Source organism: Carassius carassius, chromosome 44 (assembly GCF_963082965.1).
Source record: "Carassius carassius chromosome 44, fCarCar2.1, whole genome shotgun sequence".
NCBI lineage: Eukaryota > Metazoa > Chordata > Actinopteri > Cypriniformes > Cyprinidae > Carassius > Carassius carassius.
The window spans coordinates 17,428,174-17,500,262 of record NC_081798.1 but is presented as its reverse complement, the minus strand read 5'-3'; the positions used below and the strand labels follow the sequence as shown (position 1 = coordinate 17,500,262).

The window sequence follows — 72,089 nt, the reverse complement described above, 5'->3', positions numbered from 1 at the left end:
ATATATACAGGCATGTGTATGTGTTGCCGCTCTCTTTTTCTCTCTCATTCTCTTTCAAACTCTCTCGTATGGCATGGTTGCGTGCTAAGTCGCGCTTGGCTAAGCCATCTGGAGCCAACAGTGCTCGAAGGCCAGGGCAATGTAATTCAACACAAACATGACACAAAAGGAAGAAGGCACCATGCTCCAGGTGGAATGCTCCCGCAAAAACCTCCCAGAAAGCGCAGAGGAAGGCATCTCCCATTCTTTTACAAAATCCCACAGTCGGCTCCCCTTGTTTTCCCAAACTCAGCACAGCGATTAGCGAGTACGTAGAAGAAAGCTAGAGAGCTAGAATTGGGAAGCAATGAAAACAAGATTCTCTCAAGGTCTCAGACAATCTTTTTCCCAGACAAAAACGCAGCGGGCCGTTCTTCAGGTGTTTGTTTGTCAAAATCCCGAGCTTGATACGAGCGCAAGTTTTATGAGAGCATCTGGCACTGATATATTATATTCCAGCGCTTATCCCGCCAGAACGGATGGGCCTCCTCCGCCATTTGGCTGCCAGATTCATTATCAGGTCAGGATCACAGAGCTAATTTACTGGTGAAACAAACAAAATCTGTAAACATGCATGCAAGAACATGCAATCGTCAACAGATGCTATAAAAAGAAAGTCAAACACCCTCCGAGCATAATGCATGTGCATCTGGCCGCTCCGCTGATGTCATGCTTCATCTTCTGGCCAGACAGGAGTGCGTTATCAAAGCTCAAGAGAGCAGAGATGATGGTCCCGTGGACAAGGAGGTGTTTGTTTCTTATCTGCCCCAGCTGTGACCTTCAAAATCAGCTCCTGTCAGCAGCGGAGAGGGTTGGGATGCACCGCTACCAGCTGCAGGGAGCTGGACGTGCCATTTTAACTTGTTAAGATGAGCCCTCGAAACCAAAAAATAAAGCTTCTTTATTGACCTTAAATCCTCATATCAAAAAAATCGAGGCCAGTTACGTCAAAATTAAGTCAAACTCAAAGACAAACTTTCATTTTGAATGTTAATTGAAATTGAACATTCATTAATTGAAATCTTGACATGCTTGTGATCGCATTAATTTTAGATTAGCTGGTTAACTGCTTAACTTTTTTTTTATCGCAATATCGCATTACCAACCTAAATACATGAATCTATACCAACAAAACTGCATTTTATGGGTTAAATAAGTTAAAATAGCTCTTTGAAGGTAATAAATTGCAGATCATCATTAAAAGAAACCCCTAAAAATCCCAACTTAACAGAACATTAAACCTTAAGACATCCTTTATTATACTGATTCTAACAAGAATAGCGCTTAATTTAAAAGTATTTTCTCCCAAACACAAAACATACTGAGCACTAGAAGTCTACTTTAACTCATTTATTTCAAATTCAGCTAAATTATTGGTTAGTGAGTTCACATAAAGTACATTAAGCTTTTAGTAATGCTTGTGAAATGAACTTAAAAAAAAGAATTTTACTCTTTGGTTTTACAGTGTTGGCACTGATGATTCCATTAAGATAATTTATTCTTTCCATTCCACAGAAGGTTCTTCAGATTTCTAAAATGTTTTTAACAATTAAGAAAAAAAAATCCATGAAAGGTTCTCTGTACCAAAAATGGTTGCATCGCTTCGAAAACCCCCTTTTAAACCCTACTTATTAAGAGTGTAAATATTCACATTTACATGATGAGCATTTTGTGTGTCAGATCCAATCCGTGCTGATTTTCGTGAATCAGATCCAACCCGTGCTGATTTTCGTGAATCAGATCTGACCCGTGCTGATTTTCGTGAGTCAGATCCGATCCGTGCTGATTTTGAGGGTTAGCCTTGAGCTACAATCTGAATCAGTAAACCTTGAGATCTTGCAACTTAATTGAGTATTTACAGCACAGCACCTTCAAAGCCATTTTTAAGACCTACATCCGCAATACACTTGGGCGTACTTTGGAATTACCCAGCACCACACCAAAAAGACCTTCAGAAACAAATAATGCAAAACAAACCCATTCGTGGGCACCCTTGCAAACATCACCTGCACGCAACTCTCTAAATTCATCTGCACAGACTTTAAACAGTCAAGACTTTGATCTCCACCAGTCTTGATTGATAATGAGACCAAGCTCGGTGTGTACGGATGAAGACCTGTGTGATGTGTTGTAGTACAGGGCTATTTTTATAAGGTGCCTTAAAGAGATGCAGCTCAGAAGACCCTTTAAAGCGATGGTGTTGCCCCGACCCCCTGGCCCTGGAGGTGATGGATGAAGATAGTCTCTATCCGTCTCTCCCAACATCACCCTTACGTCATCTGTCTAGCACAGCTTTCCAAGAAAGTCAAAGGAGGGCAAAGCTGTTTATGTTAGCTGTGTTTATTGTACTGTTTGTGCTATGAAGTCAATGAAAAACCTATGTTGGGTCACCAAACTAGCGGAACGATGCATGGGTCAGACCCTATAACAAATAAATCAAGCGACTGAACTAAAACAAACAAAAAATGAATAAATAAATTGGGAAAAATGATAATACAAAACCCAAAATCTGGTAAAACTTATATAAATATAATTAAATTAATAAAATGACCACAGTAAAATGTTTTATGTTTTTCAAAGAAATTTCTCATGCTCATCAAGGCTGCATTTATATTTGATCAAAAATACAGAAAAACAAACAAACAAACAAACAGTAAAATTGTGAAATTTGACTGTGATTTAAAATAAGGGTTTTCTATTTTACTATACTTTTTAAATATTATTTATTCCTGTGATGCAAAGCTGACTTTTCAGCATCATTACTCCAGTCTTCAGTGGGACATGATCTTTCAAAAATGATTCTACTATGCTGATTTATTATCATTTTTGAAAACAGTTGTGCTGTTTAATATTTTTTTGGTACCTGTGATACTCTTTTCAGGATTCTTTGATTAATAAAAAGTTAAAAAGAGCAGCATTTATTTATAACAAAAATCTTTTGCAAGATTATACACTACCATTCAAAAGTTTGTTTTTCAATTCAATTTCAGTTCTTTTATTCAGCAGAGATGTATTAAATTGATTAAAAAGGGACAGTAAAGACTTATATTGTTAGAAAATATGTATATGTTGATAATAAATATGATAATATATACAGTATGTAAAATAAAAAATAAATAAAAAACCCATAACATTATACAGTCTAATATTGCAAATTATATTAACTCTTTTTCTTCAAACTCCAAAAACATCCAGCATCTAGATACAATTTGTATTTTTTTTTCTTTAGTAACACTTTAGTATAAGGGCCGATTCTCACAATTAACTAGTTGCTTATTAGCATATCTATTATTAGCATATTGGCTGTTTATTACATTCTGCATGACCATATTCTACATCTCTAATCCTACCCAATACCTAAACTTAACAACTCCTTACCAACTATTAATAAGCAGCAAATTAGGGGGTTATTAACCACATCAACTCTGGGGACCCACCGGTGGGTCCAATATTGCATATGCCTAATTCTCAAAAAATCAAAATAACAGCTGAAGTGGTTAAGGGATAAGTCATAGTTAATTGTTAGTTAATAGCAAGAACTGGACCTTAAAATAAAGTGTGACTGTTTTTTCTTTGCAAATGCCTGTATTAATGAGTCTATGAACATTTATTGATCACCACTCCATTGGTTTGTTCTCAGATACTTGGCAAAGCTGTCAGCGGTAGGGAGCATCTCGGATGAAGAAACCTGTGAGAAGCTCAGAGGACTCATCCAGAGGCAGGTTCAGATCTGCAAGCGTAATGTGGAGGTGATGGACGCGGTCCGCAGGGGCGCTCAGCTCGCCATCGACGAGTGCCAGTTTCAGTTCCGCAACCGACGCTGGAACTGCTCGACGCTAGAGAGTGTTCCTGTGTTTGGCAAAGTGGTCACACAAGGTAAGTAGCCTCATATTCATTTAACCGGATATGCTTAAAACTTTGTGCATGCTTAATGGCTGCTTGTTTGTGTCACAGGTACACGAGAAGCTGCATTTGTGTATTCCATATCTGCTGCTAGTGTAGCTTTTGCAGTGACCAGAGCCTGCAGCAGTGGGGAGCTGGACAAGTGTGGCTGTGACCGCAATGTGCACGGTGTCAGTCCAGAAGGTATGTGCAGCTTGTTTCAATAATGATTGTGATGACTGATTAATTGAGGTGAAATCGCTATTAATAAGTATGATTAAATGATTAGGAGGACTATGATGATTAATATAGCTATGAAACCATAATCAGTCTTTCATACCCAGACCAAAAGGTATATGGTGTTATCCCGGCCAAGAAATGGCAGATTAGACAGGAAGAGTCATGTGACTGATATATAAAGTGGTAAATAACAATTCATGTTGTACATACAGTAGGTGCAGTTTATATACTACAATAATTGAAAATCATTGTATAGATTTAAGAGAAATTAAGGCAGAGATACAATGAAAGTCTCAAAAGTAATTTCAGGAAGTTTCCTATATTTTTTAATTATCAGAATGTATCAATGACAGAGGGTTCTAAAAAATACGGCTTCTTATATTTAAAAAAAAAGTGTTCCCGTGGCTCATTTGGCCCAGGTTAGGGGTAAGTTGATCCAAGTAAGTGGGTAAGATGCACCATCTGGGTGTTAAATGACCACCTGAACTAAACTGATTCAATCCTGTGTGAAATTTGGAAGATCATTTATCTCTTTAAAACTAATTCAATATCTTTAAAACTAATTTAATAATCATATTTCCTTTTGCGGTCATATTTATTTTCTTAAAGCTAACCTAAACAACATAAAAATAACCAAATTAAGTTTACATTATAATATTTAATTGTTGGCATTTCTAAAACAACATGTTGATCACAAAAATTATATCCTTCCCAAAAGCAACATAAAACTGTATGAAACACATAAAAACTGTATTAGAATTAATGAATAAATGTCACTGAAACTAATAAACAGTATAGTAAAAAGTTTCTTAGCATGATAATGTCAAGGCCATTAAGGACTACAGTTGGAAAGATATGATTATAATGTGATGAAAAACTTCTGGTTCTTATCAAAGGATTTCAACTTACCCCACAGTTTTTGGCTCACTTTGCCCCATATCTGGAAAAAAACTAGCTAGCTTACCAATTCAAGCTAATATTTAGTTAAATGACTTACATTGTTTTATATGTTGCTTAATCGCCTAAATGCATCAAAAATATTTTTAGAATTTGCTTTGATGTAATGCTAAGATATTACTTTGACAAGCCAAAAACAATAAATAGGTGCCTTTCACATCTGTCTCCTTTTCACTTTGGCAGAAATGATGAGGTATTCCAAAATTGAAGGTCACATGACAGTAAAAGTATACAGTTGCCAAGATACAGAGGGTGGGTCAACTTACCCACTGACTCAACTTACCCCACTCTCCCCTTTAATAAAAAAGTATAAAAACTTTTGAAAACCTCTGCAGTAAATGACAGTAAAATACAGAAAACAATTGCAGACTATTTCATATAAATATAAAAATACATATAAAATACACAGTTCATCATGGATATCTAGTTGACTTACACTAGTGAAATACCAGTGAACTGATGAGCACAAATATTAGTAAACGGTGTTGCATGATTCATTTAAATACTGTCCTCGCATAAATTTACCAATCGAAAAGGAAACTCCTACAAATGCATGTTCAGTAAGGTGAGTCGCAAAAATAACTGTGTCCACGGCTCTTCAGCGCTAATTTCCCACTGCGTGGCTTTAGTAAATCCTGACAGTAGTTTTTTTAACACCAAAGTGGGGTTAGCACTGGCACAAGCTGATAGTAAATCTGGCCCCTGATGTCACTAACCTTGGCAAAATGCAGTGCAGAACATTTGTTTTCAGATGGGCTGATAAAAACATGTGATTGCTCTTTAAAATTCTCCATCTTTGACTGCCTTTATCTCAACAGGTTTCCAGTGGTCAGGATGCTCAGATAACATTGCATATGGGGTTGCTTTTTCCCAGTCCTTTGTGGATGTCAGAGAGCGAAGTAAAGGACAGTCCTCCAACAGAGCCCTAATGAATCTTCATAACAACGAGGCAGGAAGGAAGGTAAGACGCTTAACAAACATCATGCTGAAAGCTTTTAGCATTCATAATTTGTTAACAAATAACAAATTCTTTTACCATCCCAAGGCAATTCTGAACCACATGCGAGTGGAATGTAAGTGCCACGGTGTTTCAGGTTCCTGCGAGGTAAAAACCTGCTGGAAAGCAATGCCGCCGTTCCGCAAAGTGGGCAACGTCATCAAGGAGAAATTTGACGGTGCTACAGAAGTGGAGCTGCGCAAAGTGGGCACCACAAAGGTCCTGGTCCCACGAAACTCACAGTTCAAGCCACACACAGACGAAGATCTGGTGTACCTGGACCCGAGCCCAGACTTCTGCGAACACGACCCCAGAACTCCAGGCATACTGGGAACCGCAGGACGCTTCTGCAACAAGACCTCGAAGGCCATCGATGGCTGTGAGCTCATGTGCTGCGGTCGCGGATTCCACACGGAGGAGGTGGAGGTGGTCGACCGCTGCAGCTGTAAGTTCCACTGGTGCTGCTACGTCAAGTGCAAACAGTGCCGCAAGATGGTCGAGATGCACACGTGTCGGTGATCCAGACTGCAGAACTTATTCTCACCACTTCCCGACAAATTCCCCAGCATTTCATGCGACAATAGAGGAACATGTCATACATGAGACTTTAAAATATAGGGGCGAATATACCCGAGGTCCCAATTGAGAGTATTTTTCTCTCTTCTGTTTCTTTTTTTATTGTGGTTGCTCTCTTATTTATATATATATATATATATATATATATATATATATATATATATATATATATATATATATATATATATATATATATATATATATATATATATATATAAATAATAATAACTATCTATCTATCTATTTTAACTTATTGCAATCAAATAGAGAGTACATTTTTAATGTGATGCGCACCAGAGGAGTGCCAATGGGATCAGGAGCACATGAATATGGAGAAAGGTCAATGTTTAAAAGCCTTTTCATCGTTAATGCTGCTTTAGGGTTTCATCCTGAAAGATGGACTTCGGACTAACTGAGATATGCAATCCAGGTCTACATGTACTTTCCATAGAGTTTTCCATATTCCTGTGATGCTGCTTGAATTCAAGAATCACTCACCGATAATGTAAAGCAAGTACTAAAGCGAGGCCTGCTTTACTAGGGATGCAAACTGGCTCAGAACACGACGGAGTGGAAATATAAGTGTCAGCAAGCTGTTTGAAAATCAAAGACATTAGTTAACTAGCTATTGACGCAGACAGATGATTGGTGCTGAGATGTAACCATGCATCTGGAGCGAAACTGACAAACATAAATTGTTTACCCGCTTGGGGTGCTTGGACCATGGATTCTGTGCACGATGACTCTAGGACTTTTCCTCTCCAGACGCACATAAACAAATAAACAAATTCCCCAGCATTCCCTGCTCCATTAGTCAGACAAAGCGACTGAATTATTTATGTACAATACCATAACTCCAAGCTTTTCTATAGTAAAACTTGCTATCCAGTATGCTTTTAAAAGAAACATAGGTTTGTAAAGACTTATACACTGAAGAGGACTATATTTCATATGAATGTATGTTAAATTGAAATATATGCCGTGTCAAAGACTGATATGTTTGTTATTGTGCTTATTGGGTGAATTGCTCTTTGCAACTTCATGGAAGTTGGCTGTTAGTTAAACGGTTTCCTCAAAAAGACCACGCTGAACAACATTAACCAACTTGGGGGTCAAACCTTATCTTTTTAGCAGGGTTAATGGTCTTTATTCAGTCTTGTTTATTGGGTTCACACAAAGATATAATTTTGTAAAGTTTGGTTTGTAGTCTTGCTGCTGACAATGTTAAAGAAATACCCTGGGGTCAATTCAAGTTAAGCTCAAATGACAGCACCTATTGCATAATACTGATTATGACAAACATTCATTTTGACTTGGCAAAAATGTTTATGACTGTTTCATTATTGTTTTTACAGTATGTTAATAACTGTCAAATAAATGAAGCCTTGGTGAGCATAAGAGACCCCAAACATTTGAATTAATATGTATGGCGATTATGAAATCCCCAGGTCTGATGGATCAGAGCAGTGCCAGTGCGTGTACCAGTCAGCCAGCTGCCTAGTGACATGGCCTAGGCTGCACCCAGAGAGTCATGGCATCACGACAAGAACAATAAATATTTATAGAAACTATTCATGGAATAATGGCAGGAATGAAGCTTTGTCGGACATGCATAAAGGTGGGTCTGTGCTGCAACAAAAAAATCTTCTATTGCAAGTGAACACCACCGACTGCACCGCTCCACCCTTGCTGTAGGATACTACTGTCTACCCTATCAAGAGCCTTTACTTTGCTGTCATAAGAGTCGATGGATAGATTACACCCTCCAGTTTTCCTTTCAACCGAGCTGACACATTTTACCTTTAATTTATGTTACATATGTCATTAAACCACCTCTGGCTTTTACAGATGTTGGAAAAGTGTGAGAGCATGCTTATCTCTGCAGTCCAAAATAATCCCTGCATCTCATATATATGTACATTTTAATGTCTGCTTTCATATTCTTTGCTGTTCTTTGGTCATACCGATGTCTGTTACTAATAAGCTGTTTTGAGGAACAGGAAGAGGTGGTTTGAAGAGCGGAGGGTTCACCTTTTATTGTGCACCGGGAAATTAAAGCAGAGGGGATATCTGTGCATGCAGGCTGGAGAACTTATGGCAAATCCTCATAATATCCAGCACATCCTGTGTTTGTGGAAGTAGAGATATTGGGGCCTAAAACTGTTTTTGTTCACTGCCATTTCATACTGCTGATTTACTAACATGGACGTTTCATTGTGACTTTAGGACAACCTGTCTGTGGCTGTAAGAAATTTCTTCTATGGCTATTTGGGGAAAAAAATATGCAGGCATGAATGTGGAAAAATCAGTGTGTATGAGAATAGATCTAAAATGTGCTTGAGGGAGATTTCACTATGAGAAATCTAATCCTGTCAACAGAATGGCCCTGTCACCGCCTCTTTGATGGAAAATACCACACAGTAATTTAATATTTGGAAAGGCTTTTCCAGGGACGTAACATAATTATCAACCTACAATTCAATAAAGGAACTCAAAGATCAGGGGCTTTAGCCTTTCAGCTACTTTTAATATGACTTTGGTCTCTGAAGTAATCACAGTAACATTTGTTTGATCAGCCAAAACATTATATATATACACTGTATATGCAAAAGCCTCTAAGTGCCATATTAAGATTATGTTCAGTAATTTTACTGTTATGGCAATGTATAGATCTTTTTCTATACAATTAAAGGAAAAAAAAATTAACATAAATATAGGGGTCTGATAAAAATGCTAATTTCACACAAAGTTTTAGCCGAAATTGATTATGCATGTAATGAACGTTTATTTAGTTAACAGATTTGTACACATTTTAACCTAGTGTTTTGTCAATGTCAGCGTCTAACAAAAAAATTGTATTCAAAGTACCAAAAAAAAGTAAATTGTAAAGTCAAAAGTTTTAAGTTTAATTCTGAGTACAGATTAGAGGACATGAGGAGTGGATGTGTTTGTAGACAAAGGCACAAGTTCACCAAAGGTCTGCAAGAATGATTCCAGAAGTGAAATGTGGAGAAAAAAAAAAATGTAAGCGCTCCTCTCTCCTCCAAGGCCTTCCTCAAAACTCACAGATCTCTACCAACATACTTCTCATATTAAAAGAAAACAAGTTACACAAATGAGACAGATGTTTCTTGTTTGTGATGACAGTTGCCATACTCCTCCCCTTTCTTCCTTCACTTTTTTGTGAAGCTTCAGGTTGTGCAATGACCCGGGGCACTCACAAAGTCCTTATCCTGATACCAAGCCCTGGTGTAGAATCATGCAGTAATTATTATTCCTCATGCATTTCAGAATTCCACTACAAGAGAAACAGGAATCAGGCATTCACCCATTACTGCCAAGTATCAATTTCTCTTATCTCAAAAGAGATGATCGTAAGAACAAAATAGTTTGAAGTGGACGAAAAATTAAAATAATTTAACCAATAACGACATACTGAACTCAGTTTTTGGAAATCTACTATAAAGCTGTATAGCCAGTTTGATTGCTTAAAAAACAATCAAACATAAAGTAGTTCACCCAAAAATGAAAATCTGGTGGAAATTTACTCAGATTTGGAGAAATGAAGCATTACATCACTTGCTCACCAGTGGACCCTCTGCAGTGAATGGGTGCCGTCAGAATTGAAGTCAAAACAGCTGATAAAAACATCACAGTAATTCACAAGCAATCCACTCCAGTCCATCAGTCTTCATCGTCTTTCCATAAAATAGCTTTCTCATGTGAAAAGTTATATTGTCCGAATTAGAAGAGAAACATTATAACAGATCATTTAAAGGGATAGTTCCAAACCTGTATGAGTTGCTTTCTTATGTTAAACATAAAATAAGATATTTTGAAGTTGCTGGTAATCAAACAGTTGGTGGTTCCCATTGACTTCCATAGTATTTCAAAATATCTTCTTTATGTTCAACATAAAGCAACTCATACAGGTTTTGAACAACATGAGGGTGAGTAAATGATGACAAAATGTTTATTTTTTTGGTGAACGATCCCTTTAACAAGCCAAAAGAGTGTAAAAAAAGTTCTAAATTAATATGTTGGTGGATTTTGATGTGGAAGGAAAACAGAAGATGGACTTGGACTCATTTTCTGATGGCACCCATTCACTGCAGAGGACCTATTGAGGTCCTAAAATTCTCCAAATCTGTTCCTGGATGGCCTGTGCATTTTTATTTATGTTTGAAATATTCCTTTAAGTTTAAGTTGAAGGACTCTGCACCAATGCCGTTGCAGTTTGAATCCAAGCTCGACGAGGACTTTCCTGATCCCAGTCTCCTCTTTCTGTCCCACTTCGCTTCCTGTCAATTGTAAAACTGTCCATTCAAAATAAGGCAAAACATTTTCAGGTAAATACTAATGGCCATAAACAGGCCTTACACTTAATCCATCAACCTCAGCTATGTGGTCTTACCAATTGAGATTTCCCAGCCACCTGCACTGCGACTGCATGCTGGTATCACTAGTTTGGACATGGTTGTTCTGCATCCATGATATGGAAGTATGGTCAGGGAGATGAGCAGCTTAGCAGACGGTACAGGCTTTCAACAGATAAGCTGAGGGTTTACGGATAGATGGGACACCCAAGACACCTGAGGGGTTCTTATTCGTGCAGAGGTGACCGAAGGAGATGGTCCATGGACGCGACACATGTATCTGAACACCATGAGCGAACTGGCGTGTCACAATAAACTAAACTGAAGGATTAGACGAGGCACTCCTGGCTTCTCTGCACCTAAAACATACACTGAAAAAATGTGGTGTAGGATTTACAATTTTCACTCAGAAATTCTTAGCAAATTTCACAATCAATTACCGAAAAATAAATCAAATAAATCCTTGACTGCAGATGCTTCCATACTGGTTTGTCTATGTTGAGCATCAAAAAGTGATGAAACCAACCATGTTTCTTCACAATGACTTGTCCTCCAAATGAATAAACTGCTAAATCTGCTATTAAACTAAAACTGTTTAATAGATCAAATTTATTTTGGTAACATTTTGAAGAGCTGCTAAGTTCAGTGGAGATCTGACAATTGGTCTAGGAGGAGTTCAAAAAAGTAGCCTGGTCTATATATATATATATATATATATATATATATATATATTTATCAAATTAAAATGGCAGATAAACTTCATAGATAAGAAAATTAAATGTACTTAATTCTGTGCAAGTTTGTTTCGCCATGGTTTGAGAATATATCTGTTTTTGTAAAAGTAGGAAATTCAGATTCATTGTCCTTTATAATCTCAATATTTATAATTTATTTATAATCTTTTAAGTACCTCGAGGAAGGTGGTCATTAAATATTTAATCCCAAGCAGTTTCTGCGCTTATCTAAGACCATTTTCTCATTCATTTATCTTTCGTTATCGCTTTAACGTGTCAAAATATTTAATAGCGACTATATTTACATACCACGATGTACAAGATACAGAGCAAGTTATATCATTCCTTTCAAATAACATTAGACATTAATTTTAACCACTGATAATAAAATGATATAGACAGGACCATGTGATGCATCCCCCCCCCCCTAATCTAATTCTCCTCAGCACCTTATTTTTATAACTTATGTTTATAACGTCACATTTTGAGCATCTCACCTTTTTAATGGCTTGGAACTCACTCATTTTGTTGGTTGAAGTTTTGGAATATTGACTGATCGCTATCTGATTATTATCGTGTGACAGATATTGTCATCATGGGACTACTTTCACGACTGAAAAAAAAGTGATTGAGAAGGAGTGTGAACAAGAACCATGTGCTTGTCTCAATGACGCCACTAACATGACGGAGAGCCATCATCCTCATCAGCTTAATGAGGCACCTGCTGTTGCTGGTAGTATTGATGGATGAAAGGAGGGAGGGAGGGAGGGAGGGAGGGAGAAAGAGGAGGTGGCCCTCTCTCCACTTTCCTCACCACATAGTCGCTAAATATGAGCTGGCTGAGGCTGAAGTACCAGGTTCAAGCAGGATCATATGTGACGTTTACCGATGGTGCAATCAGAATCAGAATCAGAATCAGAATGAGCTTTATTGCCAGGTATGTTCACACATACGAGGAATTTGTTGAACATGATTCTGATTCTGTTCTTTTTCAAATGAATTATCATGGTCCCAAAACACTGCTGTCATCATCACACACATCACAGAAATTAAATGTAAGGTTTTTGACCAGAGCATGATCAGAGATTAGTTTTATCATGACCAAACCTTTCAGTAAGGTAGAGGAAACCACTCGAATTTGAGTAGGTGATATGTTATTGATATATTTGAATTGTTTCATATATAGCTCCAGCTTCTAAAGTCCTTCTGGAGCAGGACGTCACAGGCAAGGGTAAGAAAAATAAATCCATGAGAATTAGAAAATGTTATCATAAAATTATCATCATATGATCTTTCAGTCATGACAACGTTTTAACATTACAGTAACTCATAAAAAAATAAGTAAAAATTAAATTAAAAATAATTATAAGATTCATAACATTTCACAAGTCAGTTTAGTGTAATTTAATTTTAAGTGACTTAAACACCTAGGCTGAGATACTCAATTTAATGCAACTTTTCAACTTTTTTAGAGTGAAATAAGATAAAATGTATATATATAAAACTGTATTTCATATCAACTGCAATTGTTTAATCTTTTAATAGGCTCTACATCCGCAGACATTATAAAATAAGATAAGATGGGTCAAGGAGGATTTTGGCTTTGTCTAAAAAGGGTCTCACTGCATGGATGGACTTGAGGTTTAAATGATTATTATTATTATTATAGATATTTTTTTTTCATATCTCCTCTGTTTTGTTGATCAGGTGGCTGTAAAATTTTCAGTAAAGCTGCCAAATATGTCATACATCAGAGTGTCACACACCATCTTACTGCTCCTCAGTCACTGTTTTCAGTTTATAACATATTAATATCAATCACAGACTACAAATGATTTCTCAGTAGGCATACTGTTCTGCTTTGTGGACCAAGACATTATTTGGAAACCCATCTCCATTTAAGCGTCATATTTCCTTTTCATTAGCCTGGTCATCCCGAAAGTGTCCCCATGGAGACAGGCTTGACACTCTAAGAGCCCCAGAGGTCCTCAGATCAGTTTAAGGTACTAGATGAGCTAAATGTTTTTGTGTTTGGTTTGATCATCAGTCATAAACTTTCCTGCCAAATCAATTTTGCTCTAAATGTAATTTATTTAGGCTACTAATGCTGATTTATTTATTATTATCATGTGTATATATATATATATATATATATACACACACACATACATGCACACACATACACATATATACAGTATATATATATATATATATATTTTTTTTTTTTTAATTTTTTTTTTTAATTTTTTATTTTTTTTTAAACAGGTAATGGAGTAAGACATAAAGAACCTAAGAAAACAACTGTCACAGCCACCCCATTGTTTTCTGTCTGGCACCTCAGCAGTAATAATTGTGTATGGCAGAACTGCTTTCTTAGAGATAAATTGTAAATAATAAATAATAAATCGTGTTAGGACCCTTGCTGAGAGAGTTCTCGTATTTTATAAAAAAATATCTCAATGTGTGTTCTAAAGATGAATGAAGGTCTTACGAGTTTGTAACGACATGAGGGTGAGTAATTAATGACATAATTTTCATTTTGGATGAACTATCCCTTTAAGTTTATTAGCTTGTTAAAATTGTGTAACCCAAGCAGATTTCATATGCAATTCATTCATGTAAATCTTAAACTTAGGCCAAAATATTTTTTGAGTGCAGTTTAAGGGAAGTAAAAATAAACATTAATATCAAATTATTCATATATAGCCTGAACCTGACTATCCAAAACAAAGGGAACCAAAAAAGTAGCATTAGTTGAATTTCATGTCCCAAAAAACAAAACAAAAAAAAGACTAGGGAAAAAGAAAGTGTGAGAGACTAAGATGTTCCCAAAGCCGATCCAACATAAAGACAGCCTGCGTGTTCTTACAGTGCCGTTGCGGTATGTATGCAAGACTCTGAGTTTAAGCTCTGCTTGTTGCCATGTTACAGATGGCCAACGGGTGGCGGGGAGTAGGGGATGTGGGTTTTTTTTTGATTTAAGACTATGTAATATTTCAACGCGCATAGCAGTCGCAGTCCACGGCCTAACCTTTCAACACATCCCACACTGACTGGCACATCTGATGCTTTAACCCAGCCCTCTTCTGGCTTATCTGCGGCTTCATCTCTCGCTGTGCAGACTTTAGCTTGAAACACCATCTCTGGAAGAAGTGGAGTTGGGTTTGTCACCTCTACCGCTAATATTTATGGGACTTTTGAGGCTTATGCGATTCTTGCGGCCTTCTAGGGTTAGCCTTTGGCTCTAATTGGCCTTTCAGGCATGATGAAGAGAAATGCCATCCTGCGGGAGACATCACAACACTCTCCAAGAAGAGTATGGCAGGGTAATAAAACTGACGTCAAACCCAGTGTTTGATTTGGATGGGAATCAGCTTTACAGCTCTCCCACTTGGGACAGGAGAGATCCAAAAGCAGTGGACAGCTTGGACAATATGTTTAAGTCTTGCCCAGATGACAAATTACCCCTATTCTCGGATAAAAGTTTAACATTTCAAAATCATCCACCTGGAAATTGCGAGTACAAAGCATGAAGTGATGTGGAAGACCTGCATAGGATCACACTGCCCTCAAATCACACCTCTGAAGATACACGTGTACAAGTCACTGAGTACAAACGCTCGCCCTCAGGAAACACAGACATGTCTTTAGAGGGGGAAAAGCTATAAGGTGCAAGGCTACTAAAATCAAGGGTTCAAGTAAAGAAGTTGTAAAAAGAATAAACCTATAAAAATTGGATTGGCACAATAGTACCTATCTCGAGGTGCTTCATATACAATATCTATCCATCTCACTTTGAGGCCAACAGTTGAAATATACATAAGTGATTTTATATACATAGAAAGCATATTAATTGCAAGTAAAGTGTCTTAATGTTTTGTCATTCAGCATAACCGATATATTTATGTAACATGAAAAAAAAAACATCTATTCTGACATGCACTTATTAAGATATATAAAAGAATAAGTGATCATGCTAAATTTTGTTTTAAATAACTAAAAACTGGTTGACAAATGGGTAAAACCTGCCGATTTGTAGCATGATGGCAAAGATGAATAGAAATTTAAAATAACAATGAATTTGTTTTTGGGGGCTGCAATGAGATCCTTGAAGGCTTTCAAAGTCATCTAATGATTCTTGTTAAAAATATGATCTAATATATACTGACAGTTGTTTTGGTATATGAACTGTTGTTACACTGAATTACAATTGAGTGGGTGTCTTCTGGGAATCCTGTGTTAAAGATCTATGAACTATGTATTGTTATGATGTCTCCGACCCACAGAAAGTACAACAAATGCTGTGATACTGTACATTACTGCAGAGTTTTGGCTCGTATAGTGAATTTATTATATTAACATCACGGTAATGACTACAAAACTTGCTCGATTGTGATGAAATTGTCAAATAATAATAATCTCGACAGACCTAAAATAGACAATTTCCTTTAAATGAACATACTCAATGTAACAGTAATAAATCGTAATTCCTTCTTTTGATTTGAGAGAAACACGAGCCGGGCAGCTTCTTGCCAGGTTCTCGTGAGACTCACCCGATGACGGTAGCACAGCTGGAGATGTTTTCATAACAGTCATCATCTGTATCTGCGTTCTGGCAAAGTTGTCAGTAGGTTGAATCTGCACACTGATAATGATGCTGATAATGAGTGAAGTCATGCAGGTGGACACCCCCACCAACCAAAGGAATGCCTGCTGTTCCACAGTTCATAATTAATGGTTTTAAGTGTACACTGACAGCCATCACGTACAAAACACTAGAGGAATGTGTCAACTCATCCACCCCTGCGTAATTAATAAATCTTGAGTAGACAGTGTGCTAAAAATTATGGATTGAGCTGAAATGGGACTTTTAAGTGATAATTTACGTTAAACAGATTATATAAAGCAATATGCCCCAAGAAGCCATCGTTTACAGTAAATTTATAATAGCTAAGGGGCAATGTTAGGCATGATGTAAAGCGGAGTATATAAAATCCCGTTAATAAATTCACTGTAAACCACAGCTTCACAGGGGTTATTGCTTTTATAAAACAGTTATTTCATAAGTGTAATGATTACAAATAGACTCGAGACTTAGCTAACTGAGAATTGTTACAGCACTTAAATATCATTGCTCTTTTTTGTTTTTGATTGCTTCCATTGTCATTATTTGTAAGTAGCTTTGAATAAAAGTGTCTGCTAAATGTAGATGTAAATATAAAAACTGTATTTTTCCACCAAACAATATAGTTCCATTCTAAACTACATTTAGTCATACTGAAAAACATGAAAATCTTGCATATCTTGCATCAAACAAGCATATTTATTTCAAAAAATGGCTGTGTGAACTGCAAAATTTAAATGTTAAAACAATGTGTAAAATCAGCCTTTTGCAGTAATGAGACCGAAAAGGGATTGTTTAACGATTTAGTCCAAATGAGTTCCTTTAAGTTAAGATTTGTTTCAGTGTTCATTTTACAATACATGCAGTACCCTAAAAAAGGGATTAGAACATGATAAAGGCAATTAAGGTATAAGTTTAATATTTTTTTCTCTCAAAAGAATGCATATACAGTACAAAGGAGAGACTTCATACATAGCATTTGGTTTACACCAAAACAAAAACAAAACAAACAAATAACTAGGGAGGGGAAACCGACTGGAAATCAAACTAACACTGATCCACCCGTGTTGCACTATTAAACTTGGTTCTTGGTTCTGAGGAGAGGTCATCTTGCACTACCACATAAACTTTCAACTGTTGCTTGATTTCTTTCTTAAAAACCACAGGTGGACCAGAGAGTTGCTGTGGATCCAGCCCCTAAACAAAACGGAGTGAAATGAACCTTTGAGGAAAACAAAATTTAGATATATATATATAAAAAAAAAAAAACATTTGGTAAAATAAAAACAACTGGAGCCTACAACAACTTTTGTCAGCGTACATTATTATTAATGTTAACCTATCCAAAGGAACCTGGAGGCTTACCTACATGCATCACAAGTTCTGGAAAAACGCTTCCATGGTCCCTAGCAACACATTAGAACACGCCACTTGTTCTGCTAACACTGTTAGAAAGTTCCCTGCTTGAGATAGACCAATTTTTTTTTTTTTTTTATGAGGAGTCAAAATTATACACTGAAAGCAACTGAACCATTTACAGGACTACTGCCTTGAATGCCTATTAAATGGGAATATTGGCAAAGAATAAAGAGCTATTTCTAAGCACTTACAGGCGATGTTGTTCGAGGGTGGGAGAGGGCTTACGGCAGACTCGCGAACACATCTCCAAATATAATAATTATTTTATTTCTTGGGCTAGTGACGTTTTGGATCAGGTCAGAGTGATTTGGTTGCCATTTTTGAACACCGTACAATGTTTGCACAGCACAATGGAAAGAAATACAACCTGAACCTACTTAAGACTTTAGCGACTGAGAGTGCCTGTGCAGTGGTACTACTGTGTCACATTAACCCACTTAAATGCCAAAACATGGCTGACAAACCAAGGCAGCATCTCTAATAAATCTCTCCATGAATTACAGAAGACCCCTGGAAGTAAAACTAGAAAAGGCCCTCTAGGCTTTTATATTAATGGGCATGTGGTTTTTGTTGTGTGTGTGTATGTGCATGTGTATAGTGGGTACTCTTTATTTCTTTATTGCAGAGCAAATATTGAAACTCACTTCTTTTACACATTGCTTTTTAGAGTGTAAAGCTGTGGACCAGCCTTAGCAGAGCAAAGAAGGGAGGGGGAGAGATGTGTAACAGGGTGCTCATAGCAGCACACATTTAGGCTTCTTCTTGGGCTCTGGGGGCTCCAGGGCTGCCAAAATCGCCTCATCAAATACGTTCTTTAGGCCTTTCTGTGAACACAAAGCAAGGGAGAGATGGACACTCAACATGGGTAAACACACAGACAAAAAAAAAAAAAAAGGAAAATCAATGGGTGGTTTGGGAACAAAATCACTTCTGCCAGACGCAACATGATTCAATGATTTTGGACATTTGAAAACACAAAATATAAGAACAGCATTGTAAAAATAATGGATAAGTAGCATGAACTAAATTTAAATGTGTAACATTTACTACAGTGGACCAAGCAACTAAGAACGCCAAATTGGGAAAAAGCCAAAAAATGAAAACAATGAATTAGGATGGGTTTTAAAAGAAAATCTGCAAAATGGATAAAAAAAAAAAGCTAAATATATTTTCAAACTGTGCATAAGAGTGTTGCGCTCCTACTGGTATCTAAAAGCATAAACAGCCAAACTGTTAAAACTTAAAAGAATAGTCCACCCTAAACTGGAAGATACTTAAACTTGGAAGATATTCTGAAAAATGCTGGTAACCAGTTTCAGTTTCTATCGATTTCCATTTTATTTACTGTACATATAATGGAAGTCAATTGGAAATGAAACTGGTTACCAGCACTTTTAAGTTCTCTCCAAAATATCTGTGTTCGGCCAAAAAAATGAAAGTCATAAAGGTTGTGATGACACCAGGGTGAGTAAATGACTACACAAATTTACATTTTTGGTCGGACTATCCATCTGGATGTGTCAAATTTTACTAACGACCAACTCTGCAGACACAGATTCCATGTGGGCCTAATAAACATTTCAGATTGGTTGGACGATTTTTTATACTTCCTCTGCAACTATTGAGTAAAACCCAGTCAACTGAAAAACCAACTGAATTAAGGTGTCAAACAAGAAAGTAGAAGTGCAAGCAAACACAGGCTCAGAGACCGAAGGGTTGGTGAGGTGAAGGGTTGGTCAAACAAAAACTCAGGCCTCTAGGTGAAATAACAAATTCACAGGGACAAATGCAACCTGCAGTGTAGAACTGCTACAAGACTGCCCTCATCTGGGCAAACTGAGCAAGAGCATAACTTTCATTAGAATTTTACATACTTTTTTTGTTGATAAAACGGCTCAAGTGACATCTTAAGCAAGAGAGAACATGTATAATACACTTTCTGTGCACATGCCCAGATTAGAGCCAAGGAGGAACAGGAAACTAAGTATGACATTGTTTGAGAAAACTGTCCTCAGAAGGGAAGCCTGAGCAGTTACTTTCCTGTCGAGCGCTGTTAGCATGCCTCTAATTAATTCTGTGACAAGGCCACAAGCAACTGGTGAAGGTAGATGTGGATAACACTTTGTGCAAAAAAGACACTGTGGGTAATCTGTAATAGTGTTGGCATCAAAGTTGATCGAGGCCATTAAAAAAAAAAAAAAAAAAAAACTCTATATTTACTCTTTAAACAGTATTATGCATTAATTGATGAGAGAGACTCATTAAGTAATGGCAATTTCACATGTCCTTTATTAATGGCACAAATCATTTCACAGGATTGTATTAAGCCATTTAAACTCAAGACGTTGTACGGATAAGAATGGCACCAAATTGCAGCCATTCGTTAAGTTTAGAATTAACTTCTTATGATACAATTGTTGCAGTACAAAATAAATACACTGACATAAGGAATAATGATTCTTGCAAATAAACTGAGCAGCAAATTAATGAACCATTTTACCTTTGTCTGCTCTTAACACTAACAATGAAATAAAGACTATGAACTTTTGTCTAAAGCAACATATCAGTACTTAAAGCAAAAAAACTATATATTCAACCCATCATTGTAAACATCCACATTTTTATTTTCAAACCCAAAGTGCAAATAATGATGGTAATAAAAATCTGTGGAAAGGAGACAAATGTCACTCCCAATAGATGAGTCTAATGGTAGCAGTCTCCAAAGCAAACAAAAAAAAAAAAAAGTAGGAAAAAAGAAAACGGCAAAAGCAAATCCTTTAGTATTGGTGAAACAAGATACATATTTATGACGTCACTTAAGAGATCGGGAAACTTGTCATTTCTGTGGAGCAAGAGGTAACTAAAGGAAGCAGCAAACATCTGGGAAAGAGTGGGGCGTTAGAAAGAGAGAGGTTTAAAATATACAGCACTTCCGTTTTCGCTGCGTTTCAGGAGGTTCGAGGGCAGCTAGGATAGCTTCATCAAATACATTCTTCAGACCTCGCTATGAACACAGAAGGGAAGGGAAACAGAATAAAGCACCAATGTTAGCAGTTACAGAAAACAGATGAGAAAGAGAGAGAAGAGGTGAGATATAAAGAGAGGAACTAGCACATTTCAAAAGAGAACAACAGATAGTGAGGAAGAGAAGCTGCTTGTAGAAGCTCCTGTTGCACAGAAAGAACCACTAAGTAGTAATTCTACAGATGCAGATGCCACACAGGCCAATGGGTGATACTAACAAATGGAAATGGATAAATTAGTGTGGCAGGCTTATAAATAAATAAATAAATAAATAAAGTGCTAAACAAACAGAATAAAATAATAGCTACTTTAAAATAAATTTTTGTTCTTATTGTGAAATACCGCAAATTCTTTATCATACCAATAACCCAATTAGATAAGAATCACCCATGCAGTCACATAACAAATTATATTCTAGGAAGCATCTAGAAGAAGTGCTAGTCAATGACAGATCAACCTCTAATCACAAACCAAAGGAGAATTTCAAAAAAAAAAATCAAACCGGGTCACCAAGTCTCTGAGCCTCTGACCGCATGCTATGAAGATTCCACTTTCTTGTTAACGTAAACAGTACATAAATTGAAATAAATAAATGCAAAACACACCTGGAAGAATTTGTTTCAAAAGTCAAATGTCAAATCTTAATCCTATATCATCAGGACACTTATTCTAACCACTGAGAATGACGTGAAAACATTGAAATCTAACAGAAGAGGATATTTTGGCATGTTAAATGACCAACTAAAGAGGCAGTTTCTGTTATAAAGATGATGATATTCATTCATGAACGTATCGTCACAACTGTGTGCCGTGTGTGAGACCTCACTCACCTGCGTCAGAGCGGAGCACTCCACATATTTGACAGCCTTCAGATCACGGGCCAGTTTCTCTGCTGTCTCCGGAGTGATGGGTTTCTGTTTGTTCTTGGCAAGCTTCTCGATGGTAGAAGGATCATCTCTCAGATCAATCTGTGTCCCCACCAGCAGGAAGGGGGTCTTTGGACAGTGGTGGGTGATCTCAGGTACCCACTGTAGGACAAAAGGTCAAAGGATCAGACCATTTTTTTATTCCAATCAACTTGTGTAACTGTTCTATAAATGACCAGACTTAATACTAATATACTCTGGTATACAGTTTCATAAAACGAAAAAAAATTTAGACTTCTCAAAACATGTCTTTGACATTGTGTTTTGTGCCATTGCTTTGGCAAAGCATGTCAAACTGATAAAAAATCTAATGATTGATATGGCTTAGTGCTCTAATCAAATTGTAAATGCTGCGATTTAATTCAATAGGAATACAGTCTGTTGTGCAGCATGTTTCAAAGTGAAGCACACACATTTGGAATTGCAACAGACAACAGTTACGCATAGTTTTCACATTCGTATAATTTCCAACATTTTAACGGGACAGGTGATTACACGATTTCACCAGTTTTGTAATGAGAAGCATTAGTAAACTTTTCACCAAAATAACAGCTAAAGGGTTTAACTCTTGTAAAGCAATTTCCCTAAAAGTAATACTTACAATAAAGCATTTCATTTACATTTATTTTAGAGTGAAACTGCATAATACCAATACTATTATAATATTAGTCAATAATAAAAAAACAGTACCATTACAACGACTAATACTTTTATTAATACTAATAACTTTAAGGTAAAATTCATATTTACTCTAATTACTCTTTATATCCTCTACTTATAACACGCCAATGTAAATGTAACAGACTGAGACAGTACCCACAGCTAAAAAGAGATCAATTCAAAAAAAAATTATTCCATTCCACTTAAAGCTTTCAAATCTCAAAGTGTACTATATTAGTGCATTAAACTTCATAATATACAAAACTATGACCCTGGATCCCTCTTGAAGGACCAAGGTCTTGTGGGGAAACACTGCAGGTGACCATTTTGTACTACAGACAGATATCGACAGGATGACACATCAAAAATAGAGCCCAGAGACCAACAAATACATCGTCCTGGCAGGTTCAAATAATTCAAGCTCACCTTTTCTTTGACGTTTTCAAATGAAGAAGGTGAAACAACTGAGAAACAGACTAAGAAGACATCTGTCTGAGGGTAGCTCAGGGGTCGCAATCTATCATAATCTTCCTGACCTGCAAAGAGACGGAAATGAAAGAATAAATTTAAACCAAGAATGCATTTGCAATCCTAAGTAGCCAATGGACGTCAATCAGTCATGTGGCCCATGGTGCATTTGACCATACAGAGCAAAAAACTCTGGTCCCACAATCCTCTTGTAAAAGCAGTTTCAAGCTCAACCACCCTCCACAGGAATGTGTGGAATTCTCCAAAGCTCCTGAGGTCTAATTTCTATAACAATGATCATCATGAATGTTTTTCCCCATCAGCCCATGAGCTCCACCCTTCCTATTCCTACTGTCAAACAGGTTTTATTAAAGCTTAATGATGCATGTTAATTAATAAGCTATAAATGAAACTGATGAAATGAAAATTAAACTGTACCTGCAGTGTCAAACAGCCCAAGGGTGTACGGCTCACCACCAATCATAACCGTAACTGCATAGTTATCAAAGACCTGTAAGCAAAGCAAAGAAAGTGTTCTTAGTATATTCAGGAAACTTTTTTGTTTGTTTTCATACAATAAAATGATGAAAGCCACTGAAATCCAGCTGAATAAAATCATAAACATGACAGGTCAAGACACGAGACTTCAATAATACAATGGAACAATAAAGGAACCGGAAAATGATACTCACCGTTGGTACATATTCGGAGGGGAATTTATTAGTGGTATAGGAGATTAATAGACAGGTTTTACCCACTGCACCATCACCAACAACGACGCACTTGATCGTCTGCATAGCTGTGCTTTTACAAATCCACTGTTTTCATTCAAGATCTGCAATGAAAGACAAAAGCGTTCACATGAGACACTTTATTCAGTAAATAGCTGACTCGCCACTAGTGTGTCAGTCTCAAGTTTGGAAGGTGTAAAGAGAGACACTAAAGCACATGTGTATTACACAAAATCTCTATGGCCACTACTATCACGTGTGCAGAGTAAAATACAGATAGAACAACAGAAACAGCCAAAATATTTGTATCAGATTTATTACTTTATTGTAATCTATAACATACATAGGGAGGGAGAGCAGAAAGAGTAAATTAGATCATTAATGACAACAATATTCAGAGTGGGAGATCCATTTAGCAGGGCTGAAGTCTCCCTTTACTGTATGATCTGAACTAAACATATGATTTAAATCAGTGTTTCCTGCACTACAAAACAAATATAGCCTACAGCACAAACAGTGTTGACAGATTCACAATCAAATGGCTTTGAAAGAGTTACTGGTTACTAAACCAACACCGGAACAGACTCACTTACTGTTGTAGTGTGAAGCTAAATATTCAAAAACTGAACCGCTCTTTTTGTAACAGAACTATATTTTTATTAAAAATACTTTGTCTTGAATACCAAAACAGACTGTGAGACCTAATCTCTGTTAGTGAAATTCTCATGCTGCTTTTTCAGTGTTAGAAACTAAATGTGTTGTTGGTCTGCAAGCATAAACACCCACATTACAAACTGTAAGAAGCCTAGCTGCGATCAACACAAAGTGTGTGAAATTAATCAGTCCCCATTAACTGCTGCAGAAGTGAGAGTAAGTCATATTCCAATCAAATTCACATCCTTTAATGTCTCCCAGATAATTACATTTGTGCAGAAATAAATGTCCTTTAATTATTCTGGCATGCGATTAGCTCATATGCATCCAAGAAATGCTATGTGCAATGACTGAGAAATGGTTTCACTTATATACATTATGGTTTTTCTATAACCCACCTACTCCGAGCTGATAGAAACAACGGAAGCCTGAAACTTGTGGTATGCATTTTGCATAAATCTGACTATACTGAAGATCGCACACATTTAACAAAAGGTTAACAGTGGTTTGTCTTCTATTGTGTACTGATTGCAGACTAGGTGCATCAATTACAAGATTATTCTCCACTCAGACAACTAAAACAACTAACGAATCCATACACGGTGTCTACACTGGATGCGAACGGCACGGCACGACAAAATACTATAGAACCACTGATCTATAATAGAGGTTCATATAGGGCTGGACGATTATGGCCTAAAATCAAAACCTCGATTAATTGAACATTTTACCTTGATTACGATTAATGAACGATTATTTCTTTATTTATTTATTTTTTTATTTTTTTGCCCTCATAGTTCACGGACAAGATTTGTACTGTAAATATGATTGACTATCAGCAGTTATTAGGGGCCAAGCACTGAAGGTGCGTAGGCACCTATTGTATCCGTTAGGATTCTTCTTATTATTATTCTTCCTTTTCCTTCCGCCGCAAGTCTATGGCAGCCCAAAGAACCACTGGCGGGAAAGTTGTGAGATTTGGCACACTGATAGAGGACAGTCCAAACATTAACTATAACGAATTTGAAGTCTCTAACTCCAACTCTCTAGCACCACCACTTGTCCAAAATTTTAATTTTATGCTAATAACTTTTGAACCATAAGCCAGAAAATTAAAATAATTTTTTCTTATGAATTATTGGCTCATGCCAAGTCGAATGAAATCCACAAAAAATCGCAAGGTTTCGTTTTTTCGCCATTTTGAATTTTTTGCAGAACCTACTTTTTCGTACTCGTCCTAGATGGTTAGTCCAATTTTCAGAAAAATTGGCTCAGATGATCTTCAGACAATGCTGGCAAAAAGTTACGGAATTGATGGAGTTGATTCGTCTAACCGTTCTCGAATGACACGAACTAATTTGACAAAAAGCACGCAACAGTGCACGTGAGGCTGTATCTCGGCAACGGTTTGGCATATTGAGACCAATCTTGGTGACTGTTATAATAACAATGACCTGAGACTACCTGCAGTGTTTCGACGCAGCGCCACCTAGGGGTCAGGAGATATGAAAAATGCATATTGTGGCATATATCTTCTGAATGGTTTGGCCAAAAATCACACAACTGGTCTCTTTAGATTCAGTGAGTCATGTCGAGTCGAATGATATCTAATTTTCCCGTGTCAGCCATTTTAGGCGTTGGCCATTTTGAATTATGTTTTAAAATGCTGTATTTTTTGAACGCACCTCACACTGACCATGCCACATAAATTTGGTAACAGCACCACCTATTGGTCAAGAGTAATAAACCATTCATTAACCATGAATAATTACACTTATAAAAATGCTAATAACTTTTTATGCATAAAAAGCATAAAAGCATGATTTAGCATATTGACACTAAACTTTTTGTGTGTTATTGTCATCTCACACAGAACACACCAAAATGATTTGATTACAGCGCCACCTGTTGAGCAAAAGTGATAGGCCATTTAATCTTATTACTAGTGGTTTTATTTATGATTTTTCAGCCATTTCAATTACAATCATCCCAAAATTGGTTTAATTGCTCATTGTTGCACTTCGTGTGATGCTACATGCCATTCTTAGCTCCTCAACTTTCCGCTGGAGTGCTTGGCCCCGTAATTGCTGCTTGCAGCTATATTTTTATCTATGTTCGTAACATTTCTTACTAGGGTTGGGTATCGTTTGAATTTTATCGATTCTGATTCTTATCGATTCCTAGTTTCGATTCCAATAAGATAAAAAATCCAATATAAAAAAAATTAAGTCAAATATTTATATGTCAAACATTTTTACAAAGCATTCTGTTGCAGCTGAATAACATGAGCAAAAATCAGCAGCCTACAAAACACTGCAAGAGGAATTTTGCCTGTGATTAAAAAAAAAATATCATAGCAAAAACAACTAGATTAATATAAATTTGAAATATTAAAGTGTTAAAGACAAGTAATAAGATAGGTCAGTAATAAGAAAGGAGCAAACAAATCAATTAGCAATATCATAAATAAATACAACTAAATTTCAGGTACAGAAACTGTAATTAAAAGTTTAAAAACACTGCATAGTTTTCTTTTTATAAATAAAATAAAGATTAATCAAGTAAAGTTATTAAATATATTCAGTCAAGATCAGTGAATGATTTTCTTTTGTTCCTCTAATTTAACATTAATGAGAGCCAGCGTGTTTATTAGGCTGTCTCTTTAAGGCAAAAATACTGTACATGTGTGTTTTCTTTCTCATCTGTTTACGTTCACGTAAGACAAAAACTGCTGCGTTTATGATGGTATACTGATGTAGTTTTCTGTATCATAGTTTCGACTCGGAACAACCTTTTCTACAGTTAAAATACTCAGAACAGTCCGAGAACGGACACAAACCGGGAACCCGCAGCGCGACTGCCAACCGCTACTCTCTGTGCTTCATGTGCGCTGCACACAAACATGCTATAATAAGTTTTAAGATTCTAAACTACTTTAGTGATAAATCACAGGACAGTGCTGACAACTAGTTTCTGTGTTCCTCTGTGGGCGCGATCTTCACAGCTACGGTTTATATGAGTGTTCGTGCCACAATGCAGCTGCGCGAACATGGTAGCTCGATATAAGAATACACATCCATTCATCTAATCGCTTAAATGTCCAAACCATAAAACAAATACAACTGACAAAGTTTAGTGAAGACGCAAGGCTCACTGAAAGGGAGGAAAAGGCTTAACGTGTTATTAAACGAGTTGCATTCATATTCAGGGCTAATCTGTTTTTTAGATAGTATACTTTATTAGTATGATTTTTAGTGAGTTTGGTCTGTTAATATCACTGTACATTAAGCCATGTTAAGAGTGTCCCCTGTCATCCAGCGCAGCTGCCCCCTCAAGCATCAGATCGCGGAGCAACATCAAAAAGAACAGCTGAGACCGGCCGACAGTTAAGAGTAGCTGAAGCCTTTGCGAAATCTGTAAAATATAGCCGTGAAAGTAACAGGCATACCTGCTGAAGTCACGGACAACCTCCGCGTCAGTCCCCATACCCAAGAGAGCGTGAGCAGATAACGAGCTCACACATGCTATCTGCATGAGGAGTGCATCGACTCCAGCGCGAATCCACTGTCCTGGTGGGCCAGTGCCGCGATAATCAGTCTAGATTTCCGCTGCTGTCCAAAGTCGCGCGCAAATACGTTTAATACATGTTAGAACTCTTTGATTTCTTAAAAAAAAAAATGTATTGGAAAACGCATGTTCTTGTTGCTGTTTGGTATTTAACAATAAACAAAAATGTTTTAAAACGTGTCTCTGTCAGTTAAAAAAAGCAACAATATATGCTACATAACTCAACGATAGAGCTTTGTATGCAGCAAAATCAGGATAAATTATGTAAAAAAAAAAAAAAAAACGGCGGTAATACCGCATATCGCGCTATTGAGCCACCTATAATAACCGCAGGGGAAATTTCTTAACCGCGACAGCCCTAGTAAGTACTGCCGCTCCGTAGTATACATCGAGTACGAGTGATAGTGAATCTCGAAAGTGAAAGTAAAAGGCGATGTGTATTCAAAAAGGGGAGGTACAAACTTTACATAATGTGATTAAATACTAATGCAAACCTACACTAAGGACAACCTAAATCCAAACTCAAGTGCTCAACTATTCATATTCTCTCATAACTCTGCCATGTTAGTGTGAAACTTTGACCATGTTCTAAGAATCTCAAATGTTTCATAGAATAATTAACTATAAAATAACTAAAATATCACACATGCACAATCTGCAAATTGTGCACCAACCAGTAGTGGATTAACAAAAAGGTCTAAAATACAAAAAAAATAAAAATATTAAAATGCCCTTTTGTTAATTTTTTTTTATTTGTATTTATTTTATTTTTTGTAACGGTCATACAGTGGAAATTAGGAAATGCAATGTCATGAATGCACCACAAATGGCATCTTCTCTCTTTTGAATATAAATGTGGCAATAAAATCTGTATTGTGTAAATAGTACTTATATAACCATGTAAACAAAATTATTAAATATGTCAAATTGACAAATTGGACTCTAAAACAAAGATAAAATTGTACAAAATTTGTTGTGATGTAAATTTATTATTCAAAAACTCTTTGTTGTGTGCATCTAATATTTTCATTAACGTAATTGCAGATAGTGTTGTCAAAAGACCCAGTACTTCGGTACCAAGTTGGTACTAAATTTTTTTAAATGTGACAGTACCAGGTTTCTTTAAGTACCGGTAGTACCGAGGTCCCGTTCAAACCCGGTTCAGCGCTATGATTTCCGCGAAGCAGAAAACGAGGACGGAATCTCAAAATCCAGTCATGAAAATGAAACTTACATTTTAATATGGACAGTCATGGAATTTGTCAAAGTTAGCATAAATTAATCAAATCAAATCTCCATATGGACCAGTATCTGTAAATGTTAAGCCGCAAATATTGCTTGAAATATGAATCCGTGTTCTGCGCGTCTCCGTGTGAATTAATGAATGGCAGAGACGTGCAGGTTTGTTTACTACATAGACTGAAGCGCATGACGCTAGCATTAATTTCAGCATCTGAGCTTCAGAGTTCTCTCTCCATCAAGCGATCTTTTCAGTTTCTCACACATGCAAAAGAGAGAGAGAGCGAGAATCTTACCACGCTGAATCGACACGCTATATGTAAACTATTCTTTATTGTCTTTTCCTGTAATGGAGTTCATTTAGAATTATTCATTCATTTTTGAACAAGCAGAAGACATACCGGTTTCTCCCGTAGTGGGCGGAGCTAATGCGCAAATGGCAATTTCATTGGCTGGCGCTGATATCTTACCGTCCCGGTTTTGATTTCAGCAAATCAGTTTGACCGAACGCAGACAACGTGATTAATATTCATGAACCCAGCAGCTCATCAATTCATAGTGCATTGTATATACATTAGTATGATAGTAGAATTAGTAGTAGTATTATCTTTTAATAATAATTAATATGATCTATTACTTTTTTTTTTTTTACAGAAACCATCAATGACCAAAATATTCATGAACCCAGCAGCTCATCAATTCATAGTGCATTGTATATACATTAGTATGATAGTAGAATTAGTAGTAGTATTATCTTTTAATAATAATTAATATGATCTATTACTTTTTTTTTTTTACAGAAACCATCAATGACCAAAAATATCTTAAGCATCACCACCAGTCTTAAGTTCAGTTAAAATGACAAATATGCATTAATTAGGCCTAAAAGTTCATTTTTACATAAAAGGCATAGTGCTAGAAATATTACTATTATTATTTTTTAAGAAATAAATCACAATATTTCTTCCATGTTTTAATTTTAATAGAAAATCCCTTTACCAGAAATAAAATGTGTTTAAATTTCATAAATTAAAAGAAATTAAATTTTGGTGAAACTTGTTTACTGTTTTTCATAATTATATAACTTGTAGAAAAACTTTAAACACAATTGTAAATAAGTATAAAGAATGGCATTGGTTTTATTTTTAGTGCTAAAAAGTTTTTTTTTTAATTAGCATATTTTTGTGTTTTGCTTTGGTACCGAAATTGGTACTGAGAACCGTGGATTTTCACTGGTATCGGTACCAAATACTGAAATTGTGGTACCGTGACAACACTAATTGCAGACTTTCGTACTAGCTTGTATAACCAACAAAATTTGTTGTGATGTAAATTTATTATTCAAAAACTCTTTGTTGTGTGCATCTAATATTTTCATTAACGTAATTGCAGACTTTCGTACTAGCTTGTATAACCAATATTTTCATTAACGTAATTGCAGACTTTCGTACTAGCTTGTATAACCAACAAGCTAGTACGAAAGTCTGCAATTACGTTAATGAAAATATTAGATGCACACAACAAAGAGTTTTTGAATAATAAATTTACATCACAGCAAATAGCAAACAAAGAATGAATGAAAAGCAAGCACAAACATTTCAACCCCTATGTAAATTTAATTTCTGATATAGTTCACATTTAAAACATTCAAATTCCCCCCTCAGTTCTGATTGAGGGTCACTGCAGCTTTAAACTAAAGCATAACATCTCCAGTTTCTGTAAATCGTACAGCGGGTCAGTATGTTAAACCACCATCCACACGGCACAGACCCCAAGCATGTGAAGAGGACACACGGGGGCAGAAAAGAATAGTAGAGCAGCAGCCCTTTCCTCTGGTGTGCGGAGGGGAAGCAGGGGACTGAAGCGCTAAACTGAGAGAACCATTTCCTGCTGTTTGCACCGCGCCTGAGCAGCAGCTAAGCCTCTGCAGAGCTATGCAGCAGTAAGCGGGTGAGCCTTCAAGCTCACAGATGGTCAGGACGAGGAGATGGTAGCCCATCCCGGCTGTTTCCTTCCCCTCGCACACTGCAATCTGTGGATGCAAGGCCTGACCTCATTCTACAGTCAGTGAAAAACCCACAAACAAAAAGTGGTGTACTGGAAATAGCTGTATTAAGGCCAAACATCAGTTTCCTTCAAGCTCTAGACTGAGTAAAGCAATATTATCCTGATTCATGTGCAAACCTAGACCGTAAATCCGTGCTCTTTAAAACCAGGGTACATTTGGACAAGCCTATTTGAATCAGTCTCACCTCTAATTCTTCTTTTCCCCCTAATCCATTTTTTGGGGTGGAAAATATTTGACTATGCATCATCAGCCATTTATATGATAATACACATAAAATGTATAAAAGCACTGCTGGCATATGTAATTCAATGACCAGTAATGCTTGTTATACACAGTAACAGTTACATTAAAGGGTTAGTTCACCCAAAAATCTAAATTATGTCATTAGGCCATCCTTAAAAATAATCTTGTTTGCAGTAACCCGACCGACCCTGTCAATTTAGGACCGACTCAAATTTTAATTTTTTTTGCTTTTAGTCCGACCGACTTATTTATTTTATTTACTTATTTATTTTTATTTTTTTACTCTGCAAACAACTAATACAAAAGCAATAAAATAATATTAATTATATTTTAGTAAGTATTGTAAATGTATACATTGCCTACGCCTACATACAAATGAAGGCTACGTTCTGTCTTAAAAAAAAAAACACCTGTGACGTCATCTATGTTTACACGGATGTCACACTATGGCCTGTGCTTTCGCTTCGTCTCATACTCTCATTCACTGTCAGAGTCAACTGTTCGCGCTTGGTTATAATTGCTGCAGTAAACAAAATTTTCGTGGTCACTGTTCAAAATAATATACCTATATTTGTTGTTATTTGCTGTATAATGCATAACGCATCTAGACAAAATCGATTTTACAATCGATTCAATGAACACTTGTCACTCAAATCAAACAGGATTTTTTTGTGACAACCCAAGAAAGCAAAGTAAACGGTCTCTCATTTGTAGGTTGCATTGACACCTAGTGGTGGATGCATGTAAAACCGTACCAATTTTTTTTTTCTCACCTGAAAATCATGCAATAAACATGTTTTTGACAAAGATTTCAATTTGTTTGTGGTCTATATAGCCTGCATCAAAATTAGGTTTGCAATGATGCGCCCGAAGGCACGGGTTGAAGACCCAGTCAGTGACGTCACAATATGCTAATTTGTTTAAATTCATACCTACGTAATCACCATCACCAAAATTTTTTTTTTTTTTTTTTACATTAAAACTTGAAAAAAAAAAGACCTACCTACCGACCCTTTTTTAAATTATTTTTACTGTTACTGCAAACCAAAATATTTTTAAGGATGGCCTTAATAACTCACCCTCATGTCGTTCCAAACCCGTGAGACCTCCGTTCATCTTTGGAACACAGTATAAGATATTTTAGATTTAGTCCGAGACCTCTCAGTCCCTCCATTGAAGCTGTGTGAACGGTATACTGTCCATGTCCAGAAAGGTAAGAAAACATCATCAAAGTAGTCCATGTGACATCAGAGGGTCAGTTAGAATATTTCGAAGTATCGAAAATACATTTTGGTACAAAAATAGCAAAAATTACGACTTTATTCAGCATGGTCTTCTCTTCCGGGTCTGTTTTGAGATTTCAAAACACTGCAGTTTAGTGATATCCGGTTCGCGAACGAATCATTCAATGTAACCGGATCTTCTTGAACCAGTTCACCAATCTGAATGACTGAACTGCTGTGAAGAGAGAACTGAAGATGAACACCGAGCCGAGCCAGATAATGAACGAAAGATTGACCCATTCTCGAGTCAAGAACCAGTTGCATCGGTTTTTGGATCACCAGTAGTGATGGGAAGTTCGGTTCTCTCGGACAGTTCGATTCAATAAACCAGTTGAAGAAAACGGTTCACTGGTTCTTTTGCGCTCGACGTAATGACGTCATTTGCGATGATTGCCCTTTATTCAAGCCTTCGCTTTAACCGCGCTCATAACATTAGCACAGAATCAGTTCAGAATCAATCACCAAAAAAAAACAGTTCGGTTCAGATGCTCTGTGTGTCAGCCTGCTTCATGCTGAATCACACAACACATGCGCAGTATCATCAGCTCCTCGGTTCTCGAATCGGACGCAGACAGAAATGGTTCTTGACTCGAGAACGAGTCAATCGTTTGTTCATTATCCGGCTCGGCTATGTGTTCATCTTCAGTTCTCTCTTCACAGCAGTTCAGTCAGTGTACTGCTTGAGTAAATGAATTACTCCGGGATATTGGTTTATTTTAACTCAGAGGGAGTATCAGACACGTTAAAAAAGTTAACAGCTTAAGTCATTTGTGGATTAATGCTTATTGGAGACGCGAACTGTTTCAAACGATTCAATTCGATTTGGTGAACTGTTTCAAGAAGATCCAGTTACATTGAGTGATTCGTTCGCAAACCAGATATGACAAACTGCTTTGTTTTGAACTCTCTCACAACAGTCCCGGAAGAGAAGACAATTAGGGGTGCTCTGATCACGATCGGCCGATCGTTATGCGCATCTCGTCAGTAAAGCCGGTTCTCTAATCAGCGGTTAATTCCATCAGGTGCGTGATTTCACAGAGTAGCTGTTACTACACAGAGCCATTGTTAACTGAGAAGATGCGCAAATCCACGTTAATTTTCAGCGTTTATTGGCACATCTTCTCAGTTAACAACGGCTCTTTGTAGAAACAGCTGCTCTATGTGAAATCACGCACCTGATGGAATTAACCGCTGATTAGAGAACCGGCTTTACTGACGAGATGCGCATTAACGATCGGCCGATCGTGATCGGAGCACCCCTAAAGACAATGCTGAATAAAGTCGTCGTTTTTGCTATTTTTGGACCAAAATGTATTTTCGATACTTCAAAATATTCTAACTGACCCTCTGATGTCACATGAACTACTTTGATGATGTTTTTCTCACCTTTCTGGACATGGACAGTATACTGTACACTAGGGCTGTCAAAATTGCTCAAAATTGACGTTCGAATATTCCCTCTAAAAAATACACGAATATTCAAACCATTCGAACATCTGGTTGCGCATGTTGTCAATGACGCGCATTACGTCAATAACAGGCAAAAATAATACAAAGAGACATAACTACTTGTATAGATCGTCTATTTAAGTTTAAACATATATGACAACGTATTACCTACACAAAAACAAGGAAATGAACTAATGGCCAAGACTGCAGACCTCACGCTCTCTCACCCTCACGTTCTCTGCGCGTAATGGTTTAAATGAACAAACAAAGTTTTGTGCAAGCAATTTAAGGTCGCGACTGTTGTCCCAAATATAGCAGGCTTCATTCAGTGATTGAAACAAATATTATTAATATTAATTGAAGTTTTACAGCATATAGAACTGGCATTGAATGCTCCGAGCGAGCTGTGCTGTGGTAAACATGGAACTTTTCCTTGACATGAAACAATAAATAATCAAACCTCGGATTCATTGCTTGACAAAACTCCCCGAAGCGTGCCCCATCCGCGATACTGATCGGTCTCATGTCCTTAAAAATGAACGAAATTATTTTATCCGTTATGGCCTCTTGTCATGTTGCAGACAAAGTGCTTGCGGCGGGCAATGCAAAGTAACGTTAAGTGTCAGGACGTGACTGTTTAGCTGGAGTTCCACACATTATGCCATGCTCATTTGGGTGCACATTTTTGAGATGTGACCTCATGTTGCTAGTTGTCGAATGGTGCTAGTTGTCGAATATGCTAACAGTATCTTAAATAGCTTGCATACAACAATCTCGCGGGACAACAATTTTACCTCATTTTCTCTGCTGCGGTCGAGTTGGGCTCTGCATTTGCTGGCATCTTCCATGAAGACGCGTCAACTTTCAGCAGTGATGCTGTGCCAGACAGTGCGACTCCTGTGACCTGTCCCTGAACCCTCAGGCGCGCTAGCGCGCCCACTCGCAAAACAGACAACCACGCCTCTACTACCGCGGGCCTTTTTTTCCACTTTTTTTTTTTTTCGAATATTAATTTTCACCTTCGAAATTAGTTTTTTTTTTAAACTATTCGAATACATATCAGAATTTAGAATATTCGTTGACAGCCCTACTGTACACACAGTTTCAACGGAGGGACTGAGAGCTCTCGGACTAAATCTAAAATATCTTAAACAGTGTTCCAAAGATGAACGGAGGTCTCACGGGTTTGGAACGACATAAGGGTGAGTCATTAATTACATAATTTAGATTTTTGGGTGAACTTTCCCTTTAACACAGTAATTATACATTTCTTTACTTAGACTTTGTTTCTCACGATTCTGATATGAACACAGAACTGCAAAACAAACTCAAAATTAAAATTAATTTTTTCTCAAAACTCAAAATTACATCTCAGAATTCTGAAATCTTTCTGAAGTTTGTATCTTGCTTTTCTGAGTTCTCAAAAAAATTGAAAAATTTTCAGCAGAATTGTGAGTAAAAAGTCAGAACTGAGATAAAAAAAAGAGTTTACATAGACGTGATGGGTGACAAGCTTATATTAAATGTGTACATTATGCATGAACAGCGTGATAAAACACTGAAATAATGTAAAATCATTTAATTTCAGCATCTGACAATACAGTACATTCAAGAGTTTTGCAATAGAATTGTGAAACAACTGTTTTGTTATTAGCAATATCACTATGTAATATTATGTAAATATTAATATGTAAATGTGAGCCAAACTGTTTTGCTATCCTGTCTTTAAAGCTACACATTTTGCACTTGACAAATGGCTGTGTAAAAAAAATAAGTAATGTAAAACGATCGCATGCCATGTAAATAGATTACTTTGAAAGCTATTGCTTTCCAGCTGGTGCAAATTATCAGTAGAACATTAATGAACCATTTATGGGAAGAATATGAGTAAAATATTGCCTATTTCTACTATAGAACACGAGTAAAAAATTAAGATCTACCTGGATTCGTCTATTCTTCTCATGCAAGGCCTGCCTTCTTCCTGTGATAGTTTAACAATTCATTTGTGGCAGGAAAAGCATTTCCTCAATGACCAGAAGTAACATTAAAAGAGAACTTGTTGCAAAATACATAATGATGCAAGTAAAAATGATGCTGAATCCTCTTCTACCAAAAAAAAAAAAAAGAAAGAAAAAAAAAGAAAAATCATCTAAGACTGAGAGGGAGTAATGCTTTGGTACTTCATTCACTGGTATATCATTCAGTCTACAAGAAGAAATCAAACAAAATATTACCCTGGATGCAAATATCCATTAGTAATGCTTTTCTTTTAATTTTCATAACCTACAACCTGCAGACAAGTCAATATTAACAGTGCTAAAAATAGACATGGACTATAGAAATAATGAAAGAGAGACATCACGTATATATGTATACATGTTAAGATCAATAACAGGCCTGCCAGTTTCACTGATACTAATACAAACTCAGATCCAATGGCACATAAATAGATATTAAATAAATAAATAAATAATGCAGAACCTCTGAATTTCCAATGATGCTATCCCACTGAAGGCCACCAAAACACAACATTTTAATGAGTGTTCACTGCACAATTCCTTTATGGAAATCAATCTGCATTTAAAATAAATTAGCAATAATATGCTAATATGAAAATATAAATAAATGATGACAGTTACGTTATCCGTCGTCAAAAGGCGACTGCAAAGGATGACAGATTGAAAGCCAGAAATGGCTTTTTATTTAACACCGACAAAACTTAAATTAATTATTGTATTGACACAGACCTTACATATGTGCGATACAATAAAAAGATAATAATTGTAAAAGCGCTTATGGTCAAATCTGACCGGTTCTTCTCAGCCTCAGCTAGCCGCCAGTGCTAACTGCCGTCCGGTGCCATTTAACACGTTTAACTCGTTTAATACCCATTCAAAATATCCATATTCATACAGTACACATGCATAACTCGATGTTGCACCAAGTCAAGCGCTGATATTGATTATAAGAAGAAAAATCTAGCTGATATCTAGAGCGTCATTGGCACTCACCGTATCCTTTCTGCTGGTTTGTCTGCGCCGGGCGTTGGCAGGTCCGCGCGCGCGGGGTTTCCAGAACTCAAGAGCAGGGGCGCGCGCTACGCTGCGTCACTTCAGCACACTTAATTAGAGCAAGAACTTGTGCTTTTTGCAAAATGCAAAGCAAACACAATATATGCATATACGTTTTATCATTTCATTTTGATATGTACAGTAAACCACTTACATATTACTTACTCACGTACCACATACATCGTTCTATTTCAGTTTGACTTGAGATTCAATTAATATTTCATTAACAAGGAGGCAGAAAAGATAAAGCAGGAGTTTATCCATGCACGGAGAAAAAAATAATTATAATAAAAAATATATATTTTGCCATTTACGAGGCAATTAATTCGTTTTACACAAACTGTGATAATCATGTATATATATATATATATATATATATATATATATATATATATATATATATATATATATATATATAATAAGATGATGTGTGAAATGATGCCTTAAAATATTTCCCTTCCAATATGTCTAATATACTGTTACTTAACACACTTAAAAACAAATCAAATTTTAATTACGTATATGTTGCTGTCATTTATATATTGGTTTGTTTTGCAATAGCAGCAGTGTTGTGAAAGCAATAAACTCTGATATCTGTCAATATAAGATGTACATAACCTCATTTTACAAGCCACGGGCTTATTATTTATTGTAAAGGTAATTATTTTATTATTTCTAATTATGTATTTAATTTTCTAGGTTGCTTTTTGGCCTACTTCTCTGAGTATTTAACTCACCACACAATGGCAGTAAAGTGCTCGGAAAAAACTAGATCACGTCACCGTTTCAAAATAAAAGCACACGGTTTCAGCTCAAAAGTGGGAGTGTAAATTATAGTGCAATAGAGTCTAATATTAAAAGAAAATTATTTAAAAAATATATACAAATATTCACTTTACAATTATATAATGAAAACAAAACAAATTAGTATGGGATATTTAAATATCGGCGACTCAGACTTTAATTTTAAAGTGTACTGATGTCACTATGCGGTTTATCACATGACAGCTTCGGAACACATGATTTCCAGAGACGTCAATATTTGGATGTTACATAGTTAGTTGCTTTATTTATGTTTATAAGTGTGATCAGATAGGTAAGTCTGTAAGTTTAAACAATGCACCTTTTATGTTAATGTTCAGGAGCATTATTAAATAAATGTAACGTTACCGTCATGCACGCACATTCTACTATTTTCCTAATCGTAAATCACATTTTATTTACAGAATGACGGATCTCTGGGATCAGAGAGTATCTGCCTTTCTACTGAGTCCATCTCAGTTTTTGGCTACCACCACCACTGAGAGTTTCCTGCATGAACTCCTGCACGAACTGCGGAATGATAAGACCAATGATCAATTCAAGGTAACTAACGCACAGACTTCATATTTATGGCACTGTAATTTATAAAATACTGTATGTGCATGAATACAGACGCTGAAATTCTATTAACATACTCTCCATATAAAATATGTAATAATATTGTATATATTAATATGATGAAAATATTCTCTATTTTAAAGTGATGTAAAAAAAAAAAACAATTCTTGCCTTATAAATGGGGTTGGGACCATCAGTTGTGTTGTGAAGAAGTCAGGTGGATACACAGCTGATAGTCCTACTGAATAGACTGTTAGAATTTGTATTATGGCAAAAAAAGCAGCTAAGTACAGGAAAACGAGTGGCCATCATTACTTTAAGAAAAGAAGGTCAGTCAGTCCGAAAAATTGAGAAAACTTTGAAAGTGTCCCCAAGTGCAGACACAAAAACCATCAAGCGCTACAAAGAAAGTGGCTCACATGCGGACCGCCCCAGGAAAGGAAGACCAAGAGTCACCTCTGCTGCGGAGGATAAGTTCATCTGAGTCACCAGCCTCAGAAATCACAGGTTAACAGCAGCTCAGATTAGAGACCAGGTCAATGGCACACGGAGTTCTAGCAGCAGACACCTCTCTAGAACAACTGTTAAGAGGAGACCGTGTGAATCAGGCCTTCATGGTAGAATATCTGCTAGGAAACAACTGCTAAAGAAAGGCAACAAGCAGAAGAGACTTATTTGGGCTAAAGAACACAAGGAATGGACATTAGACCAGTGGAAATCTGTGCTTTGGTCTGATGAGTCCAAATTTGAGATCTTTGGTTCCAACCACCGTGTCTTTGGGCGACGCAGAAAAGGTGAACGGATGGAATCTACATGCCTGGTTTCCACCGTGAAGCATGGAGGAGGTGTGATGGTGTGGGGGTGCTTTGCTGGTGACACTGTTGGGGATTTATTCAAAATTGAAGGCATACTGAACCAGCATGGCTACCACAGCATCAGCGGCATGCTATTTCATCCGGTTTGCGTTTAGTTGGACCATCATTTATTTTTCAACAGGACAATGACCCCAAACACGCCTCCAGGCTGTGTAAGGGCTATTTGACCAAGAAGGAGAGTGATGGGGTGCTGCGCCAGATTACCTGGCCTCCACAGTCACCGGACCTGAACCCAATCGAGATGGTTTAGGGGTGAGCTGGACCGCAGACAGAAGGCAAAAGAGCCAACAAGTGCTAAGCATCTCTCGGAGAACTCCTTCAGGACTGTTGGAAGACCATTTCAGGTGACTACCTCTTGAAGCTCATCAAGAGAATGCCAAGAGTGTGCAAAGCAGTATCAAAGCAAAAGGTGGCTACTTTGAAGAACCTAGAATATGACATATTTTCAGTTGTTTCACACTTTTTTTGTTATGTATATAATTCCACATGTGTTAATTCATAGTTTTGATGCCTTCAGTGTGAATCTACAATTTTTATAGTCATGAAAATAAAGAAAACTCTTTGAATGAGAAGGTGTGTCCAAACTTTTGGTCTGTACTGTACATATATATAATGTTGAATATTCTATTTAAACTGAATATCTGTTTATCAGCCAGAGATGTACACACTATGCTTTACAATAGTATATTTCAAATAAACAAATATGCTTTTATTATAACACATTCTTGTATATATATATATATATATTTTTTTCCACAACAGGGTCAGTTGAGTTTAATTGAGATACTATTATAGTTTTTTTATTATTATTAATTTGATTTTTTTTTTCATTTTCATAGTTTTTTGTTTTTATTTTTAAAGTCTTAAACATTTTGTGTATTTCATATATACTGTATATATATATATATATATATATATATATATATATATATATATATATATATATATATATATATATATATATATATATATACATGTATATATACATGTATGTTTATCAATTTGCACTGGATACCAATAGCTGCTCACATAAAATTCAAGGCATTTATTTTTTCCTACAAATCTACCACTGGCTCTGCACCCATTTACCTAAATTTGTTACTTCAGACTTATGTGCCCTCTAGAAGCTTGCATTCTGCAAGTGAACGTCGCTTGCTTTTGCCATCCCAAAGAAGCACAAAGTCTCTTTTACGGACTTTTAAATTAAATGTTCCCTCCTGGTGGAATGACCTGCCCAACTCAATCCGAGCAGCTGAGTCCTTAGCCATCTCCAAGAATCATCTTAAAACCCATCTCTTCCATCTTTATTTGACCCTCTAACTTTAGCACTCACTATTCTAATTCTATTCTTAAAAAATTAATCTAACTACCTTTCTAATCTTTTTGTGTCCTATTTTCTTTCCATTTATTATGCAATTATGTGTGTGTGTGTGTGTATAAAGACCTCTAACACTAGCTTGCTCTTTTTTTTTATTCTATCTGTTTTCTTTTCATTTATTACATTATTTAAAAGCCCATGCTAGGTGTACTGTGTTAACCTAACTGAGACTTGATATAGCACTTATATATCATTTCTCTTTTTGTTGCTTTTGATTGGTTTCACTGTCCTCATTTGTAATTCGCTTTAGATAAAAGCGTCTGCTAAATGAATAAATGTAAATATATATATATATATATATATATATATATATATATATATATATATATATATATATATATATATATATATATATATATATACACATTTATTTTATTTTATTTTCAAAATGTATATAGTTTTTTATTAACTTTTAAGTTTGTGTTATTTTAGTACTTAAAGTGAAATGAAAATTAGAAATATAGCCTAATATTTATTTCCTCTGATGAACATTTTTAGTGGTGTTAATTTTGGTTAATTTTATAAACTCTGCTCCACAATATTTGCAGCTTTTGCAGTAACTAGACCCTTTAATTACCGTAAAGCTTTGTTGAAATGCTGTGCGTTTTCCCTGTAGTTAACTTGTTTTTGTGTAATATTGTGATTTATTTTGCTTATTAGATACTCCTTGTGTCTGTACTTCTGGAGCATCCAACCATTCTCTGCCCTTCTGCCTCTGTGGGAGAGGAAACAGCCTTTGAACTCCTGTCAGTCTTCTCTCACACACCACAGAAATCCATCGTGCTCAAGTGCAATGTCATGCTGGCCATCACCAGTGTGATAATATGCACATCCTGCCTGGCTACCCACACAAAGACGGCTGAAGACTGGCTTGACCTGCTATTTCAGACGATCCAGGACACCAATGACTACAGATGTGGTCTATCCCAGCAGCCAATAAGGGCCACCGCTTGTGATTGTCTACGAGAAATGGAAACCTGTAGCCCTGGCCTTATTTCTCAAAAGTTAGAGGCCCTGTATCTTCTAAAACATCAAGAAACCACAGTTCTGCATCAGTCCTACTGTTTGCTTTATACACTCGGGCTGAAGAACGCCATAAGGATCTTGACGAACCAAAAAGATGTTACTGACCTAGAGTTTAAGAGTATCTTAGGAGGAAATGAAGGGTTTGCATGGAAAAGCAATCCGTTAGAATTGACTTCGTTGCCAATAAACATGCTGGTGCAAGTCCCACGTTTGACACAAGGACTGGAATGTAAAGAACTCAAATCTATAATGTCTTCGCTCTTGGAGGAGTCTTACCTGCTAACGCCTATTTCCCAGTCTTCCCTACTTAGGGAGCTTGTTGAAGTTGTCGCCATGGTCCCGGGAATCTCTCCGACGCTATTCAAATCGCAGCTTCTGCGACTCTTTGGAACAGCAGATGTTTCGCTCATGCATGCTACGCTCTTTATGAAGGAAATGTTCACAGATAGCCTTTTCACCACAGAGGACGAGAACTTCCTACTCAAGCGTCTCATGGGCACGGCCCAGCATCCGCTCCTAAGAATTCCAGAAAAGCTCTTCTACATGGAATGCATCTTGCACTTCCCTGAGAACCGGCCCATATCCAGCAGTGGAGAAGAGAGTTTACCTGTTCTGGTTACACCACGTCTGGCAGCGTCTCTTCATCCAACGGTTTTCAATGATAGTGCAACTATGTTCTGCAGGCTTAACCTTCTTTGTTTGGTGCACCTTGACGCCAATGAGGGCGAAGCGGACAAAGGAATTGGCTTCCTGCTTGATCACATAATGGCCCTTTTGAAAATCGTAGACAATGATGGTAGCAGAGAAGTAGTGGTGACCTCTTTCAGAGCGCTGTTTATTTTTCTCATTTACTTCAGTGGCATGGAGAAACTCTCTAAGAAGCTGATTGACAAATTATGCAACATGTATTCCAGATATTCGCGACTCGCACCGAATTTGATTGGCCTTGCAGATCGCATCCAGGAGCATCTGGAAGACCCAGTCTGGTCGGTCAAGTTGCTAAGAGGGCTCCAGAAATGCATTCTAGAAATGCCTCCATTGCAGTTGACGATTCATAATTTGAGTTGGCACTTGAAAGTCTTGAAAAGAGTGGCTAAAGAGGGTCAGATTACCCAGAGAAACACCATTTACCTTCTTCTTAATGTCCTCATCAACTCCAACTTGTGTGAAAGAGGCAACTGGCAACTTGGAAACGCAGTTCTCGCTGTTTGTCGCAATCTTTTGGAGCACCCCTCCATTGATCAAGTGTTTATCGAGTTGGCTGATCTTTTGCAATACATATCAATACAATATGACGATACAGACATTAGGGATCACGCTCGCTTCTACTACACACTGCTTACCAACCTTTCGTGGGAAAAGCTTATGGGGGTTCTTGCCAAAAGTCTTGATGGAGGACGTGCCAAAGAGCGGTCGCATTCTGCAATTATGGCCGAGAGCGAGGGGATTGCCAGTAAACTGACTGTGCACAAAACTAACCGGCATGTTTTACAACTCATCAAAGTTCAAGAAAAAGCCACACAAAGCTCTTCTGACAGCTCCTCAGAGTCAGTGGAGGCAACAGGAGAGGTAAGGAATTGGTTTGAGGTTTATCAAGGACAGTTTCAGACATCTGGATTTGGCTCTGAGGTCACCTTGAGGTACAATCTGACTCATGTGAAAGAAACCGATCCTTTATTTGATAAAGTCTTTACAATCTGTCTGCATTTTGAACTGAAAGACTCAAACTATGCAAAGATAAGTGACATACACGTACCATGTTTGTTCAGAGATAGAAAGTCACCTGAGGTCAAAGTCAAGCTCAAGCCCTCTCAACCATACCCTACTAGTTTATGTGTCAGTGCCATGTTTACAACGCAAGACGGACGCTCTTGGCACAGCCGACTGCCTGATGTGAGTGTCTCATTCTCTGAGATATTCCTTCCTCTGCCTTTACCACCAAACTCATCCTGTGAATGTAGAGAACAAGTGTTCGAACACATCTGGGAGGCCACGGCCTCTGGGAAACCTGACAAATCTGCCATTAGTCTGTTCTGTTATAAACCTGAAGATGAAAGTCTTGCTGATCTGATCAGGACACATTTTCAAGGTTTCCTTATTAAAGATCAGCAAAGTGAAGGATCATGGAAAGTCTTGTTCTTTCTTCCACCCAAGTGCCATATGCTTTTGAAAATTACACAGGCTGAGGACGCCGCTCGGGTCAGCATGGCAACGGACAACTGGGAGCTGTTACCTTTTGTGAACTCTTACCTCCAAAACATTACTGATAATTGTAGCTCAACAATAACAGATGGCTAAATGGGTGCTTTGCAGGTGTTCATTTACATAGGTAAATTTTAACCAAATACTTTTTAAAATAAATTCATTTTTTGATATAACACCATTCATTTTTGTATAATAAAATCTCTAGACTAACATGTTTAATAAAGTGTCTATATATATGATGAGCATATGCTATGCTGTTTCATGTAACATAAGTAGTGCTTTATTAAAAGAAAAATCAAGCAAGGCACTGAATAACTGATTTAATGTAAACAAAATGGCCAAAAATATCAGTAGCCCTGAAATTAAGATAAATTAGACCGTAACATTTTAAATAATTGTAAATGTAACAGAAGATCTGACCATAAGGACATATTAAATGCATGATTGAATTATACATTTACAGGTCCAGTACAAATGACAAAGTAAAGTTCCCACTTTCCAGTGTGCAAAACATTTAAAATTGAATTTATTCAGTTTCCTCTTTAGATTTAAAAAAACTATTAGTAGCTTTTAAGACAGTGTGGCCTCCATGAGCAGATAAGACAGTCCGAGAGAGAGCTGTGACCTTTCACTGTGAAAGCCCTTCAAAGTTAGGCTCTGTACAGGCCGGTAGAGCAATTTGTCTGTTCAACAGTTTGTCAATGATGCCAATTTCAGCATCCCGCTTTTCAACTTCCTCTTGTGGTGTCCAAGACATATCATGTTGGAGTTTGTATCCGCCAAGGAACTTGTGAGGACAACTAGGACCCCATTCCTGTAAGAGATTGAAACCATATCATATTAAATTATCATATCATAAACTGTGCTTTATATTCGCACAATTATTTGTTTTCTGGTGACTTTTACTAAAAGAGTTTATATTGCAATTGCACATAATAAATAAAGTAATAATAAAGTACTACTTTATCACTACTGGTTGGCACCAATTCATATTGACCTCACTTCCCACTCATGTCAGCTGATAAAAACCCAGGCACTCATAATGAGGCAATCAACTGACCTGAGGAGACACAATCGAGAAGTAGCGCTGTCCGGATTCACGCAGGTAAAGATAATACATGTTTCCTGGTTTCTTCAAAACATTGCAGGCAGCATGGTGAAGCTCAGCATCTTTCTTGGCATCCTCTAAAACCTGTAAAATAGTAAAAAAAAATGTTGCTTATGATTTACTCGGGACATTGAAGATGTAGATTTTTGTCACTCTATGGCAGGGGTAGGCAAGTTCGGTCCTAGAGAGCCGCAGTCCTGCAGAGTTTAGCTTCAACCCTAATCAAACACACCTGAACAAACTCATCAACGTCTTCAGGATTACTAAGGCTACAGGAAGGTAAAGTTTTTTTTCAGGGTTAGAGCTGAACTCTGCAGGACTGCAGCTCTCTAGGACCGAACTTGCCTACCCCTGCTCTATGGGAACAGGTTTTAAGGTATGTAGCATTACATCCAAAGAGCTGATAAAAATGTCACAATAATCCAGAGGACTCCAGTCAATCAATAAATGTCTAGTTACTGAAAAGCTGCAAGTTTGTAAGAAATTGATCATTCAGATCTTTTTAGCTTCAAGACTGGAGTTCTGGAGTGTGGATTACTTGTAGATTTTTTTTTTTTTTGTATGGGGTCTCATTCTGACGGCACCCATTCACTGCAAAGGGTCCATTGGTAAGCAAGTGATGAAAAGCAATTTCTCCTAATCTGTTCTGATGAAGAAACAAACTTATCTACATCTTGTATGACCTGAGAGAGAGAGTACATTTTCATAGAGAAAAAAAAATGTATTTAATGGTAAATAATTTTACCTTATGTCCAGGAACATTCATGGTACTATTTATGGCTGTATAACAACAAAGAAAATTGATTGACAGTTCAGTTGTACCTTTCTTGCTTGTTCCTGAAGGTACCTTATCTGGTCAGCAATCACTGTAAGTTTGTTGCAAGCATTGGCTCTGATGAATTCATCTCCCTAAAATAAAAAAAATAAATCAATGACTTTTTTTTTTTTTTTTATGATGTCGATATAACAAAAGTGATGAAGAGCTAAAGTATCACTAACCTTCTGTACTTGCTGTGCCAGAGCAACTAGATCCATAGGATCCCCAACCCGGTTAGTCTGGTAGGGACTCACCAGTGCCATTCCACTCGGGTTACTGCTGGTCTCCACCAAGGTTACTATAATATTAACAGTGCTGACATGTAAAATCCTGTTGAATCCATGTTAATGTTAATGACATGTTAATATAACATGTTAATCCATGTTAAATCATGATCACTTTCCAAAATGGCTTTATTATTATAGAGAAGAAGAAAGGAAATGGTTGTGTTGCTTCTGCACCATTTGGGATGATTCCATCCTGAGCAGATAGTCATCCACTGAAGAATGGGAATGGTTGTGGGACACAGAACTATCTCAGAAAATGATGTGTCTGAACTTCATTAACACACAGACCACAGCTGTTACGACAGGAGCAACTTCATTTAAGGGTGTAAATCATAAAGGTAAAGTTTGTAAAGGTTAGTAAATCATAACTGAATGAAAGGTTTGAGTTTAGCATGTTTGGGGTTCATTCTGACTGATCCCAAGGTACTACATGTACTGTATAACTAATGCTGCAATAAACATCTTCATTGAGACCTTCAACGACCTCATCATTTACTTATTTACATATATATAGTGCTGTCAAATGATTAATTGCATCCAAAATAAAAGTTTTTGTTTACATAGTGTGTACTGTGAATATTTATAATGTATATATAAAGACACACACATACAGAACATATTTTGAAAATAATTACATTTATTAACGTGCATTTACATGCATATCAATTATATTATATATACATATTTAATATAAAAAAAAATTCTTAAATATATGCATGCATGTTTGTGTATTTATAGATATACACAGTACAGACAAATTATATAAACAAACTTATTTTTGGATGCGATGAATCGTTTGAAAAAAGAACATAGCTATTATATATATATAATAGCTAACAGTATATTGCAACTGTCAAAAGAAATATATATGTATATAAATTACAACTATGTTATGTAAAAGGCTGGATAAGCTCCAAAGTAAAGGTAATATTCATGATGCTAAATGAAAGAAAAAAAAGAAGAAAAAACACATACGTAGCAATAATTCAGTAAAGGGACATTTTCATAACATTATGAAAGTTCTGTCAACTTATAAAAAGGATATATTTTGTTTGTCACTGATAATACTTTATAGCTAAAACATCCAAAACACTAACGTTACCGTTTAAACAGAACTATGGTGCGAAGGAATGATTAACTCGACCGATTCAAACTGGTTATAAAACGGGCAACCGCATGAAATAAACTTAATCTAAAAAAAAAAAAAAAAATTAGTGAGTTTACCATTGAAAGCATTGTCTTACCCGTGGAGGTTTTGTTCGGTTGTTGTGGTAGACTGACAGTTTTATCCATTCTGTAAGTAGATATCTGTCCCGTTCAGCACGTTAATATGAGACTCTTCTCACCAACGTCTGGCTAGCACAAAACGAAGGAGGCGTTTCTGGGGGCCTACCGACTTCCCTGCATCGAGTAGTAGCCGTGATAGTTGCCCTTGTAGAAGTACCTATAATTTTTTAATCTAATAATTTCTACACATATTTAATGTGGGTTCAAACTTTAGCATGTGTTTCTAGGATAATACTTTTGAATATTACAAGGCAAATTTATATTTAATACATCGATTATTAAAATGCAAAGCAACCGTGCATGTTAAGCGGTAGCCTTCGCGTAAATCATTATGTACTGTTATGTAAACTGCTGATAATGTTGTAACGTGAGTTTTCTTCAGTTATGAAAGACCTAAGGTTAAAATTATAAAACGAAAACTTGCAAGTCTGTACAAGTTTATCACTTGTTTTGCTCTTTTGGACGTTTCCTTCATATTACCTGAATTATGCAAGATGTTTCTCAGTTTTTACAGCCTTATTTTGTATTATTTAAACACTTTTACCCTGAGTTGTAAGTTTTTTCCCCATAACACTGCGCGGAAAAGTGTCATGTTTGGTATGTAGGCTATATATTTTTTCTAACCGAGAAAAGGCTGTGAATTTTAATTTAATTTTAGTAAAACTAAAAAAGTAACTTTGTTAAAGAAGTTTTAAACTTTTTGTTAAAGAGGGTTTAAAGAATCCCAGGTGGTCTGTGACTACAATTAGATTTTATTTACATTTATGCATTTAGCAGATGCTTTTATCCAAAGCGACTCACAATGCATTTAGGCTAACATTTTTTTTACCTAACATGTGCTCCCTGGGTATCGAACCCACAACCTTGCGCTGCTAACGCAATGCTCTACCACTTGAGCCACAGGAACACTTATTTATATGTTTATTGTAAAACTGAATTTTAAAATAACTCGAAAAATAAAGACTATTACATTAAATTATGCTATAAAGAACACTGCATTGTATGTAGACTATAACTGTGAGAGTGAAGGTACACAAAGTGCTGTGTTAAACTATGCTTCTTAGTGACTTAAAAGTTAGACAATAAAAAAAGTGTTAGCTGAAATGTAAAAATACAAATAGACATCGCTCACATTCGATTACTTAACTCAAAATAAATGAAATTCCGTTTTTTAAGTGCGAGTATGCCTTCTCAGGTCTCCCAGATTGTATGTTTATAGTTTCAGTTTAGAATGTGTCACTCCAGTCTTTGCTATTTGTTATTTGTGACTAGACCCAGATTCACACAGTTGCCCTAAATTGCTCAGTTCTTACACAGGGCAGGCTTTAACACAGTCCTAGAGCTCCACCCTCTCCAAAGACTTCCAGAGATTCTCCAAAACCGAGTTCTACCTCACAGGCCTACAGTTTTCATGATGTGGATCTTCCTGTCCCTGATCTCAGTCCTCTTCACTGTCAATTTCACCGTGTGTGACACTCAAAGCCATGGGATATTCGAGCCATACGATCTGCTTTTTGATAATGCGGTGGAGGCGTATTATAAGCAGGACTGGCTGGCTGTGATCCTGAACATGGAAAGAGCTTTGCGGAATAAAGCAGCGCTGCGTAAAATCCAGACGCACTGCCGCGTATCCTGCGCGAATCACACCGCTTTCGGGGATCCTTTCCCAGGTGTGGGTGTCCCGATCCCAGGAACCGGGCCCGTGGAGGATTTAGCGTTTTTCCAGAGGATTCTCCAACGGGCCGATTGTGTGAATGCATGTGAAAGCGAGAAACTGGGACCACCGACACTTCATAAAGTCAGTGAGGCTATAGAGCTGGAGTTCAAGAAAAGGTCGCCTTACAATTACCTGCAAGTGGCTTACTTTAAGGTAAAAAAGAGGCTTGCAAAATGCATGAGAAACATGTTATAAAAACGCATTAAACGCATAGAAATGGGGACCAATCAGTGCATATCTCTAGAAGAAATGTAAGCTTTTTGTAAACAAATAATAGCTTGTTATCAAGTGCATTCTGTCAGTGCATAAATGTGCATCAGAGCAGAAGTGCATTTTGACACAGCATTTATGTAGATGTCACTGAGTGGTTCTCAGTCTGAGAAGTTCTTCCACGTTTCCCCCCCCCCCCAAACTCACATCACTGTGCCACGTCTTTAGGTGGAGCCTTGCAGAGTTTAAGATGCTTCCAGAACTGCTATGAGTGGCTCTTAAAATATCACAGCCTTTTAAAATGGTGGTTTAAATGAGATATACAGTCGGGTGTATCAGCCACAGACCACCAGGCTTAATGAAAAAGCTTTCTTTTTTTCATACTGTATTATATTATCAGCATAATTTGAATGAGCTTTTGAACAGCAGTCATCATGTATTTCAACAGCACTACTTCAATGACAGCACCATTATATATTATGTGATATATAAATAAAAAATATATATTTAAAAAAATGCTTCCCAAGGCATTTATTAGATCAAAAATACAGTAAAGTTTAGCTATGTTGTAGGAACAGTTTTGTCTCTGAAGCAAAACTTGGAAAGCATGAGTGTTTTCTAACCAATATCGGAATATTTTTGGTTCGCTTTGTTCTTACAGATAAACAAGCTTGACAAGGCAGTGGCAGCAGCGAATACATTTTTCAATGCAAACCCCGACCACGTAGAGATGAAACAGAATTTAGAGTACTACAGGATGATGGCTGGGGTGCAAGAGACGGATTTCAAGGACCTGGAGGAGAGACCGCACATGGTACGAGCAATGTTTATTCATCTGAATATCCCTAGATAGATAGATAGATAGATAGATAGATAGATAGATAGATAGATAGAATGTTTATTGAATGCTGAAATATAATTGCTGATTTTCAGGCTGAATTTTTAGAGGGCAAGATTCATTACAGTTCAGAAGATTTTGCCCCAGCCATCGAGCACTTTGAGGCCGCTGTCGAAGAATATTTCACCGCTTATGAGGAATTCAGAGTTCTCTGCGAGGGATCGTTCAATTATGACGGTTACAACTACATGGAGTACAGCGCTGATCTCTTCCAGTCTATGACAGGCATGTGGTATTGGGATGCTTTTGATTTTGACTTAACAACAGCAGATTCTCTTAAATCCTCTTAAATTCACTTTTTCTTGTTACACTAAATATTTCAGAAATATGGATTTTCGGAGGTAGTCATGTCTATATTTGCTTTGATCACAGATCATTACCTTCATGCTCTGAACTGCAAGCAGCACTGCGCTGTGGATCTGGCATCCACCGTTGGAAGAGAGAAGCCTTTTGAAGATTTCCTCCCATCGCATTTTAACTACCTTCAGTTTTCATATTATAACAGTATGATATTCTCTTTATCAGCAGAATCATATTCAGTACTAGATTTCAGAGTTGTTATTGTTAACTAAAACCAAAACCAATATTGTTTTATGTCTGTATAGTTTTTCTGTAACACTTTAGTATAGGGAACAATTGTCACTGTTTATCGGTTTCTCGGCTGTTTATTAGTACTTATAAAGCATATATTCTGCATGAGCATACCCTACATCCCTAATCCTACCCAATAACATAATTTACCAACTACTTTACTAACTATTAATAAGCAGCAGATTAGAAATGTATTTGAGGCAAAAGTCATAGTTAATGGTTTGTTGATACCAAGAACTGGACCTTAAAATAAAGTGTGACCAGTTTTTATTTCTTTTTATTACAGTTTTAGCTTTATTTATAGTGTTTTAGTAGCTACATCAATTTAAAGAAAATGAATATGATACATGTTGCCTTGGAAACTAGCTGAAATAAAATGTTTACTTAAAAAAAAAGTTATTTCAGTTAACATTTATAACTTAACATTTATTTAATTATAAATAATAACAACTATTTTAATGGTTGTAATTTTCATGAAGTATAATATAATAGCTGGTTTCAGTAACTAAAACAATTCTGTAATCAAAGAGCATTTTAGATTAAACAAAGCTTAAACATTGTATTTGAAAAATAAAAATAAATTAGAAATCTTCACTTTGCAACTAACTTAACTAAGCAGAAGTACTAAAAGTAAAGAATTAATATAACTTTTAAAAAGTATAAAAAGTTATTTCCAAATATAAAAAATACACTAGTAGTATATAAATAATCTTAAATAACACTGCCAGATTTAGCATTAATCATTAATGCAATGTATGCGAGTATATATACCCTCTTTGATAGTTTGCATAGCAGTTTGATACATTGTAGTGTTGCTAATAAAGTTAGGTTTTTGTGCATTGCAGAATGTTTTAAATGCATTATTTTCATTTTTAAAACTTTAATCTATTTCTCTCCCAGGTGAGAAATACGAGCAGGCCATTGAGTGTGCTAAAACATACCTGCTCTTCCACCCTGAGGATGCCGTCATGGCTCAGAACCTAGCATACTACTCCGCTGTTCTGGGAGAAGATAAGGCCATCAACATTACAGCCAGAGAGGTGCCGTCTGCACATGCCACTGATGCACAACCATGCTTTTGATCTCATCACATAGATTTGTAACATCAGTTACAACTTAAAATTCATTTTGAACAAAACGTCTTTTTTTTTGTCTTGTTGCAGGTTGTTAAGCAGCATATTAAGAGATCTTTACTGGAAAAAGAGCTTCTTTACTTTGGCTATGAGATGTTTGGTAAAACCTTTGTTGATCCAGTAAGTGTGCATCCAGTGCTGTGCTTCTCATATTTGAGATCAATTACAATTTATAACCAAATCTCATTCTGTTGTAGGACACATGGACCCCTGAGAACATCATGCCCAAGAAACTAAGAGACAAACAAAAGTAAGTATACCTTTGTTGTTGCATCTTATTATTTTAACATGGAAGTTCAACTGACCTGACATTGTTTTCCTCTTGTGCATGCAGAACAGACAAAGAAACAGCCGCGAGGATTACAGAGGAGATCAGTAACCTGATGAAAGAGATCGAGACGCTTGTGGAAGAAAAGAGTAAAGAATCATCAGACCTGGCCATGTTTGTGAAAGACGGTAAGATTTAAATTAGAATTCAACATATGTGTAGGGATAGACAAGTCACACGACTGCGTCATCCAATTGGTGTTTTTCAGATATCAATCCAGCCTCTACTCCAGAAACTGCTAACAAACGTCCGTTTGATGACATCACGATAACCTTGACATCCTCAGCCCTGAACGGCTCACAGAGGGTCGTCCTGGATGGCGTAACCACATCCGATGAGTGCCAGGAACTTCAGCGCCTCTCCAGTGTATGTTTCTCATTGCATTCTGTTTCCCAAAAGAATGAGCAAAACGGTGTTTTCCTCATTCATCTAAATATTTCTCTTTTTTATTACTTGAATCTCACAGACAGAAGCTATTCAAAGTGGTTTTAAAGCAACTCTCTCCCCTCATTCAGTGAGTGAGATGTTTCAGGATATCTCGATTCTCAAAGCCCTGCAGGTGAGACGTACTTTACTAAAGGGTTTTTAAAATCCCCTTGAATTCAATGAATTCATGAAACTAATATTTGCACCATGTTAAAGCAACATGCAACACTTTGTCAGTCATTTAGTTTGTTTTTGTTGGGCTTGGTAGCTACACTACTATTCATATTCCTTTTATGCTCACCAAGCCTCCATTTATTTGAGCAAAAATACATTAAAAACTGTACTATTGTCAAATATGTGTAGTTTAAAAAGCTGTTTTCTCTTTGAATACATTTTAAAATGATATTTATTCCTGTGATCAAAGCTGAATTTTCTGTGTCATTACTCCAGTCTTCAGTGTCACATGATCCTTCAGGAATCATTCTAATATGCTAACTTGCTGCTCAAGAAACATTTCATATTATTATCAATTTTGAAAACAGTTGTGCTACTAAATATTTTTGTGGAAACTGTAATACTTTATTTCTCAGGATTTTTTGCCGAATAGAAAGTTCAAAAGATCAGCATTTATTTGAAATTGAAATCTGTTGTAACATCTTCTCTGTCTCTTTAAATTAATTGTATGCATCTTTGCTGAATAAAAGTATTAATTGCTATAAAAACAAATCGTACTGACCCCAAACCTCTGAACAGCAGTATGTGTTTGAAAAAAAAAGCCAAAATACACTTTAAAATAAAGGTTCTTTATTGGCATCTGTGGTTCCATGATTCTACAAAAGATTCTTAATAGTCAATAAAAGGTAATTGGAGTTTTTTTAAAGTTCTTCACACTTTAATAAATAAATAAATAAATAAAAGTTGTTTTAAGAACTGTTCAATGCAAGTTTCTTTGGATAAACAATATGTTTTTTTATGCCATTGCTGTGGATACAACTTATTGGAAGTTTTATTTTAAGTTAATTTGAAAAAAAAACTTTGAATTTGAAAAAAAAAGTAATGCTTTTGAGGTATTAGGCTGATTTAGATGTTGAAGACTTTGTATTGCACATACAAAAGTGATACTCTTTGTTCTTTGACTTTCATACAGGTACAGTACATTGTATAATTCATCAGTTTCATTTTTCCTCAAATCTTGTTCAGGAGAGTCTGGTTTCCTTGATGAGTGCACGATTGTTTTCTGACCTCAGTGAGAAGATTCGTAATGTTCTGGAATCCTACTTTGTTCTGGAATCACCCCTGTATTTGTCCAGTTCAAACCTGGTCTGCCGATCTGCAATCGGTAAACTGGCTTTTTTAGAAAAATCTGTATTATTTTTGCATCTTGAACACATACCTATATAGTTCTTAAGCAAGTATGTGTTGGTCTCTTTCATAGCAGAGAAACAAGAAGAGCGCACAGACTGTCTGCTTATCTCAGAGCTCAACAGTTGTATCAAAGAGCTGTCGGCATACAGCGATCAAGGCTACAGGTTTGCTGCTTGAGGAACCAGTGAAGCATCATGGTTGTTTAGTTTATAGTGTTTTCACCAATGTATTCTGTTTTGCTTTGTACGTAGTGCCATTTTGTACCTCAATGATGACTTTGAAGGGGGAGATTTTATCTTCACTGAGTCAGATGCCAAAAGTGTCTCTGTAAGATTTCTAAATGTTTCATATTACGTTTACTCAAACTAGTGAACTGTGTAGAGGAATAACTAAGTAAAATCATTGACACTATTTATATGACTTGGAATCTTTATAGTGTAAATTATTTGTTATTATGAGTATACTGTTGCTTGAAAAACTAGTTTCAAAGTAGCTTCATTTTATACTTGGTCTGTGTCCATGTGGCACCATGTTCTATTAATCGTGTTGTTGTGGCATGAATTTTCTAAAACAGATATAATTTCACTCTACTGTCTCGTCAGGCAGTGGTGAAGCCTCAGTGTGGTAGAGTCGTGGGATACAGAGCTGGTCCAGAGAACCTTCATGGAGTGACCGCAGTTACCAAAGGCCAGAGGTGTGCTGTAGTGCTTCGGTTCACTCTGGATCCTCATCACAGTGATAAGGCAAGTGTAAGGTCCACGCAATAGGCACAAGGAAGGTATCCAGTGGTGGATAACAAACTCGTCAATCTTGGTCATTGGACAGAGGCGATTGACTAATACTCTGGACAGCTTGTGCAATACTTCACGATACTTCTACAATAGCTCATTCTATAATACTTTTATTAGTCCCCATAGATCTGTAAGCACTTAATAAGGTAAATAGATTAATTAACCGATTGTTTTAAAATGGATACTGAACAAAAACTAAAATAGTGCTTTGTTTAAAAAAAAACCCACATACTTCGGATGTGTTGCCTTCAACTCGAGCAGCGTCCTAAAACAGTTTATTTAATTACCAAACAGACACAAGTTTACTTCAAGAATGAACAATGAGGCATAGATAAGTTTGAAGTTCAGTGTTTAAAAAATTGAGCAAATGAAAAGATCTATATTAAAGCTCTATAAATGAAGCATACATACTTTATTAGAGCCACAGAAAGACAAATATTTTGATGAAAATGCTCAATATACAATTAATTATGTACATCAACAATGATTCAGGGCAAATGTTATGTAATTTAATGGAAAACTATGTGAATGGCGTTCGCTCTGTTCAGCGTGCAGCATTACATGTCTAAACAAATAGCACATGCTGTCAGTGATTTCAACCACAATAATGGCCTTTGCAAATAACTGAAATATATAAAAAATAAATGAATAATACAAATATTAAATACTAATAAAATAGCACATGACAAATTACTAAATCTCAAAACTAAAAATAATTCCAAATATAAAATAAATACTATCTGAGCCAATGAAATGCAGTTAGCATCTAACCAGAAGATTAAACGACTATATATATATACAGAAATGTATGTATACACAATAAGATGTTTATGGAGTGCAAAGTTTGAGGTACAGAAGCAGAGACCAGGGCCCTGTTTAATGAAACAATTTTACCAAATAAACCAGGTTTATTTCAATTAGTCTGATGTATTGTCAGTTAATTTAGTTCAAAAGAAATGTGTAAAAACAGGAAGCATAATAATTAGTGCTGCCAAACGATTAATCACATCTAAAATAAAAGATTTTGTTTACAATTTATTTTTGTTTAATAGCTATTAATCGTTTGACTGCACTTATATGTACATGTAAATATTTTCAAAATATATACTGTATGTGTTTGTATATATATATACAATGGGGGGGGGGGGGGGGGCGTGGGGGGGTTTAATAGCCTCGGACCTGAGGCACCGAGGCCAAAATAGTGCTGTGTTTCCACCGTCGGGCCAGAAGCTCCGCTGTGCTACACTAAAACCAGCCAATTACACGCCTCTCATCACCTATTCAGTCGAGTCTGTTTCTGTTTATTTGAAGTCAAAATAGCCTATAGCCTACATCATATTTAGAAAGAATTATCATTTCTATATTATGACAGATAAAATATGTTACTAAATAAATACACAATTGTGACAGAGATTAAGAAGCTGACATCTGATTTCTTCAAGTAGTAGCATTTACCATGTTTACTATGGTAACGTTAATGCCTAGCGTGCATATTGCATCGCTTATAAATATTTCTGCCTTGTATGGTGATTATAATCCACATAGGATCAAGTTATTTCAAACACTCGCTGCTGACTGAAAGTGAGTTTTGAGCTCTCCAGATGCGGAGAAACTCCGCCTTTGTTCATAACCACTCCTCTAGCCCCAGCTGGTCCGCTTTGGCCCAAGGTTTTTGACGGACCAAAAAACCCTGGCCGTTGGCACTGAGGAAGCACCAATGAGGCACGATAAAGCACCGGAAGTGAGAGTGGAAACGCCACTGGCCCTGGCATGCACTAGCATGCCCGCTTTTGGCCCGACAGTGGAAACGTGGCTATTGTTGTTGGCACACCACCCTACCAGGTGCTAAAACTCTTCCCTGTAGGCCTACCACTGTGGTGTCATCTGCAAAGTTGATTATAGAGTTAGAGCCATGTACAAGTTTGCAGTCGTAGGTGAAGAGGGAATACAGGATTGGGCTTAGCACACAGCCCTGTGGAACACCAGTGTTTAAAATGAGTTTGGAGGAGTTGTGTCTGTCAAGCCTAACAGACTGTGATCTGTTAGTGAGAAAGTCCAGTGTCCTGTTAGAGAGAGGGGCTGATGTCAAGATCAGTGAGCTTGGAAATCCATTTGAAAGGGATAACAATATTAATTGAAGAACTGAAATCAATGAATAACATTCTGATGTATGTTTTGCTTTTATCCAACACATGAACATATAAATAATACTAAAATAGCACAGGGCTGTTTTGTCTTAAGACGTAATTGTTAATAGTTCCCTCTTTTGTCTAACCTTGTTGTATTGTGTCCACAGGAGCGTTTAGAAGTCGAAGAACTTCTGAAAAAGCTTTCCAGATCAGTTGAAGCTGATGTCCAGAAAACAGAAATGGACAGTAACATGAAATCCTCTGAACATGAAGAAACAGTTTCTGCTAAAACAACAGAAGAAGAGACAATAAAATCAAGCACATCTACAGAACATCCCAGCAAAGCTACGGATGAAAACAAAACTGACAGCAAAGTGGTGATAAAAAGTGAAAAACGAAATGCAAAAGCATCTAAAAAGAAAACAAAAACCCAAACAAAAGCTAAAGCAGGCAAAACAGTAAGTAAAGTGTCAGACAAAACAAAAACCACTACAGCAGAGAAAAATAAATCAAAAACAGCTAAGAAAAAACCTGTAACATCAGATGAAAAGAAGAAAGCAGGCAAAGCAACTGTTAAAAATACTGCAAAGCCAAAGAGCACAGAACCAAAAGACTCTACAGCTGAAAACCACAAAGATGAGTTATGAGCCTCATGCAGAAAAGGTTCTGTGTTTTATTCTGAGTTTTTCTTTTGTTTTGTTTTAATCATTGATGGAGGAGTACTGATGGGTTTGTGTTTTTGTTTGTATATAAAAAAAAAAAAACTAATGATTTCGAAGTGCACACTTGACAATCAAGTTGACTGTTGTATTTTCTGTTTTACCTGAATTATAATTAAATATTTTCTTGTCTCAGGAACCAAAATACAGCATTTACATTTCATACTCCCTGAAAGACTATGGCAGCCTTTAGAGATTACATTTGCCACTTTGTCGTGACATTTGCCAAGTATGGTAACCCATACTCAGAATTGGTGCTCTGCATTTAACCCATCCAAGTGCACACACACAGCAGTGATTAGGAAACACACACAAACACATACACTCCATGAACACACAACTGGAGCAGTGGGCAGCTATTTGCTCCAGCACCCAGGGGAGAAATTGGGGGTTCAGTGCCTACCATGGGTATTGAGGGTGGAAGAGAGCGCTGTTCATTGGCTCTCCCCACCTACAATTCTTGCCGGCACTGAGACTTAAACCTGCAACTCTGGGGTTGCAAGTCCAGCTCTCTAAACATTAGGCCACGGATTCCCCTACAACACTTTGCATTCCCACAATAGTTACTGAATAAAAGAGACATCTTTTTTAAATTATAACTCACAGGCACAATGCTGAGATGTTGTGGGATGCCATGGTGTTCAAAAGGTTCCTTAGATTCTGCTCTTGTCCCTTCTTAAATGTAATTTGTTTTTCCCCTGCCCCAAAAAAAGCAAGTCAAAAACTAAAAACACTCCTGTTGTCAGCACACAAGCAAACCTGTTGTTCATGTCCAAAGCACAAGAAGAGAAGCAGAAACCACAATTTTTTTTTTTTAAACAAAAATTGTTGGCTTACTCATCCATAAATCATGTTGTCTAAATAGAATATGAAAGTGATTTATCAAACTCAAGTTAGTTCATCAATATGCACTACTGTAACACTGCACGAGGTGGCAGCATGGAGCTTAGTGTATGGTTCATGCACTTTCAAAAATGCCTACGTTTTTCCCAGCAACACAAGCTGTAGTTGTTTGAGGCATTCTTATATAAAATAGTCATTCTAAAATGACACAATGGCTATTTCACAATGGTTATTTCTTTCATTTTTTCCTATATTTTAAGTATTTTGTTTGTTCTTCTTCATGTCTGGTCCACCCAGTGCAATTTTCTGTACAACTGGATTGCCAGTTATATTCAAGGCAGTCTTTAGGAAACCCAAAATTACTCCTGAAAGAGTCTTCTCTTCCTTCTGCTTGACAAAGCCATTCACTGCTGCAAATAGATTATTCTGAGTCTTTTTATTAATTTAATAGGGGGGAAAAAATAAAAATCTTGGAAGGACATCAGAGTCACTGCAGTAATCATGCTGTGGATTTTTCTCTTATTCAAACATCGTCAGGCTAGCTATTTAACTGCATAATTATCATATATGATTTAAAAATCCATACATCAAAAATGCAACTTTTTGTATCTAACAAAGTCTAAATTAAAAACATTACTAATGTAATGTTATATTGACTCCTGCTGCAAGAGATTTGACAAAAATAACCACAATAGCGATATTAGTGATACAATATTGAATAAAATAAAAAACGACTAGGAGTCCATCGTCAAGGTAGTTCTGACAGTATCCATGAAGTACTGCTTAAAGCCAACAAAATTATCTTCTAGCGTTTAGATTTTAGCATTTCAAACTGACAACCTTTCTCTTTGGGGAAAACATTCAAAATATTGATGAGCTTGACTCATTTCCGAATTTTTGCCTAGAATTAGCCTATTAATTGCTATTTGCAATAGCATGCATCAAATCCCATTAAACTAATGGTGAGCATGCCCTTGTTTTTTTGCACATATAGCAATGGCTGTTTTGCATACTTAGCTTTCCATGCTAACTAGTAAATAATATCCCCATTTTGTGGTAAGGAATTGTCTTGCAAATTAAACCCCATTGTTTTGGTGGTTTACTCATTATCTTTTGAGGAATTGATAAGCTTTTACACCATATTCTCTGGGTTATTTGTTTTACAAAGTTTTACAGCATAAGAGCAACTATTTCAGTTCATTCTGATGTGTTTTACTCATACTTATTAGCCCACAGCTTGCAAAGAGGCATTGAATAGTCCACCTGGAGCGTGCTGGCAGTTGAATAGTAGAGGTGAACATGAAAGGTGACCTGTGGCAGCTGCAATGAGACCTCTCGTGTCTTTAGCTCCCCTTGTTAGCGGCACAAACAGTTCCTCTTGTGTACCTCCCACTGCTGAGGAGTGGGCAGAACTAGCCATGAGCAGAATGCCAGGGACTGATGAGGACAATGACTCTTACAGTCAAAATGTTGCTCAACAAGCCTTGTTACACTGGGTGGAAATAATATTTTATAATATATTCTAACATTAAACAAGGGTGTCCTAGAAAGAAATAATCAACAAGTGTCCTAGAAAGAAATAATCAACAAAACATGGTTTAATTTCCTGTTTTTGTAAGTAACACCAGTGTTTACTGTAAAACATGGTTTTTCATAGTTAAAATTATAATTTCAGTCTTTCTACTTCAAAATGCAATGCCTTGTTTCTTTGTAAATACACAGTATATATATATAAATATATTATAATTTTTTTACTGCGATTAGTTATCGCAACTTAAAATTCAACATTAGAATAAAAAAAAAGATAGTTGTTTCAGCTTAAACTTAAACTTAAAATTATGTTTAGTTACCTTTAGTTTAATTAGCTATTTAAGCTATCTCACATTCTAAGTTGTTATAACTAATTGCAGCAGAATTTTTACAGTGTAATTTTGGAATTCTTGAGTAAAAAATTGTTTCAAGACCTTTTTCCCTCAGTGTAATGATATTAGTGTCAGTGTAAATATTTTTTTTAGAAGAAAAAGTCTATTCAGTGTGTATTTCAGTATTTTGGGGTGCTAAAAAGGAGGTATTTGGAACATGATTACCTGGATTCTAGCTGGTCTGAGCTGGTTTGGGTTGCTGACCATCTAGACTTCAAGCCATCAAGGACTTTGGTCAAAGTGTCCGCTGAAAAACAGAGCATTGCAGCTGAAGGTGGTTTAGGTTTATATACGTTTGATTAGTCTTACCTGAATGATTCACATCTGTTTTATTATTTTTTCTTTTGAGTCCCTTGTTTTTTTTTGAACAGTTTAACTGCCTGCTGTTCTTCAGAAAAATCCTTCAGGTCCTACATATTCTTTGGCTTTCCAGCATCTTTTGCATAGTTGAATCCTTTTGAACAATGTCTGTATGATTTTGAGGTCCAGCTTTTCACACTGAGGACCACTGAGGGACTCATACCATTACATACCATTTGGGAGCAGCTGTGGCCTAATAGTTAGAGACTTGGCCTAGTTACCCGAAAGTTCAAGTTCAAGTTCAAGTCTACTTTATTGTCAATTTCCACATGTACAGTACATACATAGAGAGAATCTAAATTGCGTTACTCTCAGACCCCAGTGCATACAGATAAAATTAACATTAAAGCCTAAAAATCTAGATCAAATATAAAATGTAGATACAACTATACAATAAGGGAATGTAAAAAAAAATAAATAAATAAATAAATAAAGGGCATATAATAAAATTAAAAATAAAGTTAAATAAAGCAGCGCAAGGCAAATGACAGATATAGTGCAAATCAATGAAGTGAACAACAGTGCAGTAGCCGGTTCGAGTCTCTGTGCTGGCAGGAGTTGTAGGTGAGGGAGAGTTATTGAACAGTGTTCTCTTCCACCCTCAATACCCATGGCTGAAGTGCCCTTGAGCAAGGCACTGAACCCCCAGTTGCTCCCCGGGTGCTGGATATGGCTGCCCACTGCTCCAGGTGTGTGTTCATGGTGTGTTCACTTCTCACTGCTGTGTGTGTGCACTTGGATGGGTTAAATGCAGAGCACCAATTCAATGGCAAATGTCACGACTTTCACTTTCACTTTCATAAGCTTCAAACGCTCACTGATGCTCCAGAAAGAAACTTAATGCATTAAGAGTAAGGAGTGAAAACTTCTTGAATTTGAAGATCAGGGTAAATTATTCTGCAAGTATCTTCTGTAGCTTCTAAAGGGCAGTATTTAATGAAAAAAAAAAAGATTAAAAAAAATGTACACATCTTCATTCTGTTCAAATGTTTACACCTGCTGACAGTAATGCATTGTTTTTCCTTCTGGAGCAGCAGTGAGCGTTTGAACCTATTGTAAAAGTTGTTCATGAGTTGTGTATGAACCTCAAAATCATCATTGTTGAAAATAGTTCTAATGTGCAAAAGATGCTGTAAAACAAAATAATTTGTGTGACCTGAAAGGTTTTTCTGAGGAACCTCTTCAGCAAACCTGTAAATGTTTCTTTAAATATGTTTATTCTGTTGCGGCCTATATGCGTCTTTAATTTTATAATTATGCATGCTGTTGTATATGTGTCACTGGAAGCTGGATGCAATGTATGCACACAAAATATACACTATTTATTGTGCTTTAAGGAAAGAAACCGAAAAGCAAAATACCACTTCAGATCACCGTTGTCGGTTCTTCAAGGTGGTCTTGATGGAAGGTTTGTTGTCAGTGACTAAAGACACCAGAGGAAGCCCTGAAAGTGGCAAAAAGCCATTAGCAATGACCACACACTTAATACTTCATGCAAACATGTTATGAAACACACCTGATTTTACATACTTTATGAGTTTACAGTGTTGTGATTGCTGGCGTTTGGGTACTTGGCGCAGTACTTTACTGTTTCCACTTGTATCCATTGTCTTTTGTTTGAGCTGATGAGTTGTAAAACAAATGCAAAATAATTCAGACTTCCATGCTGATGGCTTTGGAAGCACTTTCTGTAGTGTTGCATGTTTTCTTTTGTCATCTGCACGCCCCACACGTGTCCATCTGACCCCTTAAATGAGGACACTTGACTTGTGTGCATAAGGGCCGGGGTTAATAAGCATCGCTGCTGATCAGTTCAAACTGTGACGCAAATCACTTTCCACTGAAATTCGTGATTTATTTATGCAGAGATGTTCATGATGAAACTATTACATGAAGTTTGTTTGCATTCTGATATGTTTGATGGCTACCCGAGTCCATTTACAGTCCTTTTCTCGGGTGTGTGTCTCTGCTGTATGCCGTCTTTGTGTGGGGCTGCCTGCCGTGTCATACAAAATCTGGGAGACACAGACCACATTGTCTGCTTCAGGGATTGTGGTGCATGTGGTCGGCTATTGTTCGGGCAGAAAAGAATAGCAAAGGCTTAACACTGTGACTGGCATAAAATACAGTATTACATATATATATATGCCTTTTCACTCGGAAGTAATCAATGGTCCGTACCAAGTGGTGTGATACATGCTCTGTTGTGTTCATACAAGATCTTTTGTCTTGCTCCATTATCAGACGTTTATAATGGCAATCGCCACTGTGCCTTATGGTACACAGAGTGGCAAATCCTCTAAACAACCTTTTTCTTATTCACAAACAGGGATGTGTGGGACTACATATTTTAAGCATCAACTAGTCGTTGGCTTACCTGAACAATCTGGGTTGCATTTCCCAAAAGCATTGTGAGCCTAAGATGATCATAGCTCCACTGATGACAATAGAGCTATGATCAACTTAGGCTTATGGTGCTTTAGGGAAATGAATCTCTGGTCTTTAGGAAATGTGCATGATTATGCTGTTAGGACTGGATGCATTTTTTCCAATACTTTAGGACTTCAGCCAGTGGCCGAGGCTTCTCAGTTTCATTTGGTTTAATTTTATTTACCAAAATAAAAAATATTTATAGGTTTAATAATAATAAATTGACAAAACAACAAATTTATTAAAATGTTAAATACAATTTAAATAAATCTACTTAGGGAAACAGTGGTATCTCTATGACACCAAGTGCTAACTTAACAGAAATAGCATTTAAATTGTTACAATAAAAATATTATTAATATTTTTTATGTAAATTAAACTTAGTTTTGTTTTTGCATCCCATTTGCTTATGCACAATATGAATCAGATGCAAATACAAATACACATTTGATTTGAACTGGCAATAATTTCATATTCAGTGAAATCACAAGGACCTCCTGTCAATAAAAAAGGTTATTAGTTCAGTGCTGGCATCTTATATTTTTACAGTAAGGTGAGATATAGTGCACTGCTGTAAATGGCAAAACTAGGTCTCGTGATACTGATCTGCTGAGAACTGCTCCTTCCTGTAAAGACAGGAGTAAAAGTGGAAGAAACACGACCAATTCCGAGAAGTCAACGATGTGCCCTTTGAAAGAAGTGTCAGTTGAGGCTAAATATGCACCGTTCCTCTTGTTTTTTTTTTCTCTGTTCACTGAAGAAACGTCAGAAGTTTCCACAGAGACAGCTTCAGCATGTCTCTCCCAGGGCAGGATTCAGCCGGATGCAGCAGGACGCGTCCTGACGAAATTAATTCCAACTCTAAGGCTTGAAAAGGTGGCTGAAAAACAGCAGGCTAACAGGAACTGACATGGAATCAGCCAAAGTTTCCGTGAGGCTAGAGCAACTGGACAAATCTTAGACACAAATTTGATCCTTTCCATTATAATCACAACACTTCCCTAACATTTGGGTCAGTGTTAATCAGCTGCAAGTGAATCTTAACTCATTGGCAAACTTTAAGGAGTTATTTGAGCAAGTGAAAATGATTGTCATGATTCTGCCTTCATGTCCTTATTTTTCTCTAGTCTTGAGGCATGATCATGACATGGCCTTGTCTTTGGGCCATGTGCTTGTGTTGTCTCGTTTCCTTGCCCCGCCCCCCTTGTTACCCTAGTTTTGTCATCATTGATTTACCTGTTCCACCTGTTGTGTTCATTATTAGCCTCCCTTTATTAACCCCTTGTGTTTCTCTGTCCTTGGTCGGTTCATTGCCAAACGTTGTTTAATATTGTCAAACATTGTCTAATATTGTCAAGTACTATCAAGCTTTGTCACTGTCCTTCGTTAATTAGATATTGCTGTGAGTATTTTGTCTAGAGTTCTGTTCTGCATTTAAGGTTAATTGTTTTAGTCATCGTCAAGTCCTAGTCAAGGCTTTTGCCTTTTTGTCTTGTTTTGCCCCCTCGTGGGTTTTGTTTTCCTATTTTTGTACAATAAACTGTGTTGCTGTGACTTGTCTGCTTTTGGGTTCATCCTACCTCCCACCTCATAACAATGATTGTACCTTTTCAGATCTTTAACCATATCCTGCTTTAGAGGTAAATTTCAGGAAGTTGCTAATATTTATGCAACGCAATAAAACAATTTAAGGTCAATTTGTAAACTAGATGCAGTTCATGAATCTGACTAGATAAGCCATTGGCTGTTATTGGCATTAAATCAATTCTATATGAATGTGAATGTGCATTTTTAAAAAAAATCATTTTTATTCTAATCTTGACAAATTTCTCACTGTTTCTCACAAACCATTTAATTAGCAAGTTAAAAAATGTGCACATCCACAATGCAGCAGTATTTAATAGCTTTTGTGATCTTCACACTGAGAAAAAAATGAAAAGGGTTCAATAAACATCTTTGTTGACATTAAGAGAAAATCAAGAATGTAAACCCAACTGTTGTTATGTAGTAAGCACAAGAAAATTTAGTTAAATTCTCTACAAAACAAGTAAAAAAGGCCTATAGGGCTTCTGTAAAATACAGCTAGAGATAACAATAGCTGAAATAGTCATCTGCAAAAGCCCTAAACCCTGACAGCTCACGTCTGCTAGTCGTAAATACACATAAAAGTATTCTCATTTCTTTAACCAAGTTACTTAAAAGCTTAACCAAATCTGGTCTAAATGGAGACAGAGGGTGGTATTGTTGGTATATTTTGATGGATGCCTGAATGATGACTTCAGTGGTTACTGCAATGAACTGTCGTCTTATTTCCCCTAAGACTTGGATCATTCCAGTGCCGGGCTGGGACAGGCTCCAAGACAGCACGATTGTGTTGGGGGGAACCATGAAGCTCATCTTTACTGTCTGGAGGAGGCAATGATTTGACTTCACACGGTAGGAGGTGCAGGTCCATGACAAGAAGTGATCTGTGATAAGAGGTAGAGAAGAACTTAATGGTGTCTTGGAGATTGCATTCGGAAACTGGCTGAAAATTCGTTTCGAGAATGGACATTTAGGTAAAGCAAAAAGGTATCACTTCAGTTACCTCCGATTTTCAATGCAAAACAAAGGTTGTAAGAGGGGATTTTCACAGAAATGCCGTAGAGGAATGCCATTTTGATTCCACACATATATATATATATATATATATTTACGTTGACATTGTAATCAATATTATACTTATTAAATTCAAATATGAATCACATCATGTTAGTGTTTTGAAGCATTTTACATTTATTCTAAAATAATAACTCAAGGCAGTAACAGTCTGAACAATATATTTTATTTGTGACATATGTTTAGCTATTCTTTTTAATAGTTGACTTTTAACTATTTTGAATTTATCAGATCCTCCGACATCCAAGCTCAGTAAATATTGGTCACAGACACATGCTAAACTGATTATTCACTAAAAACTCCCACAGATCATGTTTTTATGCCATTTTACATCTTATTTTGATGTGACAAAAAAGTGGTTATATCTAAGCGTGAGTTGTCCACTTGCTTTTTTATTAGTCTTCCCTTTAACAGCATTATATTGTTCATTCAGACTGCTAATAACAAGTCATATCCAGTCATATAGTGAAGAAAGCATTGCCTCCTCTCACGTGACTTTCCCCCATTCATTCTCAATTACCCTCCACCAGTCCCACCGCACACTTTAGGAGGTCTGTTAAAGAGATTCACATGAAAACGTAAAAACACGGAAAGCTGGAAAATTCCCACAATGGCAGGGAAAGAGTTCATGGAACCATTACGAGTGTGTAGGGCAGAATTAACAATTTCTTGTGGGTCGTCTTTGCTGGTTGCAGATCTGTCAACTAAAGATGTTGAGTTGTCATGGATGCAACAGGCCACAGCAAGGTCTAACATGAAATGAAATGAAAATTTGCCATTGCATTAGATATTGCACAGACAGCAATCTGGTTTTCTCTGGGCGGCAGAATGCCCTTATACTCTTTGAGGTCACTAAAGACCTGAGGTCCACCGCATAATGGTGGATTAGCCCAACACATTCCCCTTATAATCCCCATTTTCGAGCCCCTGCATCCAACTCAGCTGCTCTGCCCCAGGGCCTGGCCCCCTTTGAGGGTATGTTGATGTTGGGTACTCTCTCCCTCCCTCCAGTCCAGGTGGAAACTCTCGAGCTGAACTTTCTATAGGCACCACTCCAGCCTGATGTTTTTCTGTCGGTCAGGTGGAAGAGGCAATTCAGGGGCTGTTGGCAACAAAGAGCCCATCCGGACCTAGATAAGTGCATAGCCAAATAAGAGGGACCCCTGTTGTTCTCATTCCTTTCTAGACATTGTTGCCTTTGAGTGCATTCTGATGTCCTGAGAAACGCGTTCAACACGAACCCTCCAAATGTACATTATGGAAGGGGGAGTGAAAGAAAAGATCCCTCTGTCCGAGTGGGATGAATGCATGAGGCTTCCCTTGGCTGTATGTGTACAACAAAGGCAAAAGAAGGAAGAGTGGGTGACAACAATGGAAAAAGCAATTATGGGAACGGTAATGGGGCTTGGGCCACAAAAGTCGTTCCTTTCCCATGTCGGAGAGCATGACGCAGGTCCCCGTCCTCTGGGAGGTCTCCTCCATGCATTGGGAACACTCGGGTCTCGTTAGCTAGAATATGACTTGGTATCTTTGATCATGTCAGCTGATTTTTAAGCTCAGCTTAAGGTCCTGGAAAAAGAGGAGTGAAAAAACGGACAGGATCTGACCACCTTCCTGAATGCAAGGATGGATTTCATGCTCAGCGTACGGCAACAGCAAATCTGAAACGGGGTCATACAGCCACATATGGGTTTCAGAACAATTGATGAGAAAAGGCATTGTCACATGAGACGGCCTCTTTGATCATATTGAAAACTTTCTTTCCTCTTTTCAATAACACTGTTAAAGCTTCATTGACAATTGTTTCCAGTACAGAAGTTTCCATTTACCCCCTTTCCCCCCTCTTTTGATTTTGGCCAATTTTACTACCTTTAATCAAACTGACAACTTTGGATATTTATGGAATGGCTTTAAAGCTTGCCTTATGGAATAGGAAATACTCTCAGTACCACTTTTGTCTACATTCTGACAGCTCAGTGCCAAAATGTATTGATTCAGCTTAACACATTTAGGTTGCATTGCATACTGTGTTCCTCTTTGTGCCATATTAAATTAGATTTTGAAATTAGATTGCATCGCAACATTCCCACCCTTCTAACCACAAGAACATAACAGCAGTTGAGTACACTTTACAATTTGATAACACCCTAATTTGTTTAGTTCATCAATCTCATTAACCACTTTCCTGTTTAGAACACACTGAGTCATGTGATTTACAGACTGTATGTACAAAATGAAACAACCTATCTATTATATTCAATATATTCAATATGTCTTTTTTGAGCTTGAATAGCTTACAATTTTGATATTTTTGCCCAGATTTTTGAAGTCTTGAGCCACTGACACTTTCTGAGTTTTTTTAGATTGAGACTGTAGTTCCATCCAGTTGGAGGATGTCAACCATATTAGAAATCTTAAGCTGATTTAAGAACACATATTGTTTTCATTTGTCATGCGTCTACTAGCAATGAAACGTATGTTGCTGTTCAAGTTCTCCTACGAGAGTTCTCTCATACTGCGTCTTAGCTAAGACGCTATGGGAAAAGTCTCTTTTCACGATACACTGAAGCAAAAAATTATCCTTAATTTTGAATTATTGTAAAGCGCATTTGCAGCAGCACACAGCCATAGGCGAGATGGCTCGCTCGCTCATTGGCTCGCGCCCTCCATGCCACTTCCCGCCAAAACGGGTGTGGCCTAGCCCTATATAAAGGGAGCTCGAAAAGGCTGACTCACCTGATTTTTAATCTCTTCAGCGAAGCTCACGCATCGTTGGATCTCGAGAGGAAGCAAGCGTCGTCAGATAGCATCTCAGCGGGACGAGCCATTCCTGAAGCCGCTGGCCTACGCCGCCTTCCACTGCCGTTCCTGCTGCGCGTTCTGGCGCCTATATCCTTTTTCGTATCCTCGTGTGTGTACGCCCTGCGACACACACTCGTAAAAGAGCTGCGTCTTTTTAAAGATGCCCTCGTGCGGCTCGTGCAGAGCCCCGCTCAGCGAAGGAGACCGTCACGTCATCTGTGTCTCCTGCCTGGGTGAGGATCATGCAGCGCTCGCTGACGGCGGCTGCCCTCATTGCGAGCTACTGCCAATGGTGACTCTGAGGACTCGCTTGGCTTTCTTCTCCGAGCCTGCATTCCCCGCTGCGCAGCAGCGCCGTAAAAAGCGCCGCTCCCAGCGGATTCCGGAACCGTCTCCAGCTCAACCGAGTTCGCCGGTTCACCCTGCTTCACCGGCCTCCCCTGCATCGCTTCCCGATGGTCAGCGCCCGCTGTCTGCTGCCGCGTCTTCCGAGGAAGTGGATCTCAGGGCCGCGTCGGGGGAAGAGGACAAGTGCTCTCTGCTAGCTTCGGGCAGTGAAGGTTGGGCGAGCTCCGGGGATCTCGCGCCTTCTGCTCAGAAGCCCAGCAGACGGGCTGATATCGAGAAGGAGCTGATGCGAGTGCTCACGCTGGCCGCGACGAGCCTCGGCCTCGAGTGGTCTGCACCAGCGCCCCCCTCTCGTTCCCGGCTGGATGGTAGCTTTCTTCCGGATGAGCGTACTTCTCCTAACTCAGAGCCCGCCCCGTTTCTTCCTGAGCTTCATGAAGAGGTGGCGAAAGCTTGGAACGCTCCTTGCTCAGCGCAAACTCGTTCGTCTGTTTCACCAGCATTCTCCGACTGGATGATGCTAAAAACAGAGGCTACCAGTCACTTCCGCCGGTGGAACAGGCGATAGCGACGCACCTTTGCCCGCCCTCTGCTGGACGGCGGACGAAAGCGGTGTTGCCATCTAAAGCCTGCCGCATGACGTCATCTCTGCTCGAGCGGATCTTCTCTGCTGCTGGGCAGGCTGCGTCTGCGTTACACACCATGGCCACGCTGCAGATTTTCCAGGGTTATCTCCTCTGTAAGCTGGATGAGATGGGACCTGAAGCTATCTGTCTCGCGGATTTGAGGAGTGCTTCGGATCTCTCTCATGGCTACCCAGATATTTCCCAAAAAGAGTGTAATTTCTGGTGTCCCGGCCACGGCCGATGGTGCTATAAATGTAGTGACGATGCCCACTGCTCAGTGCCCATCTCCACATATAAGCACAGCCCTTCACACAGGGCTCGTGCCCATAAAAGCGACTCAGGTCGATCGCGCGCACTACATAGTAAATGTGCCCACTCCTCAGTGCCCACAAACACTATGTCACACACGGCCTGTGGTGTCTGTAAAAACTAAACCCGTGCACGTGCGTTCTGCCCAGGCAGACAGCGAGTCGAAAGCAGTAAATGTGCATGCTTACAGCCCACAATTACTCACAGACAGCACGAGTCCCACGGGACCCGCTCAGCCCTCCCTCACTCGGTTAAGCACCGTGGCGGGGTCGAGGAGGAGCGATCTGCCCGCTGTGATCAGTGCGCTCCCCGCCTCAAACGTCACAGGCATAACGCCCATGTTACAGCACATCGATGCGCTGCCGTTGCCCAGCCAACAGAGTGCGCTTCGCATCCAACCCTTAGCCATTCATGCAGATGCATGGTCAGCGCTTCCAGGGGTTTCGGATTGGGTGCTAGACATTATAAAGAGAGGCTACTCGCTACAGTTTTTTCGACGCCCTCCGCGCTTTTTAGCGCGCGTTGAAACTACGGTCAAAACAGAAGTAGCACACCTACTTCGGGCCGAAATATCAAAACTGTTGAGCAAAGGGGCTGTGGCGCCTGTATCTCAAGCTCAAAGTGAAGGGGGGCTGTACAGCAGATACTTTCTACGACCAGACATACCAGTATACAGTCCTGCTGTTCGTACGTTTACGAGGTGCATGGACGCAGCGCTTGCTCCTCTCAGACTCAGAGGCATGCGAGTGCTGAACTATTTGGACGACTGGCTGGTTCTGGCGCAATCACGATCAGAGCTTGTGGAGCACAGGGCCATTTTACTCGATCACCTCGAGAAACTTGGTCTCAGTGTCAACTGGACGAAGAGTTCGCTGAACCCCAGTCAGACGATACTGTTCTTGGGTATAGCTCTGGACTCACGCTCCATGACGGCGCGGCTGTCGCCACAGCGCGCGTTGAGCTTTCAGCGCACAGCGAGCTCTTTCCGCTGTGGCGCGACCTTTTCGCTCAGAGAATTTCAGAAGATGCTAGGTCTCATGGCCTCAGCATCACCAGTTCTTCAGTTGGGCCTGCTCCGCATGCACCCCTTGCAGTTCTGGCTGAAAGCGCGGGTACCGCGCAGAGCGTGGATATCCGGTCAGTTGCGTCTCAAGGTCAATCAGAGCTGTGTCACAGCCTTGAAACCCTGGACAGCGAACGACTGGTACCAATCAGGTGTAAGCCTGGGGACTTCCTCGAAAGTGAGAGTGGTGTCGACGGACGCCTCCACTTTGGGATGGGGAGCGCTGCTCGAGGGCAGACCGTTCTTTGGCCTGTGGTCAGAACGGGAAAAGCTCCAACATATCAACTGTCTGGAAATGCTGGCAGTGGAAAACGCGCTAATGCGTTTTTGTCCCCGAATCAAGGGCCACCACGTCTTAGTCCGTTCGGACAACATGTCTGTGGTGTCCTACATAAATCGCCAGGGCGGTCTCAGGTCCCGAAACCTGTACAGGTTGGTGGAACGTCTCCTGGTTTGGGCTCAGCGCAGCTTGTGCTCGCTGAGAGCAGTTCATGTGCCTGGGCTACAGAATCTGGGTCTGGACAGACTGTCCAGGAGCAACATTCCCACGGGCGAATGGTCTCTACACCCACAAACAGTCCAGCTGCTGTGGGAGAGATTCGGCAGGGCGGAAGTGGACCTCTTCGCATCCCACGAAAATGTTCACTGCCCCGCTTTCTTTTCCAAGAACGAGAGGGCGCTGTCACAAAGGTGGAGGTGCCGCCCGCTCTACGCCTTTCCCACTGTCTCCCTCCTTCCGCAGGTGATAGAACGGGTGAGGGAAACTAAATGCTCAGTACTGCTGGTAGCACCACTTTGGAAGAACCAACCATGGTTTCCAGATTTGATGCA

General features: G+C 37.7%; 5 protein-coding genes across 7 annotated transcripts in view; 3 read left to right on the top strand and 2 right to left on the bottom strand.

Moving 5' to 3' along the window:
* LOC132126591 (protein Wnt-4a) overlaps positions 1-6,840 on the top strand; it is a 13,562-nt gene extending 6,722 nt beyond the window's left edge. Inside the window, exons 2-5 of one of the 2 annotated variants that reach the window (XM_059537944.1) lie at positions 3,680-3,915; positions 3,994-4,125; positions 5,937-6,079; positions 6,164-6,840. In XM_059537944.1, the coding sequence (XP_059393927.1) occupies positions 3,680-3,915; positions 3,994-4,125; positions 5,937-6,079; positions 6,164-6,634 (982 nt within the window). In that variant the 3' untranslated portion in view covers positions 6,635-6,840. Of the gene's footprint in view, positions 1-3,679; positions 3,916-3,993; positions 4,126-5,936 lie in introns of both variants that reach the window. The other variant, XM_059537943.1, reaches the window with a different exon arrangement.
* A 10,478-nt stretch (positions 6,841-17,318) lies between these two features.
* Positions 17,319-37,324, bottom strand: LOC132126775 (cell division control protein 42 homolog). Of its 2 annotated transcripts, none has more exons than XM_059538261.1 (6): positions 37,168-37,324; positions 23,615-23,757; positions 23,361-23,433; positions 22,881-22,990; positions 21,699-21,896; positions 17,319-18,668 (listed from the first exon to the last, which is right to left on the bottom strand). In XM_059538261.1, the coding sequence occupies exons 2-6, from the start codon at positions 23,717-23,719 to the stop codon at positions 18,579-18,581; spliced, it is 576 nt and encodes a 191-aa protein (XP_059394244.1). In that variant the 5' UTR covers positions 23,720-23,757; positions 37,168-37,324; the 3' UTR covers positions 17,319-18,578. The 2 variants fall into 2 exon arrangements, with proteins under 2 accessions (XP_059394244.1, XP_059394245.1); XM_059538262.1 differs by lacking the exon at positions 17,319-18,668 and adding an exon at positions 20,111-20,848.
* An 874-nt stretch (positions 37,325-38,198) lies between these two features.
* Positions 38,199-44,527, top strand: LOC132126220 (AP-5 complex subunit beta-1-like). Its single transcript, XM_059537348.1, has 3 exons — positions 38,199-38,323; positions 38,454-38,592; positions 41,521-44,527. The coding sequence occupies exons 2-3, from the start codon at positions 38,455-38,457 to the stop codon at positions 44,182-44,184; spliced, it is 2,802 nt and encodes a 933-aa protein (XP_059393331.1). The 5' UTR covers positions 38,199-38,323; position 38,454; the 3' UTR covers positions 44,185-44,527.
* A 128-nt stretch (positions 44,528-44,655) lies between these two features.
* Positions 44,656-47,702, bottom strand: LOC132126221 (uncharacterized protein C1orf50 homolog). Its single transcript, XM_059537349.1, has 5 exons — positions 47,548-47,702; positions 46,199-46,314; positions 46,022-46,108; positions 45,152-45,283; positions 44,656-44,905 (listed from the first exon to the last, which is right to left on the bottom strand). The coding sequence occupies exons 1-5, from the start codon at positions 47,594-47,596 to the stop codon at positions 44,720-44,722; spliced, it is 570 nt and encodes a 189-aa protein (XP_059393332.1). The 5' UTR covers positions 47,597-47,702; the 3' UTR covers positions 44,656-44,719.
* Positions 47,703-48,696: 994 nt separating this feature from the next.
* Positions 48,697-58,042, top strand: LOC132126448 (prolyl 3-hydroxylase 1-like). Its single transcript, XM_059537698.1, has 15 exons — positions 48,697-49,460; positions 50,179-50,331; positions 50,451-50,640; positions 50,788-50,919; positions 51,907-52,046; positions 52,170-52,259; positions 52,337-52,389; positions 52,474-52,595; positions 52,676-52,833; positions 52,934-53,026; positions 54,094-54,232; positions 54,329-54,422; positions 54,510-54,585; positions 54,861-55,001; positions 57,346-58,042. Exons 1-15 carry the CDS (start codon positions 49,002-49,004, stop codon positions 57,823-57,825), a joined length of 2,520 nt encoding a protein of 839 aa, XP_059393681.1. The 5' UTR covers positions 48,697-49,001; the 3' UTR covers positions 57,826-58,042.
* The last annotated feature ends 14,047 nt before the right edge of the window (positions 58,043-72,089 follow it).

What these genes read in the sequence shown, in the direction of transcription:
- LOC132126775 (XM_059538261.1), bottom strand. Translation starts at nt 23,719, where the DNA reads ATGCAGACGATCAAGTGCGTCGTTGTTGGTGATGGTGCAGTGGGTAAA. An exon ending in CCTCCGAATATGTACCAACG is followed by an intron (nt 23,434 to 23,614) that starts GTGAGTATCATT and finishes CTTTGCTTACAG; the next exon opens with GTCTTTGATAACTATGCAGT. An exon ending in TGGGCTGTTTGACACTGCAG is followed by an intron (nt 22,991 to 23,360) that starts GTACAGTTTAAT and finishes GTCTCTTTGCAG; the next exon opens with GTCAGGAAGATTATGATAGA.
- LOC132126221 (XM_059537349.1), bottom strand. Translation starts at nt 47,596, where the DNA reads ATGGATAAAACTGTCAGTCTACCACAACAACCGAACAAAACCTCCACG. An exon ending in ACCGAACAAAACCTCCACGG is followed by an intron (nt 46,315 to 47,547) that starts GTAAGACAATGC and finishes TTAATATTATAG; the next exon opens with TAACCTTGGTGGAGACCAGC. An exon ending in TGGCACAGCAAGTACAGAAG is followed by an intron (nt 46,109 to 46,198) that starts GTTAGTGATACT and finishes TTTTTATTTTAG; the next exon opens with GGAGATGAATTCATCAGAGC.
- LOC132126220 (XM_059537348.1), top strand. Translation starts at nt 38,455, where the DNA reads ATGACGGATCTCTGGGATCAGAGAGTATCTGCCTTTCTACTGAGTCCA. An exon ending in AGACCAATGATCAATTCAAG is followed by an intron (nt 38,593 to 41,520) that starts GTAACTAACGCA and finishes TTTGCTTATTAG; the next exon opens with ATACTCCTTGTGTCTGTACT.
- LOC132126448 (XM_059537698.1), top strand. Translation starts at nt 49,002, where the DNA reads ATGATGTGGATCTTCCTGTCCCTGATCTCAGTCCTCTTCACTGTCAAT. An exon ending in CAGATGCCAAAAGTGTCTCT is followed by an intron (nt 54,586 to 54,860) that starts GTAAGATTTCTA and finishes CTGTCTCGTCAG; the next exon opens with GCAGTGGTGAAGCCTCAGTG. An exon ending in ATCCTCATCACAGTGATAAG is followed by an intron (nt 55,002 to 57,345) that starts GCAAGTGTAAGG and finishes TTGTGTCCACAG; the next exon opens with GAGCGTTTAGAAGTCGAAGA.